We start from the raw sequence: 72089 nt of genomic DNA on the forward strand, positions 1-72089 counted from the left end.
CACGTTGCCTCCACCATGTTTTACAGAGGATGTGGTGTGCCTTGGATCATGTGCCGTTCCCTTTCTTCTCCAAACTTTTTTCTTCCCATCATTCTGGTACAGGTTGATCTTTGTCTCATCTGTCCATAGAATACTTTTCCAGAACTGAGCTGGCTTCTTGAGGTGTTTTTCTGCAAATTTAACTCTGGCCTGTCTATTTTTGGTATTGATGAATGGTTTGCATCTAGATGTGAACCCTTTGTATTTACTGTCATGGAGTCTTCTCTTTACTGTTGACTTAGAGACAGATACACCTACTTCACTGAGAGTGTTCTGGACTTCAGTTGATGTTGTGAACGGGTTCTTCTTCACCAAATTAAGTATGCGGCGATCATCCACCACTGTTGTCATCCGTGGACGCCCAGGCCTTTTTGAGTTCCCAAGCTCACCAGTCAATTCCATTTTTCTCAGAATGTACCCAACTGTTGATTTTGCTACTCCAAGCATGTCTGCTATCTCTCTGATGGATTTTTTCTTTTTTTTTCAGCCTCAGGATGTTCTGCTTCACCTCAATTGAGAGTTCCTTTGACCGCATGTTGTCTGCTCACAGCAACAGCTTCCAAATGCAAAACCACACACCTGGAATCCACCCCTGACCTTTTAACTACTTCATTGATTACAGGTTAACGAGGGAGACGCCTTCAGAGTTAATTGCAGCCCTTAGAGTCCATTGTCCAATTACTTTTGGTCCCTTGAAAAAGAGGACGCTATGCATTACAGAGCTATGATTCCTAAACCCTTTCTCCGATTTGGATGTGGAAACTATCATATTGCAGCTGGGAGTGTGCACTTTCAGCCCATATTATATATATAATTGTATTTCTGAACATGTTTTTGTAAACAGCTAAAATAACAAAACTTGTGTCACTGTCCAAATATTTCTGGCCCTAACTGTATGATTAGCTGGGATGCTTCCACAATCGGGACTATCAGCAGATTTTATGGCCCTGCCACTAAGTTGCCAGGTATTTGTTTTCTTGCTGAAACATACATTACAAGAAATATAAAGGGAGCTCAACAAATATAAAACCAGCAACAGATGCAGCTGTGACCTAAGGATTTCTATTATTATACTCGTATAATAAACATAACTATGAAAACCCCCCAAAAAACTGACAAAAGTAAAAAGAAAAAAAAAAAAAAATGAAGCAGCGAAGCAGATTCCTCCTCCACATACTCCATCTGCGGCGCACAGGACATCAGGGGATTTACAGAGAACCTGACAGCGGATACATGCCACTCGATCCACAGTCAGCATGTATCAGACACTGGCCGTGTGATTTCAACCAAGTGTGTTTGGTATTGAAAAGCTGCGGTGTTTGAATGAAAACAAACTATAAAAATAATGTTGGCAGGTTTTTGCTATGTAACCTGAGAGCAGCATAATGTAGAAGCAGAGACCCTGATTCCTGTAGTGTATCACTAAGGCTACTTTCACACTTCCGTCGTTTGGGCTACGTCGCAATGCATCGTTTTGGAGAAAAAACGCATCCTGCAAAGTTTCCCGCAGGATGCGTTTTTTTCTCCATAGACTTGCATTAGCGACGCACTGAGACGTTTTGTCACACGTTGCATCCGTCGTGTTTTGGCGGACCGTCGGCACAAAAAACATTCAATGTAACGAAACTCCGCCCTCTCCTCCCCGCTCATCACAATGGGCAGCGGATGCGTTGTAAAACTGCATGTGCTGCCCACGTTGTGCTAAATTTAGCACAACGTCCGTCGGTACATGGGGCCGACGGAAGTGTGAAAGTAGCCTTACTGAGCTGCTTGTTGTAGTTTCAATAAAATTAGTGATTTATCAGCAGGAGATTATCACTAGAGGATTGGTTGTCTAATGCCATGTTGTCCTTCTGCTCTGTAGAACTCCTCCACTACTAGTGATTGGCGGCAACTTCCTACCTATTCACAGTGTTCACAGAAAGGCCGGCGTCACACTAGCAATATTTGGTCAGTATTTTACATCAGTATTTGAAAGCCAAAACCAGGAGTGGAACAATTAGAGGAAAAGTATAATAGAAACATATGCCCCACTTCTATATTTATCACCCACTCCTGGTTTTGGCTGAGAAATACTGATGTAAAATACTGACCAAATACTGCTAGTGTGACGGCAGCCAAAGAAGTCAATCATTGGTGTAGGGGCAGGATTATACAGAGGTCAGCATTCAGAGAAATCAGGGATTCAATCAACACTTCAGCAAGCAGCCAAGTATGAAAAGAGGCAAGAAAGAGCAAACACATAGATTGGTGTACACACCTCATTCAATAATATAAATAGATAGTATAAAATGTATGACTTTATTGGAACACTAGAACATACAAAACCACAAACACATAAAAACAATTAAAACACATATACAACATGGTGATCAGCCAACACCCCTAACGATCAAGATATGGCATCCCTTATCAAAATACACATATGAAGCTTGAGCCAACAGTAAATAATTAACAATCAGTAATAAATGCAAATAGAGTCAGGGACTGATATGTGAGGTTAGTCCCAGAGTATGCAAAATAACCTCCCTACAAAAACCAGCCCACTCATTATATCTGTAAGGTACATATAGTGCCCCACAAATCTGGGGAAAGATTGCACCACATAAATCCCTGTATACAGGTTATATATAAGATTGCATGGTATGGAGGTCACGGAGCAATAAAGAGATTATTCTCAAAAATGGTGAGCACAAGAATTTGTGTGTATGCATCAAGAGAGAGGTAAAAGATTTTGGTAGGAAAAAAGCCAATGAGCTAGTCAGAAGTATCAGCAGGCATATCGACCTTGGAGCATGTGGAGGACGCCGAGACACTGCCATAATGGGCAGTCAAAATGAAAAGAAGTGGTGCAGGGGAGAGCCCACACGTATCGCTATGCAAGATAGCTTCATCAGGGCAGTGTCTCCGCGTCCTCCACATGCTCCAAGGCAGATATGACTGCTGATACTTCTGCCGCTGGAATCAGGGTTTCTGCTCCTACATCATGCTGCCCTCAGATTATATAGCAAAAATCAGATTACATATTCCTTTTAAAAGCCAGGTTGGGGACTTGGGAGGGGAGAAACCATTGGGGACCTGTCTGTCCAAATAATGTCTAGTGCGGCTTGGTCCCCGGCGGCTTTGAAAGTATCTTTTTCAAATTTGCAATGCGAAAAATATACAGCCGATGTCTGCATTTATCAACTGTGAAATTTCCTTTAACCTTTGGAAAATTTATTTGATCATTTTTTTTATTTTATTTTAATTTAAATGTATATGTAAACTTTTGCACATCAATGTATTTATCCATATAGCAAAAATGGAAACATAGAAAAATATCTATTCCATGCCCAAGGTGTTCAAAGTTTCATCTGTAACACTGAGAAAGGCTGAGTGTTAAGGCCATATTCACACGATCAGTATTGGTGATAAATACAGAAGTGGTAACGTGTTTCTATTATACTTTTCCTCTGACTGTTCTACTCCTGGTTTTCTTCTCCCTTGTTTGTCTCCCTTCTTGTTTTTAGTTTACAGTGGGGACTGACTAGTGCTCACCCCCCTTCCTTATTCAGAGCCCAGCTCTAGGGCTATACAGGGCTTAGGGTTCCTGCTCGGCGATTGGTGTGGAATCAATATAGAGATGATAAGGGGAGGCAGATATGCCTAAGGGTCTCCATTCCCCTTTTCCCTACCATTTGGGCTTCCTTCACCTTGTGTTGCACCTCTGTGGGTGACAACAATATACCCATAAATCATCAAAGGCAATTTCCATGCGTTTCATATTGGAACACATAGAGGGGCACAATTGGATGGGGAAGAGAACAAAAGGAGGGGCATAGCTCCATGATCAATAGGAAACCACGCACAGTATGCAAAATAAATAAACACAGAAAAACATGCAGAGAAAAAAAAACTATTTTCCCAATATCCCTGATGAAGCCACCAAGTTGGGCATAATGCGTGGGGCCTTCCTTTCATTCCTATTATATGACCTTTTTGAGCTCCTTTTTCACCTTCGGTTATTCATTAGTTCCTTGATCTGATTGGTATCACAGGTAGTTACACTGCAGGAAATCTCACATATATTCCATTAATTTTTGCCTTGAATCTTTTATTGTTGGATGGGTTTGTTATTAGCATTTTGCTGTCCTTCAGTTGATGTCATAATCATGGGTAAAGCAATACATGTATATACCATGGTACGCATTCATGTATATCTATTTTATATTGCTATGTGAATTTTCCATATTATTGCATTTTTTGTGGGAGACTTATTATCATTACTAGATGGTGGCCCGATTCTAACGCATCGGGTATTCTAGAACATGCATGTCCACGTAGTATATTGCACAGCCCACGTAGTATATTGCCCAACCACGTAGTATATTGCCCAACCACGTAGTATATTGCCCAGTCACGTACTATATTGCCCAGTCACGTAGTATATTGCCCAGCCACATAGTATATTGCCCAGTCATGTACTATATTGCCCAGTGACGTACTATATTGCCCAGACACATAGTATATTGCCCAGCCACGTAGTATATTGCCCAGTCACGTAGTATATTGCCCAGCCACATAGTATATTGCCCAGCCACGTAGTATATTGCTCAGTCATGTAGCATATTGCCCAGTCACGTAGTATATTGCCCAGCCACATAGTATATTGCCCAGTCACGTAGTATATTGCCCAGCCACATAGTGTATTGCCCAGCCACGTAGTATATTGCTCAGTCATGTAGTATATTGCCCAGTCACGTAGTATATTGCCCAGCCACGTAGTATATTGCCCAGTCACGTAGTATATTGCCCAGTCACAAAGTATATTGCCCAGTCACGTATCATATTGCACAGCCCGCGTAGTATATTGCACAGCCCGCGTAGTATATTGCACAGCCCGCATAGTATATTGCACAGCCCGCGTAATATATTGCACAGCCCGCGTAGTATATTGCACAGCCCGCGTAGTATATTGCCCAGCCCACGTAGTATATTGCACAGCCCGCGTAGTATATTGCCCAGCCCGCGTAGTATATTGCCCAGCCCGCGTAGTATATTGCACAGTCCCCATAGTATATAGCAATGTGAGCATCATATCCCTGTTAACCCCTTCCCGACCTTTGACGCCACGTAGGCGTCATGAAAGTCAGTGCCAATCCGACCCATGACGCCTATGTGGCGTCATGGAAAGATCGCGTCCCTGCAGATCGGGTGAAAGGGTTAACTCCCATTTCACCCGATCTGCAGGGTCAGGGGGAGTGGTAGTTTAGCCCGGGGGGGGGGGGGGGGGTGGCTTCACCACCCCGTGGCTACGATCGCTCTGATTGGCTGTTGAAAGTGAAACTGCCAATCAGGGCAATTTGTAATATTTCACCTAAAAAACTGGTGAAATATTACAATCCAGCCATGGCCGATGCTGCAATATCATCGGCCATGGCTGGAAACACTGATGTGCCCCCACCACACCGATCGCCCCCCAGCCCTCCGATCTGTGCTCCGCTCCCCTCCGTCCTGTGCTCCGCTCCCTCGTCCTCCTGTCCGCTCCCCCCGTGCTCCAATCCCACCCCCGTGCTCCAATCCACCCCCCCGCACTCCGATCCACCCCTGTGCTCCAATCCACCCCCCTATGCTCCGATCCACCCCCCGTGCTCCGATCCACCCCCCCCCCCCCCCGTGCTCCCCCCCACGCCATCATACTTACCGAGCCTCCCGGGGTCCGTCTGTCTTCTTTCCTGGGCGACGCCATCTTCCAAAATGGTGGGCGCATGCGCAGTGCGCCCGCCGAATTTGCCAGCCGGCAGATTCGTTCCAGAGTGAATTTTGATCACTGTGATAAAAATAAAAAAACAGTAAATGACCCCCCCCCATCCTTTGTCACCCCCATAGGTAGGGACAATAATAAAATAAAGAATTTTTTTTTTTCTCTAAGGTTGGAGTTAGAACTAGGGTTAGGGTTAGGGTACGGTATGTGCACACGTATTCTGGTCCTCTGCGGATTTTTCTGCAGCAGATTTGATAAATCCGCAGTGCTAAACCGCTGTGGATTTATCGCGGTTTTTCTGCGCATTTCACTGCGGTTTTACAACTGCCATTTTCTATTGGAGCAGTTGTAAAACCGCTGCGGAATCCGCAGAAAGAAGTGACATGCTGCGGAATGTAAACCGCTGTGTTTCCATGCAGTTTTTCTGCAGCATGTGTACAGCGATTTTTTTTCCCCATAGGTTTACATTGAACTGTAAACTCATGGGAAACTGCTGCGGATCCGCAGCGTGTGCACATACCTTTAGAATTAGGCTATGTGCACACGGTGCGGATTTGGCTGCGGATCCGCAGCAGTGTTCAATCAGGTTTACAGTACCATGTAAAGATATGGAAAACCAAATCCGCTGTGCCCATGGTGCGGAAAATACCGCACGGAAACGCTGCGTTGTATTTTCCGCAGCATGTCAATTCTTTGTGCGGATTCCGCAGCGTTTTACACCTTTCCTCAATAGGAATCCGCAGGAGAAATCCGCACAAAAAACACTGGAAATCCGCGGTAAATCCGCAGGTAAAACGCAGTGCCTTTTACCCACGGATTTTTCAAAAATGGTGCTGAAAAATCTCACACGAATCCGCAACGTGGGCACATAGCCTTAGGGTTAGGGTTGGAATTAGGGTTGTGGTTAGGGTTGTGATTAGGGTTATGGCTACAGTTGGGATAAGGGTTTAGGGGTGTGTTGGGGTTAGTGTTGGAGGTAGAATTGAAGGGTTTCCACTGTTTAGGCACATCAGGGGGTCTCCAAACGCAACATGGTGCCACCATTGATTCCAGCCAATCTTGTATTCGAAAAGTCAAATGGTGCTCCCTTACTTCCGAGCCCCGACGTGTGCCCAAACAGTGGTTTACCCCCACATATGGGTTACCAGCATACTCAGAACAAACTGCGCAACAATTACTGGGGTCCAATTTCTCCTGTTACCCTCGAGAAAATAAAAAATTGCTTGCTAAAACATCATTTTTGAGGAAAGAAAAATGATTTTTTATTTTCACGGCTCTGCGTTGTAAACGTCTGTGAAGCACTTGGGGGTTCAAAGTGCTCACCACATATCTAGATAAGTTCCTTGGGGGGTCTAGTTTACAAAATGGGGTCACTTGTGGGGGGTTTCTACTGTTTAGGCACACCAGGGGCTCTGCAAACGCAACGTGACGTCCGCAGACCATTCCATCAAAGTCTGCATTTCAAAACGTCACTACTTCACTTCCGAGCCCCGGCAAGTGCCCAAACAGTAATTTACCCCCACATATGGGGTATCACCGTACTCAGGAGAAACTGGACAACAAATATTGGGGTCAAATTTCTCCTGTTACCCTTGGGAAAATTAAAAAATTCTGGGCTAAAAAATTATTTTTGAGGAAAGAAAACGTATTTATTATTTTCATGGCTCTGCGTTATAAACTTCTGTGAAGCACTTGGGGGTTCAAAGTGCTCACCTCACATCTATATAAGTTCCTTTCGGGGTCTAGTTTCCAAAATGGGGTCACTTGTGAGGGGATTCTACTGTTTAGCCACATCAGGGGCTCTGCAAACGCAACGTGACGCCCGCAGAGCATTCCATCAAAGTCTGCATTTCAAAACGTCACTACTTAACTTCCGAGCCGCGGCAAGTGCCCAAACAGTAGTTTACCCCCACATATGGGGTATCACCGTACTCAGGAGAAACTGGACAACAAATATTGGGGTCAAATTTCTCCTGTTACCCTTGAGAAAATTAAAAAATTCTGGGCTAAATTATTTTTGAGGAAAGAAAATGTATTTATTATTTTCACGGCTCTGCGTTATAAACTTCTGTGAAGCACCTGGGGGTTTAAAGTGCTCAATATGCATCTAGATAAGTTCCTTGGGGGGTCTAGTTTCCAAAATGGGGTCACTTGTGGGGGAGCTCCAATGTTTAGGCACACAGTGTCTCTCCAAACGCGACATGGTGTCCGCTAACAATTGGAGCTAATTTTCCATTCAAAAAGTCAAAAGGCGCGCCTTCCCTTCCGAGCCCTGCCGTGTGCCCAAACAGTGGTTTACCCCCACATATGAGGTATCGACGTACTCGAGAGAAATTGCCCAACAAATCTTATCCTATTGCCAATGTGAAAATGAAAAAAATTGAGGCGAAAAGAATTTTTTTCTAAAAAAAAGTACTTTTTCATTTTTACGGATCAATTTGTGAAGCACCTGAGGGTTTAAAGTGCTCACTAGGCATCTAGATAAGTTCCTTGGGGGGGGGTCCAGTTTCCAAAATGGGGCACTTGTGGGGGAGCTCCAATGTTTAGGCACACAGGGTCTCTCCAAACGCGACATGGTGTCCGCTAACGATGGAGATAATTTTTCATTCAAAAAGTCAAATGGCGCTCCTTCCCTTCCGAGCCTTACCATGTGCCCAAACAGTGGTTTACCCCCACATGTGAGGTATCGGTGTACTTAGGAGAAATTGCACAACAAATTTTAGGATCCATTTTATCCTGTTGCCCATGTGAAAATGAAAAAATTGAGGCTAAAAGAATTTTTTTGTGAAAAAAAAGTACTTTTTCATTTTTACGGATCAATTTGTGAAGCACCTGGGGGTTTAAAGTGCTCACTATGCATCTAGATAAGTTCCTTGGGGCGTCTAGTTTCCAAAATGGGGTCACTTGTGGGGGAGCTCCAATTTTTAGGCACACGAGGGCTCTCCAAACGTGACATGGTGTCCGCTAAAGAGTGCAGCCAATTTTTCATTCAAAAAGTCAAATGGCGCTCCTTCCCTTCCTAGCCCTGCCGTACGCCCAATCAGTGGTTTACCCCCACATATGAGGTATCATCGTACTCAGGACAAATTGGACAACAACTTTTGTGGTTCAGTTTCTCCTTTTACCATTGGGAAAATAAAAAAATTGTTGCTAAAAGATCATTTTTGTGACTAAAAAGTTAAATGTTCATTTTTTCCTTCCATGTTGCTTCTGCTGCTGTGAAGCACCTGAAGGGTTAATAAACTTCTTGAATGTGGTTTTGTACACCTTGAGGGGTGCAGTTTTTAGAATGGTGTCACTTTTGGGTATTTTAAGCCATATAGACCCCTCAAACTGACTTCAAATGTGAGGTGGTCCCTAAAAAATATGGTTTTGTAAATTTCGTTGTAAAAATGAGAAATTACTGGTCAAATTTTAACCCTTATAACTTCCTAGCAAAAAAAAAATTTTGTTTCCAAAATTGTGCTGATGTAAAGTAGACATGTGGGAAATGTTATTTATTAACTATTTTGTGTCACATAACTCCCTGGTTTAACAGAATAAAAATTCAAAATGTTAAAATTGTGTAATTTTCAAAATTTTCGCCAAATTTCCGTTTTTATCACAAATAAACACATAATTTATTGACCTAAATTTACCACTAACATGAAGCCCAATATGTCACGAAAAAACAGTCTCAGAAACGCTAGGATCCATTGAAGCGTTCCTGAGTTATTACCTCATAAAGGGACACTGGTCAGAATTGCAAAAAATGGCCAGGTCATTAAGGTCAAAAGAGGCTGGGTCATGAAGGGGTTAAAAAAAATTAAAATAAAAAATAGTTATATACTCACCTTCTGTTGGCCCCTGGATCCAGGAAGCGTTTACCGACGCTCCTCGCACGCTCCGGTCTCTAGAGTGCATTGCCGTCTCGCGAGATGATGACGTAGCGGTCTCGCGAGACCGCTACGTCATCATCTCGCGAGATCGCAATGCATGGACCGGTCACCGGAGCGTCGCGAGGAGCGGGAAAGGCACCAGAAGGTGAGTATATGATGATTTTTTTTTATTTTTTATTATTTTTAACATTAGATCTTTTTACTATTGATGCTGCATAGGCAGCATCAATAGTAAAAAAAAGTTGGTCACACAGGGTTAATAGCAGCGTTAATGGAGTGCATTACACTGCGGCATAACGCGGTCCATTAGCGCTGCCATTAACCCTGTGTGAGCACTGACTGGAGGGGAGTATGGAGCGGGCACTGACTGCGGGGAGGAAGGAGCGGCCATGTTGCAACCGGACTGTGCCCGTCGCTGATTGGTCGTGGCAATGGTCATGGGCGTTCTGCCATGACCAATCAGCAACTTGTATTTCCATGACAGACAGAGGCCGCGACCAATGAATATCTGTGACAGACGGAAGTGACCCATAGACAATTATATAGTAGATTTGGACTTTGTACTGGTGGCCGAGTCTTTGTTCCCCTCAAACTTTTCCACCTTACTCCCCCTTTTAAATGGTTTTTTATGTGTTCTTTTTTTGCACTTTGCACTTAATATATCTACAACCCCTGGCAAAAATTATGGAATCACCGGCCTTGGAGGATGTTCATTCAGTTGTTTAATTTTGTAGAAAAAAAGCTGATCACAGACATGGCACAAAACTAAAGTCATTTCAAATGGCAACTTTCTGGCTTTAAGAAACACTAAAAGAAATCAAGAACAAAAAATGTGGTAGTCAGTAATGATTACTAATGGAATTATTAAAAACAAACAAAAAACAATCCAACACATCACTAGTATTTTGTTGCACCACCTCTGGCTTTTATAACAGCTTAGGCTGCTTTCACACATCAGGTTTTTGGTTTCAGGCACAATCCGGCAGTTTCAGGCACAATCTGGATCAGTTTTTTTTCTTACGCCTGATCCGTTTTTTCCCCATAGAGTTGTATTACTGCCGGATTGTGCCTGAAGGACATGCGTTTCATCTGTTTTGTGCCGGATCCGTCCCTTCAGGCTTTTTTGCCGGACACAAAAAAAGTCTCCTGCAACGTTTTTTGTGTCCGGCGAAAAAGCCTGAAGGGACGTTTCCGGCAATAAACGCATGGAACGGATGTGTGAAAGAACATTTCCGGCGACCGAATCCGTTTTTAACACACTGAGCATGCCTTCTCTCTCTCTCTCTCCTCAAAAACCATGCGCAGTACATAGAGCCGGATCCAGCGCATCAGTTTGCATCCGTTTTTTCACTATGTACACCGGATCTGTTTTTTAGCAAATTTGCCGGATTGTGCCTGAAACCAAAAACCTGATGTGTGAAAGTAGCCTTGCAGTCTCTGAGGCCTGGACTTAATGAGTGTCAAACAGTACTCTCCATCAATCTGGCTCCAACCTTCTCTGATTGCCGTTGCCAGATCAGCTTTGCAGGTTGGAGCCTTGTCATGGAACATTTTCTTCAACTTCCACCAAAGATTTTCAATTGGATTGAGATCCGGACTATTTGCAGGCCATGACATTGACCTTATGTGTCTTTTTCAAGGAATGTTTGCACAGTTTTTGCTCTATGGCAGGATGCATTATCATCCTGAAAAATTATTTCATCATCCCCAAACATCCTTTCAATTGATGGGATAAGAAAAGTGTCCAAAATATCAGCATAAACTTGTGCATTTATTGAAGATGTAATGACAGCCTCTCCCCAGTGCCTTTACCTGACATGCAGCCCCATATCATCAATGACTGTGGAAATTTGCATGTTCTCTTCAGGCAGTCATCTTTATAATTCTCATTGGAACGGCACCAAACAAAAGTTCCAGCATCATCACCTTGCCCGATGCAGATTTGCAATTCATCACTGAATATGACTTTCATCCAGTCATCCACAGTCCACGATTGCTTCTCCTTAGCCCATTGTAACCTTGTTTTGTTCTGTTAAGGTGTTAATGATGGCTTTCGTTTAACTTTTCTGTTTGTAAATTCCATTTTCTTTAGGCGGTTTCTTACAATTTGGTCACAGACAATGACTCCAGTTTCCGCCCATTCGTTCCTCATTTGTTTTGTTGTGCATTTCCTGTTTTGGAGATATATTGCTTTAACTTTCCGGTCTTGATGCTTTGATGTCTTCCTTGGTCTACCAGTATGTTTGCCTTTAACAACCTTCCCATGTTGTTTGTATTTGGTTCAGATTTTAGACACAGCTGACTGTGAACAACCAACATCTTTTGCAACATTTCATGATGATTTACCCTCTTTTAAGAGTTTGATAATCCTCTCCTTTGTTTCAATTGACATCTCTCGTGTTGGAGCCATGATTCATGTCAGTCCACTTGGTGCAACAGCTCTCCAAGGTGTGATCACTCCTTTTAAGGCCGGATTCACACGTCAGTGGCTCCGATACGTGAGATGACAGTTTCCTCACATACCGGAGACACTGACTCACGTAGACAAATTAAAATCAATGTGTCTCTGCACACGTCTGTGTGTCCGTTTGGAAAACACGGAGACATGTCAGTGTTCATGGGAGCGCACGTATTACACGGACCCATTAAAGTCAATGGGTCCGTGTAAAACACGTACCGCACACGGATGTTGTCTGTGTGCAGTCTGTGTGCCCTGCAGGAGACAGCGCTACAGTAAGCACTGTCCCCCCAGCGTGGTGCTGAAGCCGCCATTCATTTCTTCTCTCCAGCAGCGTTCGCTGGAGAGAAGATATGAAAAATCTTTTTTTTTTGGTGTTTAAAAAAAAGATCCCTGTCCCCAACCCCCTCCCACCCCCTGTGCGCCCCCCCACTGTTAATAAAATACTTACCCGGCTCCCTCGCTGCTTCTTCTCGCCGCAGCTTCTCCTGTATGAGCGGTCATGTGGTGCCGCCCATTACAGTGATGAATATGCGGCTCCACCTCCCACAGGGGGTGATGATGGGAGTAGTGGGTGCAGAGCTGCCGGTGATGATGGGGGTAGTGGGCGCAGAGCTGCCGGTGATGATGGGGGTAGTGGGCGCAGAGCTGCCGGTGATGATGGGAGTAGTGGGTGCAGACCTGCCGGTGATGATGGGAGTAGTGGGCGCAGAGCTGCCGGTGATGATGGGGGTAGTGGGCGCAGAGCTGCCGGTGATGATGGGGGTAGTGGGTGCAGAGCTGCCAGTGATGATGGGGGTAGTGGGTGCAGACCTGCCGGTGATGATGGGTGTAGTGGGTGCAGAGCTGCCGGTGATGATGGGAGTAGTGGCTGCAGACCTGCCGGTGATGATGGGAGTAGTGGGTGCAGGGCTGCCGGTGATGATGGGGGTCGTGGGCGCAGAGCTGCCGGTGATGATGGGGGTAGTGGGTGCAGAGGTGCCGGTGATGATGGGGGTAGTGGGTGCAGAGCTGCCGGTGATGATGGGAGTAGTAGGCGCAGAGCTGCCGGTGATGATGGGAGTAGTGGGTGCAGAGCTGCCGGTGATGATGGGAGTAGTGGGTGCAGAGCTGCCGGTGATGATGGGAGTTGTAGGCGCAGATCTGCCGGTGATGATGGGAGTAGTGGGTGCAGACCTGCCGGTGATGATGGGAGTAGTGGGTGCAGATCTGCCGGTGATGATGGGGGTAGTAGGCGCAGAGCTGCCGGTGATGATGGGAGTAGTGGGTGCAGAGCAGCCGGTGATGATGGGAGTTGTAGGCGCAGAGCTGCCGGTGATGATGGGAGTAGTGGGTGCAGAGCTGCCAGTGATGATGGGAGTAGTGGGTGCAGAGCTGCCGGTGATGATGGGGGTAGTGGGTGCAGAGCTGCCGGTGATGATGGGAGTAGTGGGTGCAGAGCTGCCGGTGATGATGGGAGTAATGGGGGCAGAGCTGCCGGTGATGATGGGGGTAGTGGGCGCAGAGCTGCCGGTGATGATGGGAGTAGTGGGTGCAGAGCTGCCGGTGATGATGGGGGTAGTGGGCGCAGAGCTGCCGGTGATGATGGGGGTAGTGGGCGCAGAGCTGCCGGTGATGATGGGAGTAATGGGCGCAGAGCTGCCGGTGATGATGGGAGTAGTAGGTGCAGAGCTGCCGGTGATGATGGGGGTAGTGGGTGCAGAGCTGCCGGTGATGATGGGAGTAGTTGGAGCAGAGCTGCCGGTGATGATGGGGGTAGTAGGCGCAGAGCTGCCGGTGATGATGGGGGTAGTAGGCGCAGAGCTGCCGGTGATGATGGGAGTAGTAGGCGCAGAGCTGCCGGTGATGATGGGAGTAGTGGGTGCAGAGCTGCCGGTGATGATGGGGGTAGTGGGTGCAGAGCTGCCGGTGATGATGGGAGTAGTTGGAGCAGAGCTGCCGGTGATGATGGGAGTAGTGGGTGCAGAGCTGCCGGTGATGATGGGGGTAGTAGGCGCAGAGCTGCCGGTGATGATGGGGGTAGTGGGCGCAGAGCTGCCGGTGATGATGGGAGTAATGGGGGCAGAGCTGCCGGTGATGATGGGGGTAGTGGGCGCAGAGCTGCCGGTGATGATGGGAGTAATGGGGGCAGAGCTGCCGGTGATGATGGGGGTAGTGGGCGCAGAGCTGCCGGTGATGATGGGGGTAATGGGGGCAGAGCTGCCGGTGATGATGGGAGTAGTGGGTGCAGAGCTGCCGGTGATGATGGGGGTAGTGGGCGCAGAGCTGCCGGTGATGATGGGAGTAATGGGGGCAGAGCTGCCGGTGATGATGGGAGTAGTGGGTGCAGAGCTGCCGGTGATGATGGGGGTAGTGGGCGCAGAGCTGCCGGTGATGATGGGAGTAATGGGGGCAGAGCTGCCGGTGATGATGGGGGTAGTGGGTGCAGAGCTGCCGGTGATGATGGGAGTAGTGGGTGCAGAGCTGCCGGTGATGATGGGAGTAATGGGGGCAGAGCTGCCGGTGATGATGGGGGTAGTGGGCGCAGAGCTGCCGGTGATGATGGGAGTAGTGGGTGCAGAGCTGCCGGTGATGATGGGGGTAGTGGGCGCAGAGCTGCCGGTGATGATGGGAGTAATGGCTGCAGACCTGCCGGTGATGATGGGAGTAGTGGGTGCAGGGCTGCCGGTGATGATGGGGGTCGTGGGCGCAGAGCTGCCGGTGATGATGGGGGTAGTGGGCGCAGAGCTGCCGGTGATGATGGGAGTAGTGGGTGCAGACCTGCCGGTGATGATGGGAGTAGTGGGCGCAGAGCTGCCGGTGATGATGGGGGTAGTGGGCGCAGAGCTGCCGGTGATGATGGGGGTAGTGGGCGCAGAGCTGCCGGTGATGATGGGGGTAGTGGGGGCAGAGCTGCCGGTGATGATGGGGGTAGTGGGTGCAGAGGTGCCGGTGATGATGGGAGTAGTGGGTGCAGACCTGCCGGTGATGATGGGAGTAGTGGGCGCAGAGCTGCCGGTGATGATGGGGGTAGTGGGCGCAGAGCTGCCGGTGATGATGGGGGTAGTGGGCGCAGAGCTGCCGGTGATGATGGGGGTAGTGGGGGCAGAGCTGCCGGTGATGATGGGGGTAGTGGGTGCAGAGGTGCCGGTGATGATGGGAGTAGTGGGCGCAGAGCTGCCGGTGATGATGGGGGTAGTGGGCGCAGAGCTGCCGGTGATGATGGGGGTAGTGGGCGCAGGGCTGCCGGTGATGATGGGGGTAGTAGGCGCAGAGCTGCCGGTGATGATGGGGGTAGTGGGGGCAGAGCTGCCGGTGATGATGGGGGTAGTGGGCGCAGAGCTGCCGGTGATGATGGGGGTAGTGGGCGCAGATCTGCCGGTGATGATGGGAGCAGCACGTGTCCTCCGGGCAGTCCGCGGCTCCGGGTGCCGTTCACACCTTCCTGCACCCACCTCCTCTCCCTCAGCTCCTCCCCGCGGCTCTGCCCACCGCCCTGCCGGCCTGCCTGTGGGAAGTAGCCATGCCCGGCATTGTCGGTGGCTGATGCCTTTGTGTCTGGCGGTGGCGGAGCAGCCGGCGAGCTCTTTGTCTTCTCCCGGGTGCAGGGATCCCCCGGCTGCTCCCCGGTTATGCCCGCCGCCTGCATCCTGTGCCCACGGCCCCTGGCAGCGGACTGAGCGGTAGCAGAGGTTGCTGGGAAGTTCGCTCGTCCTCTCGGCCCGGCAGGGATACAATGAAGGATCTGAAGAAGTATATGACAGAAGGTCTGCTGCAGTTCGCCATCCTGCTGAGCCTGGTCGGGGTGCGGGTGGACCTGGACTCCTACCTGCCGCCCATCAGGGAGATCATCCTGGGCACCAGCTCTGCCTACTCGCAGATCCCCTTCCACAGCCTGCGGGACACCTGGGAGGGCTCCAGCCTGCACCCCAAGAGCCCCGACCTGGACTCCTTCTTCACTGCCCGGAGGCTGCTGGAGGTGAGGGCGCTGGGGGACACACGGGTGCCCCGCACGGAGGTCAGCGCCTGGCTGGTGCACACGGTGTCTGCGGATGCGGCGGAGGCCGGCGCGGCCAGTGCCCTGCTCCCCACGGGCTCCAACGAGGAGGGCGGCACCGAGACCCCGAGCCACGGCGAAGGCCCGAGCCAGCCACCTGCAGGGAGCAGCAGCCTACAGCCGAGCCATGGCAGCCCCTCCGCGCCGCACACGGGCAGCGGTGCCAGCCCCGGAGACTATACCAAAGAGGTAATAATGGCCGCTGCCACCACATGCAGCACGAGTTGTCGCATGACTTGTGCGACACTATGCGATGTGTGGTGTGAACGAGGTCATGGAATGTTCTCCTTGTGTTGTGCCCCCAGTTGCTGGGGACAGGTAGCCCCTCTGTGGTGACCAGCTGGCACCTGGGGGCAGCTCATCACCTCCTGCCCCTCACATCAGGCTGTTTATTTGGGCAGAGAAGCAATATGGAGCCATGATGTGTGAGCACCACGCCCTGCCCAGCTCTGCGCCTACTCCCCATCATCCTGGATGGCAGCAGGAGCACAACCCCCATCATCCGCCTCCCCCACACTCTCCCTTTGTATTCAGCTGTTGATCCAGTCCCATAATAATAATGTGTTGCTTTCCAGGCCCGTGGGTGTCACATTGTGGCTGCGCGGTGGAGTTGGCACATCTGCCACCCTGGGTGCGGATCTTCATGGGAACTAGAAGGTTCAGTTCTTCAGGGAGTTGCATCACTTCTCAAACTTTAAGAAATCTCAGGTTTATCTTAGGAAATGTCCTTATTGTGGAGCAGAAGGCGCTCGGCCTCCATTATTGGGGGAGGGATAGAGGGTCCGCTCCATCCCCCGTGTCTGATCTGGTGGGGACAGGTGCATGTTACACACAGACATCCTAAATTCATATCACCGCGTGCACCCTCAGGCCCTCCGACCGCGCCAATTCATGCTCTGATTTCATTAATGTCGCTCCCATGATTATTCCATTTCTTTTTCTCATGTTGTAATTTATTTATTTGTTTTTATTAGGGGGGGTAATCTCCCTCACAGTACCAGGGGGCTTCTTTATTCATAGTAACATAGTTAGGCCGAAAAAAGACATTTGTCCATCCAGTTCAGCCTATATTCCATCATAATAAATACCCAGATCTACGTCCTTCTACAGAACCTAATAATTGTATGATACAATATTGTTCTGCTCCAGGAAGACATCCAGGCCTCTCTTGAACCCCTCGACTGAGTTCGCCATCACCACCTCCTCAGGCAAGCAATTCCAGATTCTCACTGCCCTAACAGTAAAGAATCCTCTTCTATGTTGGTGGAAAAACCTTCTCTCCTCCAGACGCAAAGAATGCCCCCTTGTGCCCGTCACCTTCCTTGGTATAAACAGATCCTCAGCGAGATATTTGTATTGTCCCCTTATATACTTATACATGGTTATTAGATCGCCCCTCAGTCGTCTTTTTTCTAGACTAAATAATCCTAATTTCGCTAATCTATCTGGGTATTGTAGTTCTCCCATCCCCTTTATTAATTTTGTTGCCCTCCTTTGTACTCTCTCTAGTTCCATTATATCCTTCCTGAGCACCGGTGCCCAAAACTGGACACAGTACTCCATGTGCGGTCTAACTAGGGATTTGTACAGAGGCAGTATAATGCTCTCATCATGTGTATCCAGACCTCTTTTAATGCACCCCATGATCCTGTTTGCCTTGGCAGCTGCTGCCTGGCACTGGCTGCTCCAGGTAAGTTTATCATTAACTAGGATCCCCAAGTCCTTCTCCCTGTCAGATTTACCCAGTGGTTTCCCGTTCAGTGTGTAATGGTGATATTGATTCCCTCTTCCCATGTGTATAACCTTACATTTATCATTGTTAAACCTCATCTGCCACCTTTCAGCCCAAGTTTCCAACTTATCCAGATCCATCTGTAGCAGAATACTATCTTCTCTTGTATTAACTGCTTTACATAGTTTTGTATCATCTGCAAATATCGATATTTTACTGTGTAAACCTTCTACCAGATCATTAATGAATATGTTGAAGAGAACAGGTCCCAATACTGACCCCTGCGGTACCCCACTGGTCACAGCGACCCAGTTAGAGACTATACCATTTATAACCACCCTCTGCTTTCTATCACTAAGCCAGTTACTAACCCATTTACACACAATTTCCCCCAGACCAAGCATTCTCATTTTGTGTACCAACCTCTTGTGCGGCACGGTATCAAACGCTTTGGAAAAATCGAGATATACCACGTCCAATGACTCACCGTGGTCCAGCCTATAGCTTACCTCTTCATAAAAACTGATTAGATTGGTTTGACAGGAGCGATTTCTCATAAACCCATGCTGATATGGAGTTAAACAGTTATTCTCATTGAGATAATCCAGAATAACATCCCTCAGAAACCCTTCAAATATTTTACCAACAATAGAGGTTAGACTTACTGGCCTATAATTTCCAGGTTCACTTTTAGAGCCCTTTTTGAATATTGGCACCACATTTGCTATGCGCCAGTCCTGCGGAACAGACCCTGTCTCTATAGAGTCCCTAAAAATAAGAAATAATGGTTTATCTATTACATTACTTAGTTCCCTTAGTACTCGTGGGTGTATGCCATCCGGACCCGGAGATTTATCTATTTTAATCTTATTTAGCCGGTTTCGCACCTCTTCTTGGGTTAGATTGGTGACCCTTAACCCCTTCACCCCCGGAGCTTTTTCCGCTTTTTCATTTTCGTTTTTTGCTCCCCTCCTTCCCAGAGCCATAACTTTTTTGTTTTTCCGTCAATATGGTCATGTGAGGGCTTATTTTTTGCGGGACGAGATGTACTTTTGAAAGATACCATTGATTTTACCATGCCATGTAACAGAAAACGGGAGAAAAATTCCAAGTGTGATGAAATTGCAAAAAAAGTGCAATCTCACACTTGTTTTTTGTTTGGCTTTTTTGCTAGGTTCACTAAATGCTAAAACTAACCTGCCATTATGATTCTCCAGGTCATTACGAGTTCATAGACACCAAACATGTCTAGGTTATTTTTTATCTAAGTGGTGAAAAAAAATTCCAAATTTTGCTAAAAAAACAAAAAAATGCGCGATTTTCCGATACCCGTAGCGTCTCCAATTTTCGTGATCTGGGGTTAAGTGAGGGCTTATTTTTTCGTGCCGAGCTGGCGTTTTTAATGATACCATTTTGGTGTAGATACGTTCTTTTGATCGCCCGTTATTGCATTTTAATGCAATGTCGCGGCAACCAAAAAAACGTAATTTTGGCGTTTTGATTTTTTTTCTCGCTACGTCATTTAGCGGTCAGGTTAATCCTTTGTTTTTATTGATAGATCGGGCGATTCTGAACGCGGCGATACCAAATATGTGTATGTTTGATTTTTTTTTTATTGTTTTATTTTGATTGGGGCGAAAGGGGGGTGATTTGAACTTTTATATATTTTTTATTTTTTTAATATTTTTAATCACTTTTTTTTTTTAATTTTGGCATGCTTCAATAGCCTCCGTGGGAGGCTAGAAGCATGCATAACTCTATCGGCTCTGCTACATAGAGGTGAAGTACAGATCACCTCTATGTAGCAGAAATGCAGGGTTGCTTTGAACGCCGACCACAGGGTGGCGCTCAAAGCAATCTGCCATCAACAACCATAGAGGTCTCAAGGAGACCTCTGGTTGTTATGGCGATGCACTGCTGACCCCCGATCATGTGACGGGGGTCCGCAGTGCGAGCACCTCCGGACGCGCGGCCGGGAGCGCTAGTTAAATGCCGCTGTCAGCGCTTGACGGCGGCATTTAACTAGTTAATGGGCGCGGGCGGATCGCGATTCCGCTCGCGCTCATTGCGCGCACATGTCAGCTGTACAAAACAGCTGACATGTCGCGGCTTTGAGGTGGGCTCACCGCCGGAGCCCACCTCAAAGCAGGGGATCTGCCAGCTGACGTACTATTCCGTCAGCTGGCAGAAAGGGGTTAATATAGGGTTTTCATTGTTTCTTGGGATTTCACCTAGCATTTCATTTTCCACCGTGAATACCGTGGAGAAGAAGGTGTTTAATATGTTAGCTTTTTCCTCGTCATCTACAACCATTCTTTCCTCACTATTTTTTAAGGGGCTCACATTTTCAGTTTTTATTCTTTTACTATTCAGTACTCATTTTTATTGTCTCTTCCAAGGGGTCGGTGCTAACAGGATTTTCTGGGGGCGTCTCAAGGCTGATTTTCATTAATATCCTGTGAGCTCCGCCACCTTGTAAAAACCATAAAAATTACCATTGATATCTGTATCTATATATATATATATATATATCTATCCCTTATCTCCGGTCCTTTAAAGGGTTTATCCGCCATACATGATAGATGGCATTTGGCGATTCCTTCATACACTGGTACAGCTGAGCGCTGTGTTCTCTGGCAGCCTTGCCTCTGCCAGTGGTTTGTATCACTGGGAACCATAGGATCGGCAGCCTGAAATTGGCCGTGCCGGATACCTCTGCCCCCGACACATCTGCCGGGCTATAGAGGCCCCTATATACAGGAGACTGTTGACCGAGCCATTGATATTATTGGTTGTGCTTGTGGGGCCTTTACCTTGGCATCACCAATAATACTGTAGGTGATAACTCGCAGGTCGCTGAAGGTCTGACCGCTGTGGATAGGTGCAGGGGCGGGCATATCATTGGTGCAGCCTACACAGGGGCCCGAAAGGTATGGGGGCCATGTTTACCTTCAAAGCAGGTGGAATTGTGCATTATGATGAGCTATAGGACTAGAACAGGCCCATAAATTGATCTTGCTTCTTCTGTCTGCATCCACCAATGGATAGGTGATAGCGGGCTATGAGGAGAATAACCCTTTGATAGCTGGCGCCACCTTCTCAGACAATTTAATTTTTATTGCCTTAATAAATCTAAAATGAGAGAAAAAAAGTCACTTTTCATAGATTTTAATTAATGTCAAACTGTTTTTGTGTCTCCATCTCCTGTGAAGACATTCTGTGCAGCCTTCACATGTCCGGCTTTCAGGTTCTGAGATGGACCGTCATGTCTGGCCATGGGTCTCCTGACCCAATCTCGGCCTCTCGTACCTGGCTCTGAAGCTGTGGGGCGCTGAAGGTTGGACTGATGAAACCCTCTGAGTTCTGCAATCTGTCTAATACTTTACTGTAGTTTTCCTCGACTTTTCGCTGATGTACATTTTATAGGTCGCCCACAAGTAGCGGACAGATAGAAGGGAATGTGACTGCAGGATCAGATTACGTTGGGATTGTTTGCAGTCTGTTACCATGGAGACACATTGACTGCATTGGAGCTGTATACACAAATCGGTTTGGCGTTTCTTTAACTGTCCTATATTGCAAAGTAGCTTTTTTTAAAAAAATTTATTTTAAATGTATTATTTTAATAATAAAAATATTTGTGGACGTAACATTCACTTTAATGTGGATATTGTACAAATGTCTTTTTTAGAACACACCTCTCATGACTAAACTTCAAAATCGTCATCGGGTGACCTAGACACAAGACTCGCCCATATAACGTCTGTATTGGGCACACAGAGTCCCTGTGCATCGTTAATATGGCCGCGTGCCTACAGGGTTTTCCAAAAGTAAGAAAAGTGTAAGGATTGTTCTGAAATTTAGAAATAAGCATTTCTTTCTCCATGAATATCCTCTGCTGGTACTGAAGATGATGCTGGCCCTTGCAGCCAATCTCATGGTTTACATGGAGGCCTCCCCTTCAGGCAGTATGGCTGCATCACAACATAAGCATCTACCACTTAAACTCCCTTTTCTGCTTGATGATTGGATATGCCGCAGTGCCTTCCTGGACTTAACAGGGTTTTTCCAGGGAAAGACATAGCATTGCTCATCCTGAGCTTAAAGGGGGTTTCCAGACAAATAATATCAGTCTTAGGATTCATGCAGACGTCCTTGGGTATCGATCTGAGCTCAGACAGCAATGCACAGACTGGCCGCAGTATTCCCGACCTTAGTGTGACATCCTTATAGAAATATATACAGCGGTCATAGTCTGGCCACGGGCCTGCTGACCTGTCCTTAGGGCTCATATACACATCAGTATTTCACATAAAGCGCTCGTATCTATCACAGTCTATGGGACTGTTCCTATGTCAGATTTTTTCGAGTGGTTTTTGAAAAATTGCAGAGACATGTCCGCTATTGATCGGAGTGTCGGATCAAAGTCACAATGCGAGTCTATGGGTCAGTGCCATCCGGGTGCTGTCCATTTTTCACTGATAAAAGGTGAAGGAATTCTTTTTTTTTTTTTTTTTTTTTCCTTATCAGTGTAAAAAACTGATGAAACTGCTGAAAATCTAATAACACTCTGTGTACATATGGCATATTGGAAAAATGGAACTGCAATATTGCTAAAAAAAATGACAGAAAAAAAGGAGAAGGTACTAATTGGCCAATTCATTGCAGCCCAACAGCCATCAACAGTGCGTACCTCATTGTTGGGGACCTAACCCGGTTATGACACCTCTCCCGGGCTGAAAAGTTGACAATTTATAGGGCAGGAAGGACTCGGCTGATTAATACCGCAATATCACAATTCAATTTTTCCAGTATGTACATAGAGTAGCGTTTACCTATTTTCTATGGCAGTAATGCAGTTCCTAGTTTCCATGTTTGCTATTTTTGCCATTTCAGAGTGCGGCTTTATTTTCTTCGTTATGTGTATGTAGGCCGGGACTTGCATTTCCAAGAGGCAGATTTGCAGATTTCCAAGAAAAGAGATCTGTTTGTTATTTCCCGAGTAATGCAAGAATGGGGGAGCGAGCTGTAAAACGTCCCAAAGTCCAAGGCAAGAAATCTACAAGGAAGTATCTACTATTAATTGCTCATGTGCAGAGAATTTCACAGAAGTCATTTAGTTTCTATTTTAGTTTGTAAAGTTTCTAATAGTGAAACTTACGGCACGTCGGCACGTCTGTCATCTGATTTCAGATTCTTTCAATTATATAAGTCAAAGATTTTTTTAAATTAAAAAAATCCAAAATGTATTGATACAGTAAGCTTGGTCACACGATGCATTTTTGTCACATTGTTTTAGTTTTTTTCCCAAAAATTTTCAAGGGTAAAACCACCGCAGTTCACAGCGAAAGATAAATTAGATTTCTGAAATCACATGCGGCTTTTTTCTTTACGTATTGTAACCATCAAAGTGCGGCATGTCCATTTTTGCCGCATTTTCCCCAATGAACAGGGTAAAAATGCAGGTAAAAGTGCGTCAAATATTCTTATTTTATTTTCCTGCCAACACTTTGGGATTTGATGCAGAAAAATCTGCTGCAGATACTCCACATGTGCATGTAGCCTAAGGCTACTTTCACACTAGCGTCGGACTCGGCCCGTCGCAGTGCGTCGGGCCGAGGTTCCGACGCTAGCAGTGAAACGGAGTCACAACGGGGGCAGCGGATGCATTTTTCCTGCGCATCCGCTGCCCCATTGTGAGGTGTGGGGGCGGAGTTCCGGCCGTGCATGCGCGGTCGGAAAAAGCGGTCCGTCGGCAGCAAAAAGCATGTAACGTTTTTTGCTCCCGGCGGTCCGCCACAACACGGTGCAACCGTCGCACGACGGTTGCAACGTGTGTCAATGTGTCGCTAATGTTAATCTATGGGGCAAAAACGCATCCTGCAAACAACTTTGCTGGATGCGTTTTTTCCCATAAACAACGCATTGCGACGTATTGTGCAGGCGATCTCTATACCCACCTAGCGTACAGTTGCCTCCGAAGCGTGCTGCTCCGTGCCCCCATAGTGGGTGCAGGGGATGCAGTTACATCTGGACCTTGCAGCCCAAAAGGTCCCTTTGCCCCATATGAGAGGGACAGTTTTATTAAAGACCTGTGATAGTTGTTGAGGCCTAATGGAGGACAGTAATACCCTCCCTATCATAGGCGGATTGGAGCAAGGCCTCAACCTCCCCTCAATATATTTCACCGGCAATTAATAACAAGCTAGTCCAAATGTATACAGTTCATCCATGCTACCCGACACCTAGCAGGTTATATAAAATGGGTATATCCACCACTGCAGAGTGCCATATGTGGGGAGGAGACGGTAGACTGTACACACCTGATGTGGTATTGTCCTCCAGACTCCCGGAAGGAGGTCCAAGCTATCCTCATCAATATCATACAACCCCCTGCACCACTCACATTAGTCCCCAGGTTATGAGGAGTAGTCTCTATGTGATATTCTGTGCCTGCCATGGGGGTCTTATGCTTTTGGTAAAGATATGAGACCCATAATTAGTTAAGGGTAGGGATGAGCGGACCCGTGGGTTCGTCGTGTTCGACTGAACTTTAGTCCAAAGTTCGGTCCGGGTACCAGAACTTTACTTGAACCTGAACCCGAACGCCATAGAAATCAATGAGGACCCAAGCTTTGGAGCTGGAAACTCTTTCTTAACAGTTCGGGTTCGCTCATCTCAAGTTAAGGGCAAGGTTCAATTTGCCAGACAGCAGTGAGAAATACTGTTTGTTCTATGATGTGACCTTGTTACGTTGTATAATCTTCAATAAAATGATTTAAGAAAAAAAAAAAAGACCTGTGATAGTTGAGGGCTCTATTAGAGCTTTTTGCATTGTGGCTGATGAGCTTCAGGTTACCCCACTGCTCCCTGACAATCTTCATTTATTTGGTTGCATTGAAGACGTAGCATTTACACATGACCTCTGCAGCCACTCATGCGATTGCCTGCAGCGGTCTTATGTGCATACAGCACGTCATCACTGAAGCCCAGTGAATAGTGAGCTACAAAGAGCACCGGAGCAGTGGTGCTGGATAAAACTAGAACTATAAGTACTTTTGTGATTTCAGCACATTTTCTACATTTTATTTTCTGCTTTGTGTATTACTACAATCGTTCTTCATGATCTGCTTTAAATAACAAAAACTGGCACTTCCAAATCAGAAAACTGGTGTGTACGGGTGCGAACTAGGAGTAAGTTGTAACCATCTCTATATATAACAAACAAATAAAGTTGCACTTTGTAGAGCTAAACCATGTAAATATGTAATATATGAAATATGAATAGTATTACTGCTCTAGATAATAAGAAAAAATGGAGATATGGTACTTAGCAAATAATTTGGCCCATTCATGCATGCCCAGCAGCCAACAACAAGGTGATTTGCTGGGAACCTACGTGTCTGGTATGAATACCTCTCTTAGGCCGGAGTCACACTACATCTCGGCTTTGGGAAAATGGCCGCCGCGATCTCTTGTGCGCACGCGCTGCATCCCGCGGCCATTTTCCTGAAGCCCCGTGCAGCAGAGCACTACATCTGCGCACGCGCGGCCCCAGGAAGATGGCCGCCCCCACCGATGACAGGGGGTGATAGCGCAGATCGCGCGCTCCTTGTTCACGTGCCCACAGTGGATTAGTCACCTCAACGTGCGGACACCACTACGCCACCAACGTAAAGCTGAGGAAGAACCAGCGCTGTGAACACGCCCACCCGACCTGACCAGCCTGATTGACAGGCGAAAACGGCGACTTTGGTAATGTATTGCGCAGCGTAGGTGGGGAATCAGGGTACACTACATACACTATAGTAACACACAGCGCAGGCCCTATTTAACAGTATTTATATCTCAATCTCAAAAAACGGGGTGACAGGTTCCCTTTAAGGTATATGGACAATAGAGAAAGGGAGCTCTCACTCGGCACTCCCTCTGAGACAGTGGCCCCTATTTTGGTGGACCTAAGATGTCTTTGTTGGATGCCGCTAGTATCAGAGCTTCATCTGGCAAAATCAGAGGTTTGCTGGAAACTGGAACCAAGGAAAGTAGCTAATCACCCTGGGGGTCTGCGTTCTGAAGGGGGTTGTCTGATCTTGTGCAGCCATGAAAGAAAATGCTGTAGTGTAGTCTCCTTAAGATTACATAGCCTGATGTAAGTGACCAACACTGACCTGTTGTGACCACCGATCCGGCTACGACAGGAAGAAGGCTACATTCCCATGGAGGCAGAATGCCCATAGTGCATCCATCAGTACATAGGTCTGCAGATGAGCTGTGTACATGATATGTTTTGCAAAGTTTCCTACACGACCGTATAGCAGTGTTCCTCTTCAGTCCAGGAATTTTGCAATAGCTACGGAATAGAGCAGTCGAATAGGTCTTCTAAGGCCGGCTGCACGCGCTGTGGGTTCGATGCAAATTTCCTTCTGTAATTCTGCTGTGTTTCTGCATCAAAATCCACCGGATTTTGTTGTGAATTTCACCCTGTACGTCCCAAGGCTATAAAATCCGTACAAAGAATTAACATACTGCGGATTTTAAAACTTCCCAGTTTTCACATTCATAAACTTGGCGGATACTGTACGAAGCTAAGTTTCTTCTGCCTGGAAATGTGCATCAAATATATATATTTATCTTTAAACCTGCATGAATGATTAAAAGTGACCTGTTCATTGTCCATTTATGTTTTTGGATGTGATGTAGCTTGAGGCCATTGATCTCGGGAGCCTTGGAATGTAGTTACTTGTACGACTTGTTTTTCCTTTGCGTTGGTGATGTGTGTTTGGGGCGTATAAGTTGCATACTGTGGACACGTTTTATACTATTAGAAGCTTTGTGAAGTGCGCTGTGCAAACAGAATGATCTGATCATCGCCTTGTCTTATTTAGGGAGGCGATGCAAACCTGTGTCTCGGTTCCTTTGATAAGCTCCAGATGTCTCCATACATAGTTGTGTTATTAATAGGTCTTTCCTATAAAGCAATTTGCATTTTCCAGTAGGTATATTGATCGTGTACATAGGTCTGATGCAAATGGCTTGTCCTAGATTTGTCTCGTAGTGATGCATATTATTATTTGGGAGCAATCCAATGTACTGTTCCATGAAGGAGACCATAGCGGGGAAACAATAGGCGGCACTGATGTTACCGTGAGACACCGCTCACTTCCCGTGCAGCGGCATCATACATTACACATCAGCGTGGTAATATGATGTATAGTTGTTACAGACTTCAACTTTTTTTTCTATCGGCGTTGAGTGGCGCTTTAAATGTCTGCCCGCGTTCTATACTCAACTTCCGGCGGTTTCACCTTTTACTGATGCCGCTCCGGTCTCGCGGCACCTTCTTGCGCCTGTAACTCCTGATTGGCCTGCGGTCAGAAGTTACGTCACAAGAACTCAATGCAAGTCTATGAGCGCCAGAGCGAGGGTCTCAGACTTGTATTGAAAAGCGACCTCTGAGCCGCTCCATAAAACACTGGAGCTGCCGGCAGGTCACTTTTCGCCAGAGACCACCTGGAGCGGCGCTGGAAAAGGAAGAAGGCGGGGGAGTATGAGGCAGGCGAATAATATTTAAAGCACCACTCCAGAGGTGCAATAAAAAAAAAATCATTGTAGTGGTGCTTTAAAGACCAGTCACACATTGTCTTGTACATGGGTCCTGTTCTGTTATAAATAGTGACACTTTGAGCCTTTTGGGTACTCCGACAAATAATTCACATTTTTAACGGATTCCTTTCTATTTCAACAATACAGACATTACGCCACAAAAGCAGATTTCCTGGAAGGAAATGTCATGCTTTGCTTTAGGAAACAACATCCCACATGGCATGCATAGGAAAAGCGAACGTCTTCTTTTCAGAATGGCTGTCATTCTGCCGTAGGAGCACAGATCCCAATGATTTATTTATATGCACTAAGAGCACTTTGTAACCTGTAACCATCCTGTGATCGGGAGCTTTAGTATATAATGCTGAGGGTGTATGGTTTATCTTCTGTGTGTAATGGAGTGATGGCATCTGCAACCCTCTGCCAGATCTAAACCCTACCGATATTAATGGCAGCGGGTGGAGCTCTCTGGCTTAGACCGGGTTCAGACAAGCCTATGGAACATCATTTTCACGTATATGGTTTTCTATATGTCTGTTTTTATATTTCGGTCATCTGGATGACATTTGTTCTTTTCATCCACGATTAATAAATATAAGGCCTCAAACTTTCCTATTTAATTTTTGCAATGGATGTCATACGGATCGTTTCAGTATGGCATTATTATTATTTTTTTTTTTTTTTACAAACTCATTGAATTCCATGGGCAATTCTTTTGTGAAAAACGTAAGAAATTGGGGCTTTCTGTTTCACACAGATGCATAATCCGGGTGAAAAAACCAACAAGGCCTTACAATGAGTACTGTCAGGATTCAGTACTGGCGTTCACTATTGTGTCAGCCTGTGTGGTGCTTTATGGCCCCCCGTACACATTAGACTAATGTCAGCCCAGCGTATCGATATGGACGGGTACAGATGACAGTATAATGTGTATGGTGCCCCCGACAGATGATGTTGGGGGAGATAACGATCTGTCATTTCCAGTTTCAGACAGCCGAGCCTTTTGTTCTGTAAGAGATAAATAAGCCTCTGCCAGAGGAACATGGCAGCGACTCATTCATAGAGAACATGGGAGAGTTCGGCAGAGCGAATGCTTCTGTATATGGGAGAGCTGACAGCTGAATGGTGGGGGGCTTAAAGCATTTGTCCAGTGTAAAATGAAAAGTGCAGCACTCACCCGTGTATTGAGCTAGGCCGTGCCCACTAGTCGGGCTGTGCCCGGGAGTATGTATATCGCATACATCGCTGCTGTTCACGTGCTGGGAGGATTCAAAAGTCCGCAGCTACGCAGAGTGACTGCAGACTTGTCGTTTTAGACCGGACAGCCTTTTTAAGAGTGCTTTGGGGTGTAAAAAATCACCAATCAATTGTACAATTTCTCAGTATAGGGTCCAAATCTGCCTCTGGAAGGAAAACAAAAAGCAAGAAGGAAAACCTGAACAAAGACTGAAAGTTCACATTTTCTGTAGACGATAGTTGTTGGCCACTACTGTTTAATTGATCATCACTATTTGATGGCTGTGTGACACCCTGCACACCCGCCGGTCCGCTGTGTTGGCTGTTTAATAGCCTGTTTAGACAGGACGACTGCACACAATAGATTGTTTACTGTCACTGTTCTCGGTAGCACATGTCCTATTTGCAGAGAACGATGTGCTGCCGAAAAAGATGTTTTTTTTAGCACTTGTTGGATGTTTGACAGCCTGTATATACCAAACTTTTATGGGGAAATGTATTCTTAGGAGCGCTGGGTGATTATTGGGTGATGTACTGGACCCCTAGTTAGCTGGATCCTACAATATATTAATATTAACTGATAAATACTATTTTTTTTTTCTTGATCTCTACAGATGTTAAAATATATAAACTGCTGAAAAGTTACTTGTGTTTTTACTAGAATTTTCTTTCTTTCGAGTTTTTGAAGCTCAGATTAGTTGAAGCTTCATTACATAAAGCGTAAAACCCTGCTAAGGCCGCCTGTGACATGTACAAAATCCAGTTCGTCAGCCCTCGGGCATAACGACTTTCTATAAGTGTCTGGCGGAAATGCAAATTCTAATGTAAAGTCTTTAGGGTTAGTAGACGTGCAGACGCTGCTCCGCACCTGGAGGGTAGAAAGCATTGGACACTGCAGTTTAGAGAGGTATCATGAGGACAATCCATCCATAGGGCATATGGACGGTATAGAATGGTCCCACCTGTGTGACCCCTTGTTATGACCCCAAACTGCTATGTAATGACCAGACAGCAGAAATGGTGCCATACACCTGAGATACCGGTCTTGTTTTGCTGTCTCTTCCGAATTCATGATTTAGGAGACTTGGCCCCCTGACAGAAGATGCAAACCATGACCATCGAATATGTGTGTGGCCTTAGAGGGTTATTCCAGTGTCACTCACACATCGGGACGTAAGCAGTGCCAGTGACCTCACATCTACCGATACCTGCCGATTGTGCACACGTCCCGGCGGGTGTCTGCAGATGGAACGTCGGCTCCTCTCACCTTCCAATGCGGAAATAAGCGGCTCTGGTTACATTTTTGGATAACATTTCTGTGCCATATATGCAACAAAATGTTAATCTGTGCCTGATTTCTTTTCTCTGAGAGGTTCTGCAGCTGCTGGGCTACATCCTATGGTTCTGCAGCAGATAAGGCTCATCTAGACGAGCTGATAATCAGGAAAAAGCGCTCCGGTGAACATGCCCACAATCACTTGATGAAGGAGAAAAACCTTAGCTCGACAGCGTTCTTGCTGACATTAAAATCATCCTTCTTGGCAAACTATCGCCCTGTGTATACAGGCCATGTGCTGTCAACAATAATGATAATCTATGCACACAGAACGATCATGTTAACGATCGCCCTGTGCGCATAGAGTTCAGGCTACAACCTCGTTTGGCTTGTATATAGCCGTTTGTAGGGTTGTTTAAAGGCTGCGGTTGGCTCGTCTGCATGGGCCCTTAAGATAACATGCAGTTGCTGCAGAACCTCTTTATGACGTGAACAGAGCTTTATATCATTTTGAGTATCTTTTATCATATTTGTTCGGAGACGTGTGATCCATTTGCTGCTATTTCTATCCAGATGATAATATAGGTCACCATTATTCCGGTACAGCTCCCTGTATTGCAGCTTTTCTCACGCTATAGAGGATGAGGTGAGGTGCAGTTCTCGCTTATTCTCAGGTATAAATGAGTTTTATTTCCTACACATAGGGGAACACAGCGGGATATAGCAGGAGCGGTTTGGGATCTGGTCATCACAACCTCCCTTACTTTACATCCTGCCATTCGTCATGAATCAGAATAGTAAGATGTATGTGGCAATGCGAGAGGAGCATGTCCAAGAGCCTACTAAGCCTGGCACCAGCTATCTGTGCCTCCATCCGGTCCCATCTTCTATATAGATGCATGAGGTGTTACCCTACTGGGCATGGTCTGGTCTGTGCTACTGGCGCACTATGATGTAGAGGGGAATTCTCATCAGAGGCCATTAGATGCTGGTTCTATGGTCCGGAAGGAACAGAAAAGAAAGCAGCAGTCTGTTTTCCTCAAAGGATAGCGACTGTATACTGGAATCAATATCACTCTCTTTATATCTATTGTGGTGCAGTGACCAATGTTACAGCCAGGGGGCGCTGCATGTGCACTTCAAGATGCACTTGGAGGCATAGTTGTGACAAGACAAAGTCCGGCAGAATTGTAGATGGCCGGTATGTGTGTCGCAGAGGAGGACACTGCGCTGTCAGTCTAAAGTTATGTTGTGGTCTGGGACCTGTAGTCCCACATGTAAATGTGTAAGTTCTAATGGGAGATTGGCAGGGCTAGTCATGAGAGATGGGAGGGTCAGACTAGCCACACACACACACCCACATTCCCACCCAGGGGAGTGGTTACAGGTATGTAATGTGACCAGGGTGTGGGTCACATGGTTCCTGTGTTTGGATCTGAATGGTACCTGTGAGGTTCCTGTGCAAGGTCCTTGACGGTCGGTGTTGGAGGCTCCTGGGAGTGGAGTTGTCCTGGAAGCACCTGGAGACCGTAGACCTGGACGGTCGGTGTTGGAGGCTCCTGGGAGTGGAGTCGTCCTGGAAGCACCTGGAGACCGTAGACCTGGACGGTCGGTGTTGGAGGCTCCTGGGAGTGGAGTCGTCCTGGAAGCACCTGGAGACCGTAGACCTGGACGGTCGGTGTTGGAGGCTCCTGGGAGTGGAGTCGTCCTGGAAGCACCTGGAGACCGTAGACCTGGACGGTCGGTGTTGGAGGCTCCTGGGAGTGGAGTCGTCCTGGAAGCACCTGGAGACCTGGACGGTCTGTGTTGAGGACCTGGGACTGACGTGAAGTCAGTGTGAGGAGTGGAACTCCTGAGAGGTAACCCCGGACAACGGGATTATAATATACAGCAGAGAAGCCTATCTGCTACATGAACTGTCTGATGTCCTTTAATGTTTCGTGGCTGTATTGCAATGGACTGTACATCATATGGTTTATGCAGTTTAATAAACCAGACTCATGTGAGGTACCGTGCCTGAGTGCTTGAATCTTGTGCCAAGCGAGTGTCCCCCAACACACTCAGGTAGCATAATCTTACACTATATATATCTCCCCTTGAACATACACTACTCAGTATTGAAATCACAACACCAAGAATGAAAAGTTGTAGAATTATAGAAATCACAAAATTAATAGACATGCAAATGATAGGAAAATGGAAACATTTTCAAACATTTCAATTTATTCAGTATTGAATATGAGTGCCACGTACCCCCATCCAACACTTCTGGGATGTCATTATTCAGGGACTGCAAAAGGAAGCTGCCAGCAGAGGATCTTGATACATAGTTGCATTGGTTGAAAAAAAAGACACCGGTTCCATCAAGTTCAACCTTTCTCCTCAATTATGTATTTTTTTGTCACTAAATTATCTCTAACCCACAATGTACTGAGGAAATCACCCAGCCCTTTTTTTAAAAGCTGTTATAGTGTCTGCCATTACTACTTCTTGTGGTTCAGCATTCCACATTCTGACTGCTCTTAACTGTAAAGAACCCTTTCCTATTTAGCTGCCGGAATCTCCTTTTTTCCACCTTTAATGAGTGCCTCCTGGTCCTCAGTATGGTCTATGGAAGGAATAAATGCCAGTTTTTTGTATTGGCCACACAGGTATTTATACATATAAATGAGATCATAGAATGTTAGAGTTGGGAGGAACCACTAGGGTCATCGAGTTGAACCCCCTGCTCAATGCAGGAGTCACTAAACCATCTCAGACAGAACTCTGTCTAGACTCTCTTTGAAGACTTCCATTGAAGGAGAACTCACCACCTCTTGTGACAGCCTGTTCCACTCATTGATGACCCTCACTGTCAAAAAGATCTCTGAGACGTCTATTTTCTAAGTAAAACAAGCCCAACTTTTCCAACCTCTCATCATATGAGAGGCCTCCATCCCTTGTAGTAATCTAGTTGCCTGCCTTTGAACTGACTATCTTCTGAATATCCTTTTTATAATGTGGAGCCTAAAACTGGGTCCCATATTCTAGATGTGGCCTCACCGGTGATTTATAGAGGGGTAACAATATATTGGGATCACCGGATTTTCTCTCTCTTTTTATACACCCTAAAATCTTGATTGCTTTGCAACTGCTGCTTGACATTGAGTACGGCTCCACAGCTTACTTGTAACCAGAATACCAAGTCCTTCTCCTTGTCTGTAGTCCCATGTATGGTCCCATTTAGTGTATATACAGCTATAGGATTACTAACTTTGGAAATAACCGAATAAATTATTGTCAGTTTTCCCTCCTGTCTTTCTGCAAGGAAGATACAAGCCGAGACAAATCTCTTCTGACATTTACTTTATACCTGAAAGGGATGTATTTTTTTTTTAACTATTCTGTCCTGGCAAATTAAAATATCCGTACTCCTCATGATGTTTCCAGCTCGGATCTTCCCATAGTGTATATAGAAAAATGTCTCACCATGAAGGCGAACCATGAAGGTGTACCTACAGTTAGGTCCATATATATTTGGACAGAGACAACATTTTTCTAATTTTGGTTATAGACATTACCACAATAAATTTTAAACAAAACAATTCAGATGCAGTTGGAGTTCAGACTTTCAGCTTTCATTTGAGGGTATCCAAATTAAAATTGGATGAAGGGTTTAAGAGTTTCAGCTCCTTAACATGTGAAACCCTGTTTTTAAAGAGACCAAAAGTAATTGGACAATTGTCTCCAAGGCTATTTCATGGACACGTGTGGGCAATCCCTGGTTATGTCATTCTCAATTAAGGAGATAAAAGGCCTGGAGTTGATTAGAGGTATGGTGCTTGTATTTGGAAGGTCTGCTGTGAAGTAAACATGCGGTCAAAGGAGCTCTCCATGCAGGTGAAACAAGCCATCCTTAAGCTGCGAAAACAGAAAAAACCCATCCAAGAAATTGCTTCAATATTAGGAGTGGCAAAATCTACAGTTTGGTACATCCTGAGAAAGAAAGCACTGGTGAACTCATCAATGCAAAAAGACCTGGGCGCCCACGGAAGACAACAGTGGTGGATGATCGCAGAATAATCTCCATGGTGAAGAGAAACCCCTTCACAACAGCCAACCAAGTGAACAACACTCTCCAGGAGGTCGGCGTATCAATATCCAAATCTACCATAAAGAGAAGACTGCATGAAAGTAAATACAGAGGGTTCACTGCACGGTGCAAGCCACTCATAAGCATCAAGAATAAAATGGCTAGACTGGACTTTGCTAAAAAAAACATCTAAAAAAGCCAGCACAGTTCTGGAAGAACATTCTTTGGACAGATGAAACCAAGATCAACCTCTACCAGAATGATGGAAAGAGATAAGTATGGCGAAGGCGTGGTACAGCTCATGATCCAAAGCATAGCACATCATCTGTAAAACAATGTGGAGGCAGTGTGATGGCTTTGGCATGCATGGCTGCCAGTGGCACTGGGTCACTAGTGATTATTGATGATGTGACACAGGACAGAAGCAGCTGAATGAATTCTGAGGTATTCAGAGCCATACTGTGTGTTCAGATCCAGCCAAATGCAGCCAAACTGATTGGTCGTCGTTTCATACTACAGATGGACAATGACCCAAAACATAAAGCCAAAGCAACCCAGGAGTTTATTAAAGCAAAGAAGTGGAATATTCTTGAATGGCCAAGTCAGTCACCTGATCTCAACCCAATTGAGCATGCATTTCACTTGTTAAAGACTAATCTTCAGACAGAAAGGCCCACAAACAAACAGCAACTGAAAACCACCGCAGTAAAGGCCTGGCAGAGCATCAAAAAGGAGGAAACAGCGTCTGGTGATGTCCATGAGTTCAAGACTTCAGGCAGTCATTGCCAACAAAGGGTTTTCAACCAAGTACTAGAAATGAATATTTTGTTTAAATTATTTAATCTGTCCAATTACTTTTGGTCCCTCTAAAAATAAGGTGGCACATGTTAAGGAGCTGAAACTCCTAAACCCTTCATCCAATTTTAATGTGGATACCCTCAAATGAAAGCTGAAAGTCTGAACTTCAACTGCATCTGAATTGTTTTGTTTAAAATTCATTGTGGTAATGTCTATAACCAAAATTAGAAAAATGTTGCCTTTGTCCAAATATATATGGATCTAACTGTATGTCGAGAGTGTCCAGAGGAGATCAACCCGCTTACCAATAGATGCTATTTTATACATGTGTTACCGCCATTTTGCTGGAGCCATTTTTCCATTTCTTTTTTTAAATTTTGCTCCCAACAAAATGGCGGTGACGCATACTCATTAGCATCTATCGATTAAGCTATAAGATGCTACTGCGCCAGCACCACTTTGCTGGAGCCATTTTTTTCTCCCAATAAAATGGCTCCGGCGGCGCATGCATAGTGGCATCTCTCTTCAAATCAATGCTTTTAATCTGCGCCAACTGGTCCTGCAATGTCTATACATGACAAAAGAGGCAGCAAATCAGAAAAACTGTACTACATTTCTAATTGGAGGTATTTGCTAATATTATTATACCTACTACATATTGGAATAGGATCTTGGACATTGGAATACCTCAAAGTATTGACTTGTGTTGATGATTTAATATGCAGGTGTAGTGAGATATTGACTGGTATTTATCCTGGCAAGTAGGTCCTCAGCTGTTCCCGGCGGCGGCTGGTTGTGCTCAGTTGTGGAGCTCTGTCAGCTGCATAGCGGCTGTGACTACGGTAGGTACTTCAGTCGTGACTCCTCTAGCCCAATACAAATAGTGTAAGGTCTCATGCAGACAGCAGTGATTTTTCTCGTCTAAAAAAAAACAAAAACAGTTTATGTTTTATCAATGGAAAACACGGATAGAACATGTACCGTACTTAATTCACGGATGCCTGAATGAAGCCCATACTATAGCATAGTCTGCCAGACAGGATAGCACTGATCCCTTTATTACATAGTGGATGCTTTCCTGAAACGGAAAGTTCCTTTAAGTAGAGGGCTTTTCGGTCTCTTTCGTCCCGCTACATTTAGCCCAACTTGGGTCTCTCCCTAAGGTGGCTAGCATGTATGTACCCTTTATTACATGCATTTGTGAGTATTCTAATGGTAATACCATCTCTGTATCCATTAGAATAGGCTTTTTATGGTGATCTGTGGTGGTCCATCCCTCAGAACACAAAGTGATCTTCAGAACAAAGCAGCTTCTCCAAATCACTCAAGACCTCATTGTCCATTTCACTGGGCCTTGTACAGCAGCTCAGCCCTAGTTAAGGAGACTTTTGGTCATTCAGGTTTCTACAATTGTGCAACTTCCGTGCTTTACTCGTAGTTGTAAGCAGCAAGACCTTAAATAATTTTCACTTCTTGTGATTGTCACATTTAGAAGAACCGAAGTTACACGAAGATCACAAGTTACCGTGCTTTATTGGCTAATTTTAGGCCGTGTGCACACGTTGCGTTTTTTTTTGCGTTTTTTCGCTATAAAAACGCATAAACACATTATGCATCCCATCATTTAGAATGCATTCTGCAATTTTTGCGCACATGATGCGTTTTTTTCCTCTAAAAAAACGCATCGTGGTAAAAAATGCAGCATGTTCATTAATTTTGCAGATTATTCGCGTTTTTCCCGCTATTTAATGCATTGGGAAGCTCCGGGAAAAAACGCACAAAAAACGCGAAAAAAGAACGCATGCGGATTTCTTGCAGAAAATGTCCGGTTTTGCTCAGGAAAATTCTGCAAGAAATCCTGAACGTGTGCACATAGCCTTAGCGTTTTCTTAGAATTTTTGCAACCTGGAATAACTAAATGTCCCAAAAAATCCAGGACCTTTTGAGGTCATAATAATCATACCCTCTGATGATGGTTTGCTCCCATTATATTACTGTGTAATTTATGGTAAGGAGTTCCTAATTATTAAATGCAGTCATGTTTTTCTCTATTATGACTGTACTGCATTGTAATTAGCCATGTAGTTGCTTCATAATTTCCTATGGTTACCTAAGGTCAGATTTGTTATTTTGTGCCTCCCTTCTCAGATGTGTATGTACTGTATATCAGAACAGGTTTTTACCTATTGCCTGAACTATTGGGCACACAATGTTCCTGGGCCGTTATCCACCTTAATATTTTAGTATATTAGTAAACTACAGTTCATGCTAGGATTTCACCTCAGGCATTGACCCGCCATGTAATATTACTGTGTTCACTAACGATTTGAGTAGACCTTCTGCCACAGCTATCCCTGGTGGAATATAATTTAGGCAGATTCCACCTGGATACCACCCACAAATAAAGAACACAAAGCACAAAAATGTAAAAACAACATTGCTGTGCAGATATTCATTCTTTTGTAACTTCTTTTAACCACTTTGGGGTTCGGAAACCACGAAGAGGTTAGAAGAAGTGACGTGTTAATTCTTCAGGAGGCTTTGTTTGGAATCCTTATAGTTGAAGCCACTTCAGGTAAAATACCGCCAGCTCTTTTCTGAAGCAGCTTCGCCAAGGAAAACTTACGTGGTCCAACCAGCGTCTTAAAGACTCTTCATATGCGTATCCTTAGGTTGGAATCACACGTGTGTTTTACGTTCCTTTGCACGGATGCGCTGACCCGAATTTGACAACCTCATACTGTTGAGTCTAGGTCAGGAGACCCGTGGCCGGTGCTTGCATCGTCATTAAAATGCAGAGGTATGAATGTGGCCTAAATATGATCCTGTCGAATTAAAACCAATATGACGCAGTATAAGGTAGGGGAACATCAGTTTGGCTCCAGCTTCTTTCATCCACTCCCAGTTGTGGCATGCATGATGGTAGATCAATAATACACGAGTATTCTACCTGAGTAAGGTCTCGTCGCCATCCCACCTCAGTACTGTGCATTACCGTGTACACAACTATTATCTGTCTTTCCATAGGTTTACAGGGGTTTTCCATCACTAAAATATTGATGACGTTTATGAAAGACCATCAACATCATAGTACTGGAAACCACCTTTGTCAGCAGCTCTTCTCCTAATCTAAACTCTGGATGTAACACCGTTAATAATATAATGTGTTTGTGGGGGCATATGATCACACGAAGAATGGCTTGTACTAACCACACTCCAAATATTGTTGCGAGTAAATGAAACGAGCGCCAATTGACTTCCTATATCGGTGATCAACATCCATTGCCTGCAATTTAACGGTTAGTGTTAAAAAAAACCCTAAACGCCCCTATACACTTCATCTAAAAGTATGATGTGTATGGGGGTCTCATGACTCTTCTAATAGTGTCAGGAAAGTTAAAGGGAACTGTCACCTGATTCATGTAGCCCAAACCGAAGGCAACATGAATCGGAGCCTGGGTGCCCGATTGCTACCAGGTATATTTTCTCTGAAATGCGTAACGCAGGGGCATTTTAGAGAAAATACACTGTACCAGGATCATGGCCGGAGACTACTAAATTATGCCGTCGAGCAGATCTACTCAGCGCTACAAGAGATGATGGAAGGATACCTCGCTGTGCAAGAGACCTGTCAATCATCAAGCGCGGGACTGGGAAGAGCCCGCCGGGGGCAGAGCCAGGACTAGCCAGGTCTCTGTCTATCTTGCCCTGAAGGATTTTTTACAGTATACCTTCTCTGAAATGCCAGAGTGTTTCAGAGAAAAATATACTAGGTTGAAAATATGCAGTCAGGCTTTTTCATGCTGCCTGCGGTTTGGGCAGCATGAATCAGCTGACAGGTTCCCTTTAACTTTCCTGACAATATCTGTCAGGAGAAGAGACATGAGGACCCCCAATCATACTTTTAGATAAAAGGTATAGGGGCGCTTAGGGTTCTTTAACACTAGTCAAATTGCAGATGCTTTTGTTTTCAGAGAAGATACAACACGGTCAGGGGAGTTTGGCAACAACTTTTTCCCCTTGCCCTATAGAAAACTCCATGCTTGGCCGATTATGGGGGAGTCAGAAGAGATATTTGTTTTCTGACATCTGTCACATGGGTATGACCAGCTTTAAGGTCTCCATATGCAATAGACCAGTGTTTCCCAAACTCCAGTCCTCACGGACCCCACCAGTCATGTTTTCAGGATTTCCATAGTGTTGCACAGGTAGGACAATTCCTGATGCCGTGATGATACTTCCACTACTTGAGCAATGCTAAGGAAATCCTGAAAACATGACCCGTGGGTCCGTGAGGACTGGAGTTTGGGAAATACTGCAATAGACTAACATCAGAAGAAAGATAGTTTACTGTGTATGGGGGACACTCCCCGACAGATGGTCTAAGTTCGGACTGCCAATTGTTTTGTTCTCCAAGAGAAAGGCCGCTGGTAGAGATGCCTAGCAGTGACTCGTAGAGAACACAAAAGTGCTCGGCAGAACAAGTGCTATCGTGTATGGGAGGTACAGGAGAGGTAGCTGCCGAACCATCATTTAGCCAACAATTATAGAACTTGTATCCATAGTCTGTATGCCTATTCCAGTTCACATTGAGTCCTATTATCATTATTCCTACAGGTTCTGCCTACATCTGGTTCTCCTGTATAGGTAACTGAAAAGTAACCTCTCTGGATCGGTGAATGTCTGTCCTGCCTTTCTTTCTTTTATGAGCTACAAACTTTTTTTTGTAGACTCTTTTAACAAACCTTCCCCTCCCCAGTAAGGACAGGAAGCCTGGCTGGAGGGACAGCTGTCTACTGACATGGGAGCAGCTGCTGCAGAACACTTAAGAACAATAGGCTTAGAAGGCAACTTAACATCTGCTGTGGGCTAATCATGGGGGTTTGTGATGTGCAAATTTTCACCCTCCCCCTAAAGATTAAGTTACCTGTAATACCTAAGCAGAGAGTCTTGTGATCCTCTACTTTCATGATCTCTCATGTCTTTCCACTAAAGTATTGGAACACATTTTCAGGTCTAGTCCTTGTATTTCCCAAAACAAGAGTTCTGTTTGGGGAATTTGCCATCATTATCAGCATTTTTGGGGGTTTAATATTATAACTTTCTAAAAGGTTATTTCAACTTAGTAAACTCATTCCATATGATTCATTAGGGCATATTGGCGTCATAAGAGTGCCCATTTATGTACTGGAAACCATAGTGTTAGAACATGCTCGTTAGTTTCTTTTTATTTAGATTTTTACACGATAGTCATTGTTATAAAGGATAACAATGGATAGTGTCACTTTCAATCCTCTTTAAAAATGTATAATGGAGAAGAAAAAAATCTAAAATATGGACAAATGGAAAACCAGATCACGACCAAACTGACAGCAATGGATGTGTAATAAATGTAATTTATTATTCCAAAAATATATTCTAAACCCTGCTGTGCGCCTCATCACTTTGTGTTTGTCACTGCATGTATTGTAGCTTAGGTAATTGGTAGGTTGTGTTTGGCAGGAGAACAGATAGAGAAGGACAGTACAGTAGATGATAGCTGATGGAAAAAAAGAACAAATGTTAAATCCTATAAGCTGGGGGGGGGGGGAGGGGATCCATCTGTTGAAGATTCGGCTTTTCGGGATGACCACCCCACATTTCCACCTCTTGTTACACACCATAGTTGACCAATTCATTGCATTAGCTAAATAAGTCAACCCAATCACAGTACTCGGGGAATTTTTTTTAAAGAACGTTGACCAAGATTTTTAACACCTGCTGTATCAAAGAACGCAGATAAAGGCCCGGATTCATTACGATCAGCATTGTGTATACCAGTCTTAATGAAGTAAGCAACATAGTAAGTTGTGCCAAATTCATTATTAGGAATATGCCTCATTAATGAACTTAGTGCATCTTTCATCTGTTGTGTGCCACTGCCAGAAATGTACATCAGGCAGAGTCTGGCTTAAATTTCCGTTGTAAATTATTATGAATTTGTCGGACGACCTCGGCCCCATGTTTTGCCTACTTTTCAAAAAGTTAGTAAAGCTGGCAGAGAAGGTTATAAAAACACCAAAAATTGTAAAACTTTTGTTCAACATTGAGATCCAAAAATAAATAATAAATTCATAACATTTCAATCAGTTTTAAACTAGAATTCTGGCGAAATGTCACTTAGATGACTTTCTGGTTGCGTATAGGACATCACAGTAGTGAAAATGACTGATTCTACACTGGTACAAAGTAGCACTGGTATGCGTAATGGCACACCACAGTGCCCTCCATGCCCACGATTAATGAAAGACTCAGGGACCTATATGCCGGCAATAAACATTAGATGGCTCTTGGCTGAACATTAATGCTTCAACCGACTTTCATCCCATCCAACACTCCCAGTCGAGTGCTTCTGTGTTCCCTATGAAAAAGGCGATAACTCACTAGTCGGCTGGTAGCTTATCTCGGGGAGAAAAATGTGATCGGCATTTCTAAATCGGACATATGTGATCGACATCAGTCTCAACCATCCTCAGCCGGTGCCCCCATACCCAGTAGACCATTAGCCGAACCGATAAGATCTGCAAGTACAGCCGACTTTAGTCTAAGGTGCATGGGGGCTCTTAAGGTACCTTCACACTAAAGGTACCTTCACACTAAACGACGCTGTAGCGATCCAGACAACGATCCGGATCGCTGCAGCGTCGCTGTTTGGTCGCTGGAGAGCTGTCACACAGACAGCTCTCCAGCGACCAACGATGCCGGTAACCAGAGTAAACATCGGGTTACTAAGCGCAGGGCTGCGCTTAGTAACCCGATGTTTACCCTGGTTACCAGCGAAGACATCGCTGAATCGGCGTCACACACACCGATTCAGCGATGTCAGCGGGAGAGCCAGCGACCAAATAAAGTTCTAAGCGACGCTGCAGCGATACCGACAACGATGTCGATCGCTGCAGCGTCGCTGTTTGGTCGCTGGAGAGCTGTCACACAGACAGCTCTCCAGCGACCAACGATGCCGAGGTCCCCGGTAACCAGGGTAAACATCTGGTTACTAAGCGCAGGGCCGTGCTTAGTAACCCGATGTTTACCATGGTAAAAGTAAAAAAAACAAACACTACATACTTACCTTCAGCTGTCTGTCCCCGGCGCTCTGCTTCTCTGCACTCCTCCTGCACTGACTGTGAGCACAGCAGCCGGAAAGCAGAGCGCTGACACAGGATGCAGGAGGAGTGCAGAGAAGCAGAGTGCCGGGGACAGACAGCTGAAGGTAAGTATGTAGTGTTTGTTTTTTTTACTTTTACGATAGTAACGAGAGTAAAAATCGGGTTACTAAGCGCGGCCCTGCGCTTAGTAACCCGATGTTTACCCTGGTTACCAGTGAAGACATCGCTGAATCGGTGTCACACACGCCGATTCAGCGATGTCTGCAGGGAGTCCAGCGACGAAAGAAAGTTCTGGCCTTCTAGCTCCGACCAACGACATCACAGCAGGATCCTGCGTGTCAAACACAACGATATCGCTAGCCAGGACGCTGCAACGTCACGGATCGCTAGTGATATCGTTGTGAAGTTGTTTAGTGTGAAGGTACCTTTAGCCACAGTGTCTTCAGAAGCAGAGTCTTTAGTTTCCTGACTACACATTACGGTAATTTCAAAAGATATCCTTGTGCAGTTTACAAAATGAAATCCATAAGGTGATATTTCATGTGGTTGTACTCAGTGAGGATGGGTCTGAGGAGAACATTATCTGGACACCCAGAAGGAGCATTTTCCTGCCCTATCATTTACGGACTCAGATTTTCTCTTTATCCTTTAAACCTGAATACTCGTTATATAATCACGTTACGTACGTAGTCTTGTTATATTACTATTATATTTGGATATATTTTTACTAAGCTGTTACCTAATTGTATCCAGTTTACTATCACATATACTGTACAGACCAAAAGTTTGGACACACTTTCTCATTTAAAGATTTTTCTGTATTTTCATGACTATGAAAATTGTACATTCACATTGAAGGCATCAAAACTATGAATTAACACATGTGGAATTATATACTTAACAAAAAAGTGTGAAACAACTGAAATTATGTCGTCTATTCTAGGTTCTTCAAAGTAGCCACCTTTTGCTCTGATGACTGCTTCGCACATTCTTGGCATTCTCTTGATGAGCTTCAAGAGGTAGTCACCGGGAATGGTTTTCACTTCACAGGTGTGCCCTGTCAGGTTTAATAAGTGGGATTTCTCACCTTATAAATGGGGTTGGGGCCATCAGTTGTGTTGGGCAGAAGTCTAGTGGATACACATCTGATAGTCCTACTGAATAGGCTGTTAGAATTTGTATTATGGCAAGAAAAAAGCAGTTAAGAAAAACAAGTGGCCATCATAAGAAATGAAGTTCAGTCAGTCCGAAAAATTGGGAAAACTTTGAAAGTGTCCCCAAGTGCAGTGGCAAAAATCATCAAGCGCTACAAAGAAACTGGCTCACATGCGGACCGCCCCAGGAAAGAGAACCGAGAAAACAATGGACACAAGAGCTCAAAGTAACAAAATAAACAACTTTATTAAGAACAAATAAAAACTAACAATAAATATATGCAAAATACCATATGTAAGACACAAAAGATGCAATAGATAAAAATAGAGGCGAACCTAGTACCACGCACTGATATAAAAGTACACTCAAGGGCAAGTCATTAGTAGCTATAAGGTCAGAAGGCCATACAAATGTAATCAAGATGACAAAATAGTAAAGAATAGTAGGCTAAAAGACCTAAAAATAAGTAAACGTGACAGCTACATAAGCAGTGATAAATGACAAAGCTCCAAATTACTAGCCAGGCAGCAGGAGGAACATGCATATGCATAGACTACTATATGGGAAGATCCCCTGAAAGCACAGTGCACAAAAGTAAATCCCACAAGGTATAAAAGTCTATATGATCCAAGTTTGGCGTATGAGTCTATAAACTCCTAAAGTTCCCCGAGGAAGCAACTATTGCGAAACGCGCGTCGGGGCTCCCTCTTCCACGCATGATAGCAGCAGGTTGGTATATGCCTTAACCCCACACTGGCTTAGTCTTCTCCTTTTGCATGGGACTTCCCAGGATTACATGTGGTACCTGATAGAGTATTACTTTAGGAGTTTATAGACTCATACGCCAAACTTGTTGGATCATATAGACTTTTATACCTTGTGGGATTTACTTTTGTGCACTGTGCTTTCAGGGGATCTTCCCATATAGTAGTCTATGCATATGCATGTTCCTCCTGCTGCCTGGCTAGTAATTTGGAGCTTTGTCATTTATCACTGCTTATGTAGCTGTCACGTTTACTTATTTTTAGGTCTTTTAGCCTACTATTCTTTACTATTTTGTCATCTTGATTACATTTGTATGGCCTTCTGACCTTATAGCTACTAATGACTTGCCCTTGAGTGTACTTTTATATCAGTGCGTGGTACTAGGTTCGCCTCTATTTTTATCTATTGCATCTTTTGTGTCTTACATATGGTATTTTGCATATATTTATTGTTGTTAGTTTTTATTTGTTCTTAATAAAGTTGTTTATTTTGTTACTTTGAGCTCTTGTGTCCATTGTTTTCTCGGTTCTCTTATATTATATTATGGTGGAGCATTTATATTAATTTGTTTGCCCTCTCTGTAGGTTTATCGCCCCAGGAAAGGAAGACCAAGAGTCACCTCTGCTTCTGAGGATAAGTTTATACGAGTCACCAGCATCAGAAATCGCAGGTTAACAGCAGCTCAGATTAGAGACCAGGTCAATGCCACACAGAGTTCTAGCAGCAGACACATCTCTACAACAACTGTTAAGAGGAGACTTTGTGCAGCAGGCCTTCATGATAAAATAGCTGCTAGGAAACCATTGCTAAGGACAGGCAACAAGCAGAAGAGACTTGTTTGGGCTAAAGAACACAAGGAATGGACATTAGACGACCAGTGGAAATCTGTTCTTTGGTCTGATGAGTCCACATTTGAGATCTTTGGTTCCAACCACAGTGTCTTTGTGCAACGCAGAAAAGGTGAAAGGATGAACTCTACATGCCTGGTTCCCACCGTGAAGCATGGAGGAGGAGGTGTGATGGTGTGGGGGTGATTTGCTGGTGACACTATAGGGGATTTATTCAAAATTGAAGGCATACTGAACCAGCATGGCTACCACAGCATCTTGCAGCGGCATGCTATTCCATCCGGTTTGCGTTTAGTTGTACCATCATTTACTTTTCAACAGAAAAATGACCCCAAACATACCTCCAGGCTGTGTAAGGGCTATTTGACCAAGAAGGAGAGTGATGGGGTGCTACGCCAGATGACCTGGCCTCCAGTCACCAGACCTGAACCCAATCGAGATGGTTTGGGGTGAGCTGGACCGCAGAGTGAAGGCAAAAGGGCCAACAAGTGCTAAGCATCTCTGGGAACTCCTTCAAGATTGTTGGAAGACCATTCCCGGTGACTACCTCTTGAAGCTCAAGAGAATGCCAAGAGCGTGCAAAGCAGTCATCAAGGCACAAGGTGGATACTTTGAAGAACCTAGAATATAAGACATAATTTCAGTTGTTTCACACTTTTTTGTTAAGAATATAATTCCACATGTGTTAATTAATCGTTTTGAGTCCTTCAGTGTGAATGTACAATTTTCATAGTCATGAAAATACAGAAAAATCTTTAAATGAGGTGTGTCCAAACTTTTGTTGTGTACTGTATATTTTTGTAGCCATAAGCATCATTCCCAAGTCCTGTCCTGCTCACATGAGGTCTTGGTGAAAATGGAGCTAAAATCTGCACTATTTCAGTAGATCCACGTGGCACTGAAAATCTGAGGATTTTGCCCACGAATTTGTACAGCTAAAATGTGATACAAGTCCATCTCATTCACCCATTGACCAGAAGCACCAAAATGTAGGAGACACATCTAATGTAGCAAACATTAGAGACAAAGTCCAGCATCAGGCAAAAGGATTTGTGACATTACTCAATTTTCATTGCAAATCCCTCGCGGCAGCCCCGCTTACATGATTTAGTCTGCTCTTTCCATTAATCACAACACACATGTTGGCGGTATATGCTGCAATGGGACAAATTTGGCACAAATTTTCTGTGCTGTTTTTCACCCTTTTGAAGTGGTTTACCCAAATTATAAATTCTTTCCCATCCATATGATAGGGGATAGCTTGCTCATCTCTCTTTGCCTGATTGGACACTGCCGGTCTTCGTTATTGTACCATGTCTGCCAATTGGAGGTGCATCAAGTAACACAGTGGGGCAATGTTGTAGATAATGATAGCGGTACTTACAAAGTAGAGTCTACTTTTATCAATCCTGTAGTAACTCCCTAAATACAGCCATTGTAAGGAGATGTTTTCCTCAATGTTTCAGAAACAAGAAGATAAACTGGGATACAGTGAAGAACCCTACGGCTATAGCTACCTTCACAATGACAATGGGAAGACGGACATGGACGAGGAGGTAGCTCAGAGCAGTGAAGAAGGTGACCCCAGCAATACAGGCGCAAGTGACAGCCACGACATAGGAGCAGAGGTACGAGTATGAAGTGTCTCCCAGTGGTCTGTGGACTTGCCGCATTCAAAATGTGTAGATAAGTTTAAGAAACTAGAGAGAACTTAAAACCATTATAAGTCAGTGTTCACGTAGCATGTTCATTATGAGGCTGGTGAATGTGATGGGAGCATCCATTTGGCCCCAATAACCTTACATATTCTAAAAGTGGCGCCCTGTACAGCAGCCTATATTCTGTGAATTAAGTCCTCCACTTTCAGCAAATCGAAAACAAGATGTGTTAGCATATAAATACACAATCATCAATATCATACTTAGTCTTGTGAGACAGATAGGAACCACATGGCTCAGCCGTTCCTCTTCAGAGGCTTTTATTCACATATCGGGCACATTTCAGCATACGGGCAGGAGCTGGCTCGTTTCCCAAGATCAGGCCGACGTCCTTTTCGGGTCATACGTGACCCTGCTGGATCCATTCTAACCAATGATACTGGACAAATGAGCATAGTCTGAGCAGTTTTCATTTCCATCTGCACCCAGGCCACGCTGACATTTTTTGTTATGGTAACGCTTTCCAATTTTGCAGATTGACCGGAACACGACTGAGCCGTCTCTGTTCTTCGAAGAGTTTATTCAACTGCTGGCGCAAACTGAAAACGCATTGGAGGTAAATCACGTTCCGTGGCTGCTGCTTACAGACACTGAGCTGTCATAAATAAATTCTGTATAATTAATTTATTGTACCACTAAAAAAGAGAGAAAAGATACTGTGCAATTATAGATTTGTTCTGTACATATTGGATATATGGGCATACACGTACACTGATAGGCCATAAAACCATATGCCCAATATTGTGTAGGACGTAGTTGTGCTACCAAAACAGCTCCGACCCTTCTGGCAACAAGATTCTTAGGAGCAGAAAAGTCCTGTAAGGTGTGAGGAACAACCTCCATCGATTGAGGTTTGCATTTCTAACACATCCCTTAGGTGCTCCTTGGGGCACAGATCTGGGGAGTTTAGAGGCCAAGTCAACAAATTGAATTCTTTGTTTCTTAGACCATTTTGGAGCAGTTTTTGCAGTATAGCAGAGCACAGTATCCTACAGATAGAGGTTATTAGGGAATAATGCTGTCATAATGGAATGGTCTTAGTGTGCAACGAGGTTTATGTTGATGGAACTTATTAAAGTACCATCCCTATGACTGCCAAGAATCAAAGTGTGCAAAGCAGTCATCAAAGCAAAAGGTGGCTACTTTCAAGAACCTAGAATATAAGACATAATTTCAGTTGTTTCACACTTTTTTGTTAAGTATGTAATTCCATAAAAATACAGAAAAATCTTTAAATGAGGTGTGTCCAAACTTTTGGTCTGTACTGTACATTCTGGTGCTTTAGTAGAGCAGATCTGGGTATGCAGTCAGGCACTTTGATGCAGCAGAGCCAAGTGTGCACGCTGACATAGATGAGTTTGTCTGGAGTCACAGTTTGTGGAGATTGCTGCAGAACTTGGTTTCTTTTGAGGCTCAGCAGAGATTGCAGCATGTGATAGCAGATTGGGATTACTGTATGAATTTTGAGCTAGGAGAGTCACATCGGAGGTGTGGGCCGGGTTACCATGGTAACCCAAAATTCATCAGATCAGAGGAGTTGGCCGCCGGGTAAAGTGGATGTTATAAATCGGCGCTGAGGCCAGAAGAGGTGAGTGACTAAGGGATGCCATATCCCAGTGATACACCATCAGTTTATGAGAAACCTCTTATCAGCTAATGCTGTTGTGTTGTAGAGTATTTACCAAGTAATGGGACTTTATAGAACATTGTGTCTAATGGCTCTACATGCTGTTCACACTATCGCAGAACATGTCATTCATCATATTCTTTGCATCTTATAGGGCACAAGTGAAAATTCTCTACAAAGTGTGCAACCGTCCTCCAGACCTGGGAACTCAGTAGGAGAATTGTGGCAAGATTTCCTTTCTTTGCCTGATTTAAATGTAAGATTATTTTATTCATTTTTTTAATTATTGATTTCAGTAGTGCACATCAGTCTGCGTGGTTAGGATGAATAGGAACTAAAGTTACCAAATGCCTTAGGACTGCACAGCAAGGTACCAACACTTAAAGAGCATCTGTCACCACATTGACCTATCTAATCTGAACTATTAACATGAGCATATAGGTTATAGGCTGCTGAAAAGACGGAAACTTGTATGCTTCATATCAGAGGTGTTGTTGTGCATAAATCATCTTTTATCACTTTTTGTAAATGACCTCTTCCAGGCTATGGGGGACACTGCCTGGAAGATAACTCTGCCTCCAGAGATTATTTTACAGGAAGGGGACTTAGGGTACCGTCACACAGTGAAATTTTGATCGCTACAACGGTACGATCCGTGACGCTCCAGCGTCGTAACAATATCGCTCCAGCGTCGTAGACTGCTGTCACACTTTGCAATGTACAACGCTGGAGCGATAATTTCATGACGTATGTGCGATGTAGAAGCCGTTGGTTACTATGCACACATCGTATACGATATATGTTACACCATGCGATCATGCCGCCACAGCGGGACACTAGACGACGAAAGAAAGTTTCAAACGATCTGCTACGACGTACGATTCTCAGCGGGGTTCCTGATCGCAGGAGCGTGTCAGACATTGCGATATCGCTCGAACGTCACGGATATATCGCTCGAACGTCACGAATCGTGCCGTCGTAGCGATCAAAATTTCACTGTGTGACGGTACCCTTACCCATATGATATGTAATGGCCGCTCTCCTGACCTCACTGCAGAGCTGTGTGTGATTATACCTGACACATCTGCAGGTTCCTCTCAGTTAACATTTCACAGGCAGACAGGGCTGCAGTATTGTTACAGCAGAGCGACCTCCCCAGAGCCTGGAAGAGGTCATTCATATATAAGAAAAATGTAGATTTCTCCAGAATAATACATTGGATCACAGATATCAAGGTATAATGATATTCAGCTTCCTCTGACCTACATGCCCATATGGACAGCTTAGAAAGAACGATCCTACTGACAGATTCCCTTTTAATTTGTTATCTCATGGAGATTGCCCCTGAATATGTCCCAATACAGTAAATAAACGTTGGAGTTGGAGGGTCGCCGACTCATCTGTGCATTGATCAAAGAGCTCTTCATGTGAATGGCTTCCGTATAATACTACACTTGCTTTATGGCAGCCAACATCTTTCTCTAGGGGACAGCAACTGAATTCTCTTATTGGCTCACACTGGGTGTAAAGTTCAAGTATTAGGCTGACAAAGCCCCACCCAACGAAAAACCAAACCCCGCTCACTCATCAATTTAATTGGATATCTACAAGTGGGTGCGGTTTCGGCCAGGAGTGGGCAGGGTTTTGGCCCCATTAACGTTATCTTAATTATGTGTTCACCTAGTGTGAACTCATATTTATTAGGGATCCATTTAAGATCCAAAAGAGCCGGCTCTTTTTGATGAGTGGAGCCAAGTGAGCCAGATCCCCAAAAAGAGCCGGATGCCCATCACTAGTTAAGGGACAGTGGGCGCAGTGCTCCTAACAAACTTATTCCTTGCTTCATCAATGTCCTATTGCAAATTGGTAGATTTGGAAAGTTATATTTTATGTTGGAAGGAATAGTGATGAATTATAAGTGTAGTGTAGCTGACCTTTTCATACTTATTTTACCTCTGTAGATTACACTGGAGGACATTCAGTCCATGTCTAATACCAACAATGCCATCAGTACTTCAGGACCATTCAGTGCACATCTAACAGAGACAATAAGCCAAGATATCAGCCTACCGGAGGCCATGTTTGCAAGTCCCACCGCCAGGTCCAATGAGGACCAGGGATCAGAGAACTTGCTGCTCTTAAATTCAAGTGCTATTCCTGAAGATCCCTTAAGTGCCACAAATCTGACCAATCTATTTCCAGCTACTAACAATAACTCCAGAAACTCAACTAATCAAGATCTTTTTTCTGGTCTTGATGAGAATGTATTTGATGAAATTAATTTAATGTCTTTAGCCCTGGAAGAAGGATTTGATCCTCTAGAAGTCTCTCAGTTATTTGAAGAACCAGACTCAGATTCTGGACTTTCCTTAAATTCAAGCCATAGCCCAACATCGGCAAGTATATCTGACACTTCATCTATAACCTTTGGGGAGGAAGAAGGTGCAGCTGGCTACAGCAGCGACTCCGAATCCACCTCATATGATGGTTTAGAGGGAGCAGTAGGTGGAAGTGGTTCCGAAATCAACAAATTTTGTCAAATTGATGATTCAGACTATTACAGTGAGATGTCGCTACACAATGTTCATCACAACCATACATATAATCAGTTGCCTGATCAGGTGGAGCCTAGTCCAGAACATCATTATAGCTGGTCAGTGAAATCCAGCAAAATAAGGAGCCCATGTGTCAATGCAATGGATAAAAGTCTCAGTCGAGATGAACGGAGAGCCAAATCCTTAAAAATACCATTCTCAGTGGAGGAAATTGTAAGTATGCCTGTAGAGATGTTTAATAGTATGTTGTCCAAGCATTACCTGACTGAGACCCAGGTGTCTATCATACGAGATATTCGGCGTCGGGGTAAGAACAAGGTGGCCGCTCAGAACTGTCGTAAGCGTAAGTTGGATGTCATTTTGAATTTGGAAGACGATGTAAATCAGCTTAAAGTTCAAAAGGAGAAACTACTGAAAGAGCAAGCTCAGTGTAGTAAATCCATGAGTCACATGAAACAAAAGCTAAATGATCTGTACCGAGATGTATTCAACCGGTTACGAGACGAGCAGGGCCGACCTGTCAATCCAAACCACTATGCCTTGCACTGTAACAGCGATGGCAGCATCATGGTTGTCCCAAGGAGACTGTTCAAATCGGAGCCAAAAAAAGACACACAGAAGGACAAGAAACAAAAATGAGAAAACATGTAGTGGTGGCATGAACTAAAAATGCTGTAAACTGGGAGAGATTAAAAACTGGATCAGACTTTTGGAGATCTTATCAGTTCAGGTGGCAGCTGAACATTTTTCCTGGTCCTTGTAAAAACGACACAAAGAAGCTGCTTTTTTTTTCTCCTAAACTGGCACTAAACTTGTACGGACCTCCTGGTATGCCACATATGAATATCTGCATGGTCGTACACTATTACCCGTTAGATGCAGCTTTCTTTCCTTTCTAGAGTAGATATAACATACGATAAGACCTCTATTGAAAGAAATGATTGTTCTTAAGTAGAAATCGGGCCAATTTTCTGGTAAAATTGGATTTTTAATATATATAATCTGGAGATTTGGCATATCGACAAAAGACCTTGCCACCAGAAAAAATCTTTAAAATACAAAGTGACCTTAGATTTAGTCTGTCGCACTGGAGCACATTGTTCACGTAAAGTTCTGGCTAAACATTTTTATTCTGTTATGTACGTTTTTATTTATACGTATGGTGTGTAAGGAGCTATAAATTATGATGTGGACTTTTTTTTACACTTTGGTTCTTGTTCTACTTTTTTTTTCAATAGGTCCTGGTGGCTGATCATTCTTTTTTTTTTATTCTTTTCTTTTTTATTTGTCATGTGTTTAAGACGATCATTTCTAGCAAGCTGGAGTTGCTTCTTTTATATTACTTTGTATGTGATTTCTCCAGTGAACATGTTGGCTCACAAAGTATTTTTTTTGTACCATGAGAATATTTGCTAAAGAGTTTTTAATTTACGATAATGTTATTTTGCATTTATACTACAGGGATATTCACAAATAATTGTGTTCCAGAAATCCAGCATGGAACCTCCTGCCCCTATCTTCACTTCCTTCCTAATTTGTTATTTTTTGTCAACTCTGATAATTTAGTAAGTCAACTCTTGGTTTCACACAGGGTAAAAAGTGATGGGTCGGAGAGGCTTATAATTTATTGGAGGGAGGGTTGCTTAGAAGTGAATCCCTCCTTTAAGTTTGTTTGTCAGCACTGGGAGACTTTTCTTAGACTAGGATGATTAAAAAGAGACATATATCACTGCAACATATTAAATATAACTTATGCTCATAATTAATCCCTTAAGCATATTTTTTTCTGATGATGTTTAAGCCATTTAAATATGACATAGTAACTTGCACCACGTTAGTTACCATATATACAGTCAGAAAAGCTGATATATCCAACCAAACTTTGTCTCACTACAATATGGGAGTCGTATGTTGTAGTGAAATATAAATAGTACAAGTATCTTACAGAATGTTAATATTGGACTTCTGCTCTCATACGCCCCTCTAGTTCCATGCTCAATAATCCTATATCTTTGAAGGCTTCTCAATACCATCCACAATAATGTATTCATTCGAGAAAAACGGAATGTGTATGACACAAAGTCAACCAACCTTGGGGATTTTTGTCAGCACCAGTCATCTCTCTAATGATCTAATGTGGAAGGTATTCTTGGAGAAAGAAGGTTTGGCCATGTTTGATTTTAGCATGCTTGATCCTTTTTTCCTGTAGGGTATAAGCTGCTGCCAGAAGTTTTGGGGAGTTGCCGAATTGCCTCTGACCATTGAGAACACATGTGAACTCAGCTGATAGGGAAACAAGTCTTCGGCCAATAACGATCTAAAGTGCATGGCCACCTTAATGTTCAGGTTGTGTTTGACTCATCGGTAAGAGGTGGACATCAGGAAGGCTCTGATAGATGACTCTGTGGCTTCCATAACATCAGCCTTATACCACGTGGTCTACATTATTTTCTGGGATGATTATTTATGCAGTGGAAAGCATGGTCAACTATGCTTTTCTATAAAGTAAGCCCCTAAACCCACATATATGACCCTGTTGAAGGCCAACTTGTCATTCTTTTTTTGGCCTGTAGTGAAAGTTGGGGCCTATGGTTACGTTCAGCATTGAAGGCTTCTCTGGTGCGTGCATCAAACATTCCCATAATATGATGTGAACACTGGCCTAAGGGATGTGATCACTCACTGTGTACATGCCATGGTAGGTTTTAACTTTGATGCAGCCTAGGCCTAAAATGCATTTTATCTATGCCTGAAAACTGTTTGGGAACTTTATTATTAATGTCTATTGGTATACCAAATAGACAACAACACGTCATAAGCATAGAACCAGATCTATCAGCTGTCAGTGTGTGCCTTTTCTGCATAATTTTGGAACTACGCCAAAGCATTTCGGCTAAAGTTTGAACTGTTTTTAAAGATAAAAAGTACCCATGTATTTCAGTAAAAAATGCAATCATTTGACATTTGATGGGACTCATACAGCACTGAGGTGGCATGCTTTATGGTTCAGGACCACGGTGCTATTTAGATGTAAAAACAACTTAATTAAAGGTACTGTCACACTAGACGATATCGCTAGCGATCCGTGACGTTGCAGCGTCCTCGCTAGCGATATCGTCCAGTGTGACAGGCAGCAGCGATCAGGCCCCTGCTGGGAGATCGCTGGTCGGGGAAGAAAGTCCAGAACTTTATTTCGTCGCTGGACTCCCCGCAGACATCGCTGAATCGGCGTGTGTGACACCGATTCAGCGATGTCTTCACTGGTAACCAGGGTAAACATCGGGTAACTAAGCGCAGGGCCGCGCTTAGTAACCCGCTGTTTACCCTGGTTACCAGCGTAAAAAAACAAACAGTACATACTTACATTCAGCTGTCTGTCCCTTGCCGTCTGGTTCCTGCCTTGACTGCTGGCCGTAGTGAAAGCAGAGCACAGCCACAGCGGTGAGTCACCGCTGTGTGACTCACCGCTGTGCTGTGCTTTCACTTTCACTTTGCGGCCAGCAGTCAGTGCAGGAACCAGACGGCAAGGGACAGACAGCTGAATGTAAGTATGTACTGTTTGTTTTTTTACGCTGGTAACCAGGGTAAACAGCGGGTAACTAAGCGCGGCCCTGCGCTTAGTTACCCGATGTTTACCCTGGTTACCGGGGACCTCGGGATCGTTGGTCGCTGGAGAGCGGTCTGTGTGACAGCTCTCCAGCGACCAAACAGCGACGCTGCAGCGATCCGGATCGTTGTCGGTATCGCTGCAGCGTCGCTAAGTGTGACGGTACCTTAAGACCTCTTTTGCCAGGAGTGGCAGACATCCCTTCATTCTTGTGACCTATCCAAATTTTAGGACAATTTAGCAGTGTAAAAAACATTTCTGAAATCGGAAGCTCATTAGCACTTGTCATAGACTTGAGAGAGGTCACAGCAGCCCCCCATTGTCAAATGTGCCTGCTTATGGAGGATTCGGGAAAATGAGCAGTCTGCTAATGAAGCATCTTAATTATATGGATAGCTAGTACAATCCTTTTCTTGTCCAAGTAAGACCAGGGCTGCTGGGACCGCCTGTGGAGCATTGGTAGGAGAACAGATGTCTCGCAGGCTGTCACTGTGTGTGTTGGAGCTCTGGTCTTGTGGCCATACTTGCAACACATTTAACTCTACCTTACACGTGCACACTTGGTTCAGTCGAGCATGCATGTGTTCTTAATGGGGAGAGGGGTGTTAACTGCTGTTAAACACTGTGGTGGCAACTCATCTCCAAGAAGAGCAAAAGTATGTTGAAATGTAACATGTCTGATCCTCCCCACAGAATAAACCAAGGTCAGATGAAAACCTAACACACATTAGCTTGCCTTCTGAAATCTTCAGCCAACCCTATTCTAATGGGTATTGTCACTTAAGCCCCCAATATACACTAGACTAATGTTGACTGAACCCGTCAATATCGATGAGTTTGGCCGACACTCTAATATGTATGGGGGCGCCGGATAAGCGATCGCCGGTTGAGATGTCGATCATGCCTGCCCAATTTTGGACATTTGATCACTTTGTTCTACTCTAGATAAACCATCAGCAGAGATGTCTGGTGACCACTTTTTCATATAAAACAAAGGAGTGCTCAGCCAAACGAGCGCTCCTGTGTATGGGAAAGATGGCAGTAGGCTGGATGATTGGTTGAAGCATTTTTCGGCCGACAGTCATCTAATGTGTATGGTCGGCTTTAGTTTCTAAGTGCCGTTAATATACCGTAGCTTTAAGAAAATTTTCCCCAAAGTATAGCAGTATTTTTGGCACCCAGTGTTACGGTTGCCCAATCTCATCCATGTGATTGATTTAAGATGAGATTCTATAGGTCCTTTAAATACTAATTGCAGTTTTGCGTACACATTACATTGTCTGCAGATGATACAACCATAGTTTCCCAGATGCTAGCAGTAGATGCACCTATATATACCGTAAGTATTCGGAGGTACTATTGCCTTATATCAGGGGAGAAGCAAATATCAGTATGAATTAATAAATTCTAAAGACGAGAAGACAAATGGGGGCATTTCTATGCTACATTATTAGCAACATCTCTATAGGCTGTACAGATATATATTCTGCTTTAAGGCGAGCCTATATCCATAAGGTATTTTCATTGCATGGTGTTGTGTGGGGTGATGGATGTCTCTTTTATATAGAATTAATCCCAGATTACAGTTAATGAGCGCTTTCTATATTATAATGGATATCATGAGTATCACCGCATATCCCTATCTACAACGGCAACTCTGGTACATGACTTACAGTAAACCTTTTCCAAAATATGTTTGTCATATGTGGTAGAAATGAAAAAAGCGAAGACCTCTAATTACTAAAGTGTTTATACCAAAAAAATGTATCTTACAAGGTGGCATTTAGGCGTTTTGGGAAATTACTTAGATAGTTCCTCTAAATGTCACATATGCAAATTGCCTCTTCTGAGAAAAAGAGGACTTAAACTCTATAGCGCCACCTGTTGGAAGTAGCGATCCTACAAGTCACAATCAACCCTTTAACGAGTCGTGCAATATGACTTGGGATAAAAGCCAAATCAGTATCTCAATTCGAAATACTGATTTGGCTTTTATCCTAAGTCATATTGCACGACTCGTTAAAGGGTTGATTGTGACTTGTAGGATCGCTACTTCCAACAGGAGGCGCTATAGAGTTTAAGTCCTCTTTTTCTCAGAAGAGGCAATTTGCATATTTCATTTCCCAGAGGAGCATTGCACGGCGAATAAGCCTCCTTACCTTGACAAGCCAGAGATGGTATGTCACTCTCCATAAGGAGAAGCGTTGCCCCATAGACTCTAAATGTCACAGTATTCTTGAACAGATTGGTAACCCTAAAATAATATTTGTACTTGCCAAAATGACCTGAAAGCATTTAGTAGAGATTACTGGCTCTGACTACTTGAATGGGACTTAGCTGCAATACCAGAAACAGACCATAGACAAGAGAGGCGCTGTTTTTTGTGAAGGAAAAAAAAAATGACCTCCTGATTCCATGCAGCTCTTTTAATCCTTAAAAAATGTCCTAGGACTGTAGGATTTCATGAAGCTGGCTACAGACACGACTTACAAAGTGCCTGTCTGATAGTCTAATGAAATTAGGAAGAATGTGTGGCTGCCCACAATTGTGTTACGTCTCTGGCCAGTTTGGCATGTTCCTTATAGCTGGTTAATACTATTGGCTCCTGGATAAATCTAAAGGTGCCTTCCACATTGCGTTCTGTGTCCCCATTTGGGTATATGTCCGAAATTCTGGTAAAAATGAGGTCCGGACACGTGCGACGGCGCGAATAGACTATAATGATGATGACATAGCAAACATGAGCTCTGCCATGCACTTTTTTCGGGAGTGTACGCCTACAAGCAGGCGGACACTTATATGTAGTCTCCATCAGAGTGTCTGCCTCCTGTATGTATACACTCCCGAAAAAAGTGCACTTTGTCGTCACCATTACAGTCTGTGGCCTCATCGGTGCATGTGTCCAGACCTGGTTTTGCAGGAGATTTTGGACTTATGCCCCGATGGGAACACAGAACGCAACTTGAAAACACCCGTAGCGCAGTATAGGCTTTCTGACACCCATCAAGACAATAACCTTCTAACCATTTAGAGTATGTGCCTACGATCAGGAATTGCTGGGGGTTGGACGGTGCGTATTTATGCAGTAGCCAGATGTTACAGCATAGTGAATGGGATTTCTAGAAATCCCATGTCCACTGTGCGTTGATGTGTGCCTGTGGATCACCCGCGGACACTGACACGCAGCACGTCTTTCAAGACCACAGCATGTCAATTTCTCTTTTGGGTATGCCAGTCTCCGCAACAGAAATTCAATCAATAGAATGTATTAAATACGGTAAATCCGCACGGTTCAGTGATCACATGCGGATTTACCTGTGTTCAATAAACGGCAGCACTTTGGATTTAGCGAACATACAATGCATCCAAAGCACTGCTAGTTCTCGATCATGGGCGCATACCCTGAAGGGCCTAACTTAATTGAAATGTGTCATTAGAAAATTATCCATTGTTTAAATCAGTTTTTTTTGTGTGTTAAATGTACTTTATCTGTACGTTTTGGTAAAAAAGAAAATTGAATTATTTTTTTTTTTATTTTTTTTTTCATACTGTCCTTTGTAGGCTATTCTGAACTCTTTGGCCCTGATTGACAATCTGGTATTGTTCATGCGGGTCTTAATGAGGAGATGTGCGGAGCCAGACGCTCCTGATTCATTAAGGGCTGATCCAGATGTCCATGATAATTGCTTCGATGTTGGATCGTAAAGCACAAGCTGGCCGCACATCTCTTGACCCAAGCGTGACAGCTTCATAGAAATATATGAAGCTATCACGCTCGGGTTACGAGATGTGCGGCGAGCCTGTGCATTGTGATCCGACATCGCACCGCTCACGGCCATCTGCATGAGCCCTAAGTGGCACTCGACCCCTAATGAATCTGGAGCGTGTGACAAGTGGCGTCTCTGTGCGCCTCTCCACAAATCCTACTCCAGTCGGCGACTGCAGTAAGATTTGTGGCATAAGCAACTCTGCCGTATGTCCTGAAATTGACAGGCAGGGGTCACCTACTTTGTTGGAGCTTTGTAAAAATAGTGTGAAAAGACCGGATGTCACAACATTTTAGCACATCCTAATGTTGTGCCAAATTGTTAAGACTTCAAAGATTTGTAGCCAGAACACTGTCATAAAATCTTTGATGAATCAAGCCCATAGTTCCCGTTCTTTCGGCAAATCCACATATACAGTACATTGGCAGCAATAGACTGACTTGGACCTGATCTTTTTATAGCAGATTGTGAAATGATTTAAAAAAAAAAAAGCCAAATATATATAAAACCTGATTTGTATAATTAAATCTGATTTATCCAACAGGACATTTTCTGATGATACATTCCCTTAAAGAGGAACTGTCGTTTACATTTGTATTTCATGAATCAATGGTACTAGTGAAAATAAGCATCTTTGTAATATGTCTTATCAGAGAAATCCACTTTACTCTCTTCCTGCAAGGACTAATCAGTCTCAAAATTCTCAGCTCCCGGATAAAATCTGTACTCTGTGAAGACAGATTTTTACATTACTGAGATAGGAGATGGCAGCTGATATTGGTAAGATTCAGTGCAAATTGAGGGGTAGGAGGGAGGTGATCTGTTTTGCTTCTCCTCCTCCTCCTCATCTCCTCCCCTCTACATAGAGTCTTATGAGCACCAGCTGCCATCTCCTATCTCCGTAATATAACAATCTGTCTTTGCCAAACTCCGATTTTACCAGGGAATTGAGAATTTTGAAAATCATCAGTCCCAAGAGTATAAAGAGGCCGATTTCTCTCACAAGATATATTCCAAAGTTTTTAATTTTCTGGTGTATTATTGACCTGTGACACAAAAATGAAAGGGACTGTTGTTCTTTAAAGTCAGATTTCCAGTTTTATTTTATTGACAGGTAGATACTATTCAGGAGTAACCATAGAGAAGCAATGACTTCTACCAATCATTCTACTGCTATGTTGGGACGATCAGCCCGTTTCTAGAAGAAAACGGGACGTTCTTATTTTTTGACGTTGTGGTGCGTAAGGAGGCCACGAGACCTGTATAGATTCGTACAGCTACTTGAGAAGGGGTATGATGCCAGTCTGAGCTTTGTGGTACAGGTACCGTGGGTAGTTTGTGAATTATTACAGAGTATTATTAATGGAGGGACGTGAAGCTGTCTGACACCTGACCCACTTTTCTCACGCTCTTCGGGTGTGTTTAGACGTTCAGGAAACGCTGCGTTTTTGACGCTGCGTTGAGCCGCAGCGGAAAAAATGCAGCGTCCAGATGTTATAGCATAGTGGAGGGGATTTAATGAAATCCTGTCTCTGCTATGCATTAAAAGACGCATGCGGCATACCCGCGGAAACGGACATGCGGCGCGTCTTTTAAGAACGCAGCATGTCCTTACATTGCAGAAACAACGCAAGGACAACGCAGGTGACCTGCCAGTGACCTCAGGTGCAGATTTGGTCAGGATTTTACCTGCATAAAATCCTGACCAAATCCTGATGCAATCCTGAACGTGGACACATATCCTTACATGATTGAGAGAACAGGGATTGCTGACATCGGTAGTTCTATGAAGATGAGATCATTATTGATAGTGAGATGCATTTATTATTTTTGGGTTTTATTGATAGCCTGAATTGATGCATTTTTGCATGAACATTCACACTGGTCGGTGGACATTACTGTGCCATGTAGATCAATTTTCTCTATTACTGCACTAAAAGTAGTGGATTGCATTGGGGGAAACACAGACTTCGGTCTGGGAAATCTTAACCTGATATGTCATGAATAATCTAAAGATCAGGTATCAAATATCCAGCTCTGGATGTTGTCTGCACTACTGTCTCTGACACCTGACCACTCACTACACATGATAGCCGCCATCACCTATTAGGAATTGTATATGGCGATGCTATCGGCTGTGAGTGAAAGCCTACAGTGCTGTGTGCGGGGACACGGCCACTTGACTGCTACTGTAAACTCTTGGTGTACTACTTTAAGGGTATGTTTAAAAAAAAAAGGTAACCAATAAACTGCTTCTTTGAAAATATTGTGTCCTGAGTCTTAATTTGCGTTGTAACATTGTACCATAACTTGTAGTTCCACTTTTCCTGTCTGCAGGATCTTTAGAAATATTCAGTGTCTGTTCTGGGAGATGGAGAGGAAGGGGTTCATGTTAAATCTAGGTGTCATAAAGGGAATAGATCTATAAAAAAGTTTTACAGAAAAAAAAAATATTGTAATAGTATAAATGAGAAATGATTTAAAAAGTTTTGATATTTTCAACTTTTAAACACTAGGGGGAGCATCTGCTGTCATTTCTTATGAAAACCTAGTGTACTGTTGGCTTGCTTTACGACTGCAGTAAAAGTGGGCGGGATTTGCAGGTATGGGTCTGACATCACTCCTCCTCTCCCCCTCGTAAGTGTCTGCAATAGGAGGGGAAAAAATAAAGTTTTGCTTGTGTGTTACTGAGATGTAGATGGTGTCACTGAGGACGGCTGTCGGCACCAATTCTTTCTCCTGCTGAGGTAAAAATTAAAATTGCGTTCCTCCCCACAGTCAATCATACACAATTTCTCGGTTTTTTGAGGGGATTTGTTTACGGCAGCAATTGTGTGATAAAAATGAGCTGGTAAGATGATCCTACAGGTCAGTATTTTCACATAGATGACGTACTTGCATAGATTATTATTTTTATGTTGAGAAAAAATTCTGAAGTTTAAAAAAACCAAAAACATTTCTTTTGGATTACTCATTTCATGATAATTGTGCACTCTAAGCAGCCTGCCAATCAAGCAATGATCGAGAAAAACACTTGTTCATAAGGTAAAATGATCTTTTGATTTACATGATAGATCCTATTGTCAGCAGTATATGGATCTGTATTGCGGAGGACAATGGCAGCTTATGTGCACTGAGCAATCTATTAAGGCTAGGTTCACATTGCGTTAGGGCAGTCCGTTTAGCGCATAGCGCTACGGACTGCGCTAATGCAATGTGCCAAAAGGGATCGCGTTTGCCAATCCAGCTAGCGCAGAAGCCCGATCTGCGCTAGCGAGGAACGGACCGCGAACGCTGCTTGCAGCGTTCGAGGTCCGTCACTCAATTAACGGCACATCGCTAGCGTTCACCATTACAAGCAATGGCGGCGTTAACGGACTATGTTACACCACGTCATGCCGCAGTGTAACGTAGTCCGTTAAACGGGTTCACATAACGCAATGTGAACCTAGCCTTTAACCCCTTTCCAACATGTGCCATAATAATACGCACATGTTGTATTCCCTCTGGTGCAGGCTCCGGCACGGTGCTCACAATGGCCAATGGGTGGAATCGCGATACAACTGCAGCTGTTAACTAGTAACAGCCGATCAAAAGATCATACGGTATCTACACCAAAATAGTATCAAGAAAAACATCAGCTTAACGTGCAAAAAAATAAGCTCTCGCACAACCCCAGATCACAAATATGGAGACACTACAAGTCTCGTAAAATGACGCCATTTAAAAAAAAAAAAATTTGGGATTTGGCAGGTCAGCCAAATTGACCAAAAAATAAAAAAAAGTTGTGGCTCTGGGAAGAAGGGGAACAAAAAAATGAAAATGCAAAAACAGCCATTGGGTTAAGGGGTTAAACAGGACATTAACTGCTGAGGAGCAAACATGTCAGCAGCCATTTAATGCTGTACATTGTGCAGTGTAAATGGACCTCTAGCCTATGTGCCAGTGTGAGACTGCATATGTGAGTGGCAACTGTTGGGGTCACATGACAACTGTGACCTCACCCCAGGAAGGGCCCAACCACCGAGGAAGCGCAAAGTTGAACAATTTAGGGTATGTGCACACGTTTAGGATTTGCCTGCAGATTTTTCCACACTGAATCCGCACCTCTTGATAGAAAACGCAGGTGCGTTTTTGATGCAGATTTGTATGCGTTTTTGAAAGCTTAGTAAAGATCTTATTGAACAAAAAAAAAGATTTGTGATGTCATTTCTTGTCCAACCTCCTCTTTTACATTTGTCAAACCCACACTCCATTACAGATAGAAGGAATGAGATAGACAGATAGATCTATAGATAATATCTATCGATCTATGCATAGATCTATCTATCTCATTCCTTCTATCAATCTATCTCATTCCTTCTATCTATAGATAGCTAGATAGATATTGGATAGATAGATAGAAGGAATAAGATAGAAGGAATGAGATAGGTAGATAGATCTATATATATAAATGTCTAAATACCAGTGGCGCTTGCTATATTGAATTCCTGCAGCAGATAATGACACAGTACCACTTCTCTGTGTCGAAAAAAATGTTTCAATTAAAATAAATAATCTTATATCCGCGCTAGAAATAATCCCTATTTTATTACCACTAATACTCAGGGGCACCCACACTATGATCTATCGAATATTACACGTCCTATATTAAAATTTACCTTGTGATACACAGTAAAATCTTCCAGATCTTCTAGCGACCACTGAATTGTCAGCAGAATGGATCTCTTGTGGCTCAGTTAGCTCCTCCGTTCCTCAGTTTTTTCAATAGTTCCCCATGCAGCGGATCTGGGTATTAGATCGTTTTTCTTGAAAGCCGATGTATTCACGATGCAAGTGCGGATAGTAAGCGCTGCCCCGGCCGGTGGCAGAACTCACCAAAGCCAGCACTTAATCCTGTCAGCGTGGAGTAGATGCGCGCTGTAGAAAATAGCCGCTCGGTTCACTGACAGTGCAGGACCTTGCGTGACGTCACGGTCACGTGATAACACACGTGACTGGCTAGGGGTAGTCCAAAGGACCAATTTCAACTAGTTTCGGAACAGACGTGTTCCTTCCTCAGGGATGGTCCCTAGGAATATCTCTGCACTTTTTATCTACCTTCGCGATCACCTGACTCCTTTATGCATTAAACGCAAACAGTTCTATTTCACTGTTTAAACCTTTTGGCATTAAAGTATCTAGTTCAAATATCATGCGGCTTTCCTCTCTTGACATCTGTTTTATATAGTTGCCTTTTCGCCAACTTTTATTTACTATTTTTAGGCCCGTGATAATAGTCCCTTTTATTGAGCCTCCATGTTCGCTCAGGAAGTGTTTTGATAATGGATGGCCTTGGAATTTCTTATTTATATTCCTTAGATGTTCCTTTATTCTTGTCTGTAGGGGCCGCTTTGTTCTCCCTATATAAAGTTTATTACATGGGCACTTTATAGAATAAATAACTCCTTCGGTGTTAAAGGATATGTGATCCTTAATTGTCCATTTGTTTGGCCCATTTGAAATTGATAATTGTTTCTTGTACTTTAGTTGCTTACAGGGTTTACATTTACGGCATGGATAAAATCCTTGACATATACGGTAGGGAAGATTGATCATCAGGGCTTGTGGATTTGAAACCGTTGGAGCTACTTTATTCGCCAAATTATTGGCCTTTCTATATATAAACACTGGATGCTCTGGTATTTCTGATTTTGGCTTACACATACTGAAAATGGTCTTATAGTGTCGTATTACCCATAGTTACAAGTCAAAACCTGATATTTGGATCAAATGGCTGGTCTTGTGAATTTTTATTTGCTAGTACAAAGCATTCTGCGAATTAAAAGGGTATTCCAGCTCCGCTTACTCCTGCAACTGAATGGGGCCCCAGGGCACAATTGGCAGGGGTCGTGCATAGGTCCTGTTCTTTCTGAAAATAATATTAGTAATTGTGCAAGAACTGAAAAGGTGAAAATTCACAAACAAAATGTCGTTTTGTTTTTTTAAATTCAGCCTTAAAATCAAATCTGGCACGTTGGACACATTCACAACCCTAACGTTCTCTGCAGATTGCCGCTCATCTGGCTGGGACGGCTACAATGGGTGTTTATTTGTATACTAGAAGGCAGTGCTGTTCAGCCACATGCAAATATATTTTCCTTCTCGAGAAATTTGATCAGTTTCTACAGAATATCCCGGACTTTTTTTTGGAAGTGCATTTGAACAGCAAGGTTGATTGCTGTTGAGGGGAACTAGGAAAAAAAAAAAAAAAAATCTCTATAAATCTTCAGCAGAGCGAGTGTGAGCGAGCTGAGTGTGACCAGAGCGTAAGTGTGGACGGCGGTAAGTGTGACTTGTGATTCAGTGACTTTGGAGTCAGGGAGTTTTCAGGGGAGGAATTACTGAATTGCTGTCTGATTTTTATTAATACTTTGTATTTATTTTTTTTTTTTATTGAACTGTTCTGTCTGGTGCAATCCCCATTAGGAAATGTGCTCCACGATTGTTAATGCCATCCAGTGCACATCTTGCCACATGTATGCAGTCCTTGAGCAGCCGATCGAGGGTGCATACTGCTGTGCGAGATGTGAGCACGTTGTGCATTTGGAAACCCAGATTCTGACTCTAAATGTGCAGCTGGCAACACTGAGATCCATAGACAACAAGGAGAGGAGTCTTCTGCTCACGGAGCAGACGCTCAATGGGACAGATGAGGGGGGGGATGGTGGGATGGAGCTGCAGGACAATGAAGTAGCAAGCTGGGTGACAGTTAGGAAGCGGGGTAGAGGGAAGAGTGCCAGGGAGGCTAGTCCTGATCTGGAACACCCCAATAAGTTTGCTAAGTTGGCAGATGAGGGGGGTGCCAGTACAGGGGTAGCACTGCTGCAGCCAGGCATGTCCTCCGAAAGCCGGAGGAGTGACTGCTCCAGTAAGGAGGGAAATAGGAGAGCAGGGCAGGCCAGACAGGTGCTGGTAGTGGGCGACTCAATTATTAGGGGAACAGATAGGGCAATCTGTCACAAAGACAGGGATCGTCGAACGGTGTGCTGCCTACCTGGCGCTCGAGTCCGACACATCGCTGATCGGGTGGACAGATTATTGGGAGGGGCTGGTGAGGACCCAGCAGTCATGGTGCACATTGGCACTAATGACAAAGTTAGAGGTAGGTGGAAGGTCCTTAAAGATGATTTCAGGGAATTAGGCTGCAAGCTGAAAGCAAGGACCTCCAACGTGGTATTTTCCGAAATACTGCCGGTACCACGTGCCACGCCAGAGAGGCAACGGGAGATTAGGGAGGTTAATAAGTGGCTCAAGAATTGGTGTAGGAAAGAGGGGTTTGGGTTCCTGCAGAACTGGGCCGACTTCTCAGTTGGCTACAGGCTCTACGCTAGGGACGGGCTGCACCTCAATGGGGAGGGTGCAGCTGTGCTGGGGGAGAGAATGGCTAGAAGGTTGGAGGAGTGTTTAAACTAGGAATTGGGGGGGAGGGTATTCATTTTATAGGAGGGGAAGATAGTGCAGACAGAGTCCTGGGCACAAATAAGGAAGTTGGGGGTGGCGGTGGCATGGGGGGTGGGGTCAGAACAGTTAATAATTTAAGAAATAGAAGTACAGAGAGGAACATAAAGTGCATGTATACTAATGCCAGAAGCCTCGCCAACAAAATGGACGAATTAGAACTAATGTTGTTGGAGCATAATTATGACATGGTGGGGATATCTGAAACGTGGCTGGATGAGAGCCATGACTGGGCTGTTAACTTGCAGGGCTATAGCCTGTTCAGAAATGACCGTACAGATAAGCGAGGGGGAGGGGTGTGTCTATATGTAAAATCATCCTTAAAACCCATCCTGCGCGATAATATAGGTGAATTTAATGAAAATGTAGAATCCCTGTGGGTGGAGATAAGGGGAGGGGGAAAAAATAATAAATTACTGATAGGGGTTTGTTATAAATCTCCAAAAATAATGGAAGCAATGGAGAATATCCTCGTAAAGCAAATAGATGAAGCTGCGACTCAAGGAGAAGTCATTATTATGGGGGACTTCAACTACCCTGAAATAGATTGGGGAACAGAAACCTGCAGTTCCAGCAAAGGTAATCGGTTTTTGACAATTATGAGAGACAATTACCTTTCACAACTGGTTCAGGACCCAACAAGAAGGGGGGCACTGCTAGACCTAATATTAATCAACAGGCCAGACCGCATATCAAATAGAAGGGTTGGGCGTTACTTGGGAAATAGCGATCACAAAATAATAAGTTTTCATGTATCCTTTAAAAAGATGTGTAGTAGAGGGGTTACAAGGACACTAAACTTCAGGAGGGCAAATTTCCAACGGATGAGAGAGGATCTTGGTGCAATTAACTGGGACGATATCCTGAGACACAAAAATACACAGAGAAAATGGGAGACGTTTATTAGCATCCTGGATAGGACCTGTGCACAGTATATACCGTATGGGAATAAACATATTAGAAATAGGAGGAAACCAATATGGCTAAATAGAGCTGTAAGGGGCGCAATAAGGGACAAAAAGAAAGCATTTAGAGAATTAAAGGAAGTAGGTAGTGATGAGGCATTAAATAAATACAGAAAATTAAATAAATTCTGTAAAAAGCAAATCAAGGCAGCAAAGATTGAGACAGAGAGACTCATTGCCAGAGAGAGTAAAAATAATCCTAAAATATTCTTTAACTACATAAATAGTAAGAAACTAAAAAATGATAGTGTTGGCCCCCTTAAAAATAGTCTGGGTGAGATGGTGGATGAGGATGAGGAAAAAGCCAATATGCTAAATGACTTTTTTTCATCAGTATTTACACAAGAAAATCCCATGGCAGACAAAATGTCTAGTGATAAAAATTCCCAATTAAATGTCACCTGCTTAACCCAGCAGGAAGTGCGGCGGCGTCTAAAAATCACTATAATTGACAAATCTCCGGGCCCGGATGGGATACACCCTCGAGTACTGCAGGAATTAAGTACAGTCATTGATAGACCATTATTTTTAATCTTTAAAGACTCCATAATAACAGGGTCTGTGCCACAGGACTGGCGTATAGCAAATGTGGTGCCAATATTCAAAAAGGGAACAAAAACTGAACTCGGAAACTATAGGCCAGTAAGCTTAACCTCTACTGTGGGTAAAATCCTGGAGGGCATTCTAAGGGACGCTATACTGGAGTATCTGAAGAGGAATAACCTCATGACCCAGTATCAGCACGGGTTTACTAGGGACCGTTCATGTCAGACTAATTTGATCAGTTTCTATGAAGAGGTAAGTTCCGGATTGGACCAAGGGAACCCAGTGGATGTAGTGTATATGGACTTTTCAAAAGCTTTTGATACGGTGCCACACAAAAGGTTGATACATAAAATGAGAATAATGGGGATAGGGGAAAATATGTGCAAGTGGGTTGAGAGCTGGCTCAGGGATAGGAAACAAAGGGTGGTTATTAATGGAGCACACTCGGACTGGGTAGCGGTTAGCAGTGGGGTACCACAGGGGTCAGTATTGGGCCCTCTTCTTTTTAACATATTAATGACCTTGTAGGGGGCATTCAGAGTAGAATTTCAATATTTGCAGATGACACTAAACTCTGCAGGGTAATCAATACAGAGGAGGACAATTTTATATTACAGGATGATTTATGTAAACTAGAAGCTTGGGCTGATAAATGGCAAATGAGCTTTAATGGGGATAAATGTAAGGTCATGCACTTGGGTAGAAGTAATAAGATGTATAATTATGTGCTTAATTCTAAAACTCTGGGCAAAACCGTCAATGAAAAAGACCTGGGTGTATGGGTGGATGACAAACTTAAATTCAGTGGCCAGTGTCAGGCAGCTGCTACAAAGGCAAATAAAATAATGGGATGCATTAAAAGAGGCATAGATGCTCATGAGGAGAATATAATTTTACCTCTATACAAGTCACTAGTTCGACCACACTTAGAATACTGTGCACAGTTCTGGTCTCCGGTGTATAAGAAAGACATAGCTGAACTGGAGCGGGTGCAGAGAAGAGCGACCAAGGTTATTAGAGGACTGGGGGGTCTGCAATACCAAGATAGGTTATTACACTTGGGGCTATTTAGTTTGGAAAAACGACTAAGGGGTGATCTCATTTTAATGTATAAATATATGAGGGGACAGTACAAAGACCTTTCTGATGATCTTTTTAATCATAGACCTGAAACAGGGACAAGGGGGCATCCTCTGCGGTTGGAGGAAAAAAGGTTTAAGCATAATAACAGACACGGATTCTTTACTGTAAGAGCAGTGAGACTATGGAACTCTCTGCCGTGTGATGTTGTAATGAGTGATTCATTACTTAAATTTAAGAGGGGACTGGATACCTTTCTGGAAAAGTATAATGTTACAGGGTATATACACTAGATTCCTTGATAGGGCGTTGATCCAGGGAACTAGTCTGATTGCCGTATGTGGAGTCGGGAAGGAATTTTTTTTCCCCAATGTGGAGCTTACTCTTTGCACATGGGGTTTTTTTGCCTTCCTCTGGATCAACATGTTAGGGCATGTTAGGTTAGGCTATGGGTTGAACTAGATGGACATATAGTCTTCCTTCAACCTTAATAACTATGTAACTATGATGAGCTGTTGTCGTCTGTGCCAGTTAGGGAGCTAGAGGAACCATAACTGCATGGGGGATTCACCTGTTCCCCTGTTGGCCATGCTCATAGAGAGCCTGTCTTGCAATGTATGCTTTATGGACCACTGGCAGCATGAATCAGACAGGCTCCCTACTTGCGGCCATCCCTTTTGTTACAGGTCTCCGTCTGCCTGCTGTTTTGTTCTTCAACACTGCAGTGGCTTAGAGTAAAACATAGATGGCAGCAATAAGGGATCCTGTCTGACCACGCTACCCATGGTTCTTGCAGTGTGAAGCACATGACAGATTCCCTTTAAACTACCCTGGTAAAATTAAAACATATATAACTGGTTATATATATATATAACTGGTCTGTCTCCACAAGGATGTCTCTAAAAGGATACAGCAGAAATATGCCAGAAATGAACCAGAAGTGAACAGAAGGTACTCCTAACCACGGTTATTAAATACTAGATTTCTTTCTCTTTCCTCCATACTTACTCTCACCATGCTGACACACGCTCTAACAGTTTTGGCTCCATTACTCCTCACTCTCCTTTGCTATCCGCAAACCCCAGGACCCTCTAACCAAGTAATAATCTCTCGTTCCCTCTTGCCTCCCCACCTGACCTCCTCCGCTGACCTGCTCCTCAACCTCAGATCTCTCCTACTAAAATACAAAACAAGCTGCCCACTCTCCTCCCACCTGCTGTGTCTCTCTGCTTCTCCTCACTGCTGGTGACATATCTCCCAATCCTGGACCGCCACATCTCATACCTCTCATTATTATCCCCTTCTATCACTCCCAACCCAATATAAACCCCCATATCTTGCCAACCTCACACCCGTGCCCTTGATGCCCACCACCCAGCTCCCTGTCTCTGGATCACTCTGGAATGCCTGCTCCGTCTGCAATAAACTCCACGTGATTTACAACCTCTTTACCTCTCGTAATCTTTCCTTCCTGAGCCTCACTGAAACATGGCTGACATCCTCTGACACAGCCTCCCCTGCTGCGCTATGTTACGGCGGCCTCCACTTGACCCACATTCCTCACACTGGCAACAGACATGGTGGAGGAGTGGGTCTTCTCCTTTCTTCTAACTCAGGGGTGTCAAACTGCATTCCTCGAGGGCTGCAAACAGGTCATGTTTTCAGGATTTCCTTGTACTGCACAGGTGAGAATTTAATCACCAACTCATTATTTGTGTAGGTGATTAAATTATCACCTGTGCACTATAAGGAAATTCTGAAAACATGACCTGTTTGCAGCCCTCGAGGAATGCAGTTTGACACCCCTGTTCTAACTGCACCTTTCACCCAATCCCACCTCTTCCCTCCCTTATCCTCCCCTCTTTTGAAGTCCACTATATCCGCATCTATCCATATCGACGTCACACGCCGATCCAGCGATGACAGCGGGTGATCAGCGACCAAAAAAAGGTCCTGATCATTCCCCAACGATCTCCAAGCAGGGGCCTGATCGTTGGTCGCTGTCACACATAACGAGATCGTTAGCGGGATCGTTGCTACGTCACAAAAAGCGTGACGTTGCAACGATATCGTTAACTAAATCGTTATGTGTGAAGGTACCTTTAGTCTGCTCTCTATCAGAAAACTACTTTAACCCCTAACGAGTAATGCTCTGTAGGAGATGTGTGCCCACAAACAGAAGTACTAGTACGGCGCACCGATCGCGCAGCCTCATGCTAAGCACCTCCTCGGCGATCAGATGCAGGTGACAACGCCCACGATCGGTGCTAGCATTTAACCTCTCTGATGCTGCTGTCACTAGTGACAGCGACATAGAGGGGCATCGTGCAGGGGCTCCCTGCGATCTTCCATCAGGATAAAAAACAAGGCAAAAGGCAATGCTTTATCATCATACCGCTGATCAAAAAGTGCAATAAAATGTGACCAAAAAGACAGATGTAAATAAAAATGGAACCACTGAAAACGTCATCTTGTCCCACAAAAAACACACCGCCATACAGCTCCATCAGCAGAAAGATAAAAGTTATAGCTCACAGAATAAAGCGATGCAAAAATATATATATACCGGTATATATATATTCCTGAATTGCAAGTTTTTGTTCATTCTGTCTCCCAAAAATCAGAATAGAATGCAATAAATAAATGTCATGTCTCCGAAAATGGTACCAATAAAAACGTCAGCTTAACAAAAAACAAGCCCTCACATGACTGTCGGTCGAAATATGAAAAATTATAGCTCTCAAAATGTGGTGATGCAAAAACTAGTTTTCACAATAAAAAGTGTCTTTTAGTGTGTGACAGCAGCCAAACATAAAAACCCAATATAAATCTAGTATTGCTGTAATCGCTCAAACCCGAAGAATAAAGTCGCCTAATCACTTATACCGCACGATGAACGGCATGTAAAATTAGTGATGAGCAAGTATACTCGTTGCACAGGTTTTCCCGAGCACGCTCGGGTGATCTCCGAGTATTTGTTAGTGCTCGGGGATTTAGTTTTCATCGCCTCAGCTGCATGATTTATGGCTGCTGGACAGCCTGAATACATGTGGGAATTCCCTAACAGGCATTCCTCACATGTATTCAGCCTGTCTAGCAGCCATAAATCATGCAGCTGTGGCGACGAAAGTGGTATACAACGACCCACCAACCAAAGGGTGAAAGCTTAGTAACGGGAGGGAATATACGGATGCTATCATGGGCTTCGTAAAAACACATTACCAGTAAGTAATATACATGATTTCCTAGCACCCATGACGGCACCAACGAGAGAATTACAGAGAGAATTACTCTATCAGGGAGGGAACACAGCTTGTAGAACCCTGTTTGCAAAAGTTAAATCAGAAGAGGCGGAAAGATCCAGTCTATAGTGACTATAGAAAGTGGAAGGTGATGAACACGTAGCCGCCTTACAGATTTGTTCGATAGACACATCTGCCCAAAAAGTTGCCATCGCCCTTGTGGAGTGAGCCCTCAGATCGTCCGGGACCGGTCTTCCCACACATATATAGGCTAACTTGATCGCTTCCCTTATTCATCTGGATAAGGAACCTTTCGAGACTTTCATCCCCTTCCTAAAACCCTGGAAGGGGATAAACAAAGCCCTATCCTTCCTACAAGACTTTGTTGCCTGCAAATAGTGAAGAAGGCACCTCCTGACATCTAGGGTATGAAATTTATTTTCCCTATCATTCTTTGGGTCAGGACAAAAGGAAGGTAAGGATATCTCTTGTGATCTATGGAACCTCGACACTACTTTGGGCCAACAGGCTGGATCAGGCTCCAGGACTACCCTATCATTCATTGCTACCATGAAGGGAGGATCTGGTGAAAGGGCATTTATGTCTCCAATTCTACGTGCTGATGTAAGGACAGTATGGTCTTAAAAGTAATCAGTTTTATGAACACATCTGCTAAAGGCTTAAATGGGGGTTTAGTC

General features: G+C 44.1%; 1 protein-coding gene across 2 annotated transcripts; it reads left to right on the forward strand.

Moving 5' to 3' along the window:
* The first annotated feature begins 15606 nt into the window (after positions 1-15606).
* On the forward strand, positions 15607-52450 carry NFE2L3 (NFE2 like bZIP transcription factor 3). Of its 2 annotated transcripts, none has more exons than XM_069729880.1 (5): positions 15607-16343; positions 46251-46412; positions 46978-47058; positions 48284-48385; positions 50091-52450. In XM_069729880.1, the coding sequence occupies exons 1-5, from the start codon at positions 15834-15836 to the stop codon at positions 51321-51323; spliced, it is 2088 nt and encodes a 695-aa protein (XP_069585981.1). In that variant the 5' UTR covers positions 15607-15833; the 3' UTR covers positions 51324-52450. The 2 variants fall into 2 exon arrangements, with proteins under 2 accessions (XP_069585981.1, XP_069585982.1); XM_069729881.1 differs by having other exon boundaries at positions 15607-16076.
* Positions 52451-72089: the final 19639 nt, after the last annotated feature.

This window comes from Ranitomeya imitator, chromosome 6 (genome assembly GCF_032444005.1).
Source record: "Ranitomeya imitator isolate aRanImi1 chromosome 6, aRanImi1.pri, whole genome shotgun sequence".
NCBI lineage: Eukaryota > Metazoa > Chordata > Amphibia > Anura > Dendrobatidae > Ranitomeya > Ranitomeya imitator.

What these genes read in the sequence shown, in the direction of transcription:
- NFE2L3 (XM_069729880.1), top strand. Translation starts at nt 15,834, where the DNA reads ATGAAGGATCTGAAGAAGTATATGACAGAAGGTCTGCTGCAGTTCGCC. An exon ending in CCGGAGACTATACCAAAGAG is followed by an intron (nt 16,344 to 46,250) that starts GTAATAATGGCC and finishes TCAATGTTTCAG; the next exon opens with AAACAAGAAGATAAACTGGG. An exon ending in GCCACGACATAGGAGCAGAG is followed by an intron (nt 46,413 to 46,977) that starts GTACGAGTATGA and finishes CCAATTTTGCAG; the next exon opens with ATTGACCGGAACACGACTGA.